Raw genomic sequence first — 72089 nt, 5'->3', positions numbered from 1 at the left:
GTTAGCCAAGCTAAGGACATAGGCAATTGGTCGAACCTCGATAACATTTCTATGTGTCACTCTTCTCTACTGCTTTCTAGTGCATGTGGTTTTGATTATAACTGCTTTACTTAATGCTGTGAACATACTGCTGTTAGGAGGAATACCAAGGGGTTAAATTTTAAAAATACCAATTCACCCCCCCTCTTGGGATCACGGTAAAGCTAACAATTGGTATCAGAGCCACGTTGCATAGATAGTTGTTATTTTGCAAAAAGATCACATATGGCTCATAGCTCCGTGACCCCTTTCCCTGAGGGACCATCTTCCACGCGACCTCCTATTTTCAGTGATGTTAATTACACCTTCTTGAAATAGAGGATGCGCTTCTACCTTCAGAATACTAATTGGAAGGTGTGGAGGATTGTCTCTAAGGGAAACTATGTCCCTATGAAAATTGAGGGTGCAGTTAGGGTTCCTAAGACTGAGGATGAATATGATGATGATGATATGAAAGCTGTTAATCTTAATGCCACTGCCATGAATATTTTATACTGTAGTCTTGATGTAAATGAATTTAACAAGATTATGGCATGTTTTACTGCAAAAGAAATATGGGATAAGTTAGAGGTCACATATGAGGGTACTAGAGATGTGAAAGACAGTAGGATAGATATGTTGACTAGTGAGTATGAGGCCTTTAGGATGAATGTAGGTGAGTCCATTCAGAGCATGTACACTAGATTCACACACATCATAAACTCACTACATGCATTAGGAAAGATCTATCCCACATATGAGATGATTAGGAAGATCCTTAGAGGCTTACCTCCTGTTTGGGAAGCCAAGGCTACGACCATTGCTGAGGGTAAAGACCTTAAGGCCATGACCTTAGATGAACTAATAGGTTCCTTGATTACTTATGAACTGTCCATAAATGAGAGGCTTAATGAGCACAACAGGGCTAAGAAAGTTACTGCATTAAAAACCTCCACAAACATATCTAGTGAGTGCAGTGGATCTGAAACTGATGAGGATATGGCTATGCTAACCCAAAAGTTTAGCAGATTCTTCAAGAAAAATAAAAAGCCATTTAAAAATTACAGGGAATCTATCACTGAAAAGGGAGAGCCTAGCAAAAGAAAAAAAAAAAAAAAGTCAAATGCTCCCACATGCTATAATTGCAATAAAATCGGGCACATCAAACTAGACTGCCCATTGCTGAAAAAGGAAACCAAGAAAAAGAAGAAAGCTATGAAGGCGAGCACTTCATGGGACCAATACAACAGCAGCGACTTGGATACCGATCATAGTGACACAAAGGTCGCTAATCTGTGCTTGATGGCATATGAGGATGAGGTATTATCTTCTAGGTCATTATCTTCATTTTACTCATCTGATTCTAATTCTGATTGCATGCCTACTTTTAGAGAGTTACAACTTGACTATATTCGTGTATCTAAATTAATAGGCAAAATTACCAAAGAAAACAATGATTTGAAAAAGAAATATGAGAATTGGTCAAAACTGTTTAATATTGCGAAAACCTCTCATGCCTCCATTTTAAAAGAAAAGGACACTACCATTGTTGAGCTTGAGAGGAAATTGGAGGATAGCTCCAAAATCATTTTTAAATTGACTAAGGGCAAATAAAATCTTGAAAAATTACTTGGTGCCCAAAGAAACTCCTTAAGTAAAGTGGGTCTTGGTTTTAATGGTATTGAAAATGTTAGACAACCTAATCTTTACTTAGGACACTTTACACGTGAGTCAAAATCTCATATTCCTCCTAAAGAACCTAAGTGTAGATTAAGATGTTTTACATGTAAACAAATTGGTCACATTCAATTTGATTGTCCACTTAGGAATAAGCATGCTAAAATTAGGAAGGTATGGGTAGTTAAGGGAGATCATGCTACTAACCCCTGTGGACCCAACCAAATTTGGGGACTAGCATCAGTCACTTAGCTTATTTTGCAGGTATGCCTAAGATCATCATCCTCCAAGGACAGATGGTACTAGGATAGTGGGTGCTCAAGGCACATAACCAACAACAAGGGTAAATTCACATCAATTGCTCCCAAGGATGGAGGCTATGTAACATTTGGGGACAATGCCAAAGGACGTATCATCGAGATAGGTAAGGTTGGTAAGGACTCTTCTCTTACTATTGATAATGTTTTGCTGGTTGATGGACTAAAACATAATCTACTTAGCATAAGTCAGTTGTGTGACATAGGATATAAAGTATCTTTTGAAAATGACAAATGCATAGTAGAAAATAAAACAGATCACAAAGTGCTTTTTACTGCTGATAGACATGAAAATGTTTATACTACCTCTCTTGATAATCTAGCTTCACAACAAGTAACATGCTTTTGTGCAATAAATGAAGCTAGTTGGTTATGGCATAGGCGTTTAAGACATGCTAGCATGGATTTACTGTCTAAACTTGTTAGAAAAGAATTAGTTAAAGGCTTGCCTAAGATGTCTTTTGTAAAGGATAAAATATATTATGCATTTCAAATGGGTAAGCAAACAAAATCTAGTTTTAAGAAAAAGAAATTCATATCTACTACTAGACCTTTGGAGATGCTTCACCTAGATCTATTTGGACATAATTATGTGCAAAGTCTTGGTGGTAAATCCTATGCTTTTGTAATTGTGGATGACTTTTCTAGATTCACATGGGTGTTGTTTCTTGCACATAAAAATGAATCATATGAACAATTCACCAAACTTTGTAGGAGAATTTAGAATGAAAAAGGATATAAAATCACTCACATAAGAAGTGATAGAGGCACGGAATTCAAAAATGAAAGCATAGAAAAATATTGTGACTTAGAGGGCATATCACATAACTTCTCTACACCTAGGACACCTCAACAAAATGGTGTAGTAGAAAGAAAGAATAGGTCACTGCAAGAAATGGGTAGAACTATGTTGAATGAGCATAACTTACCTAAATACTTTTGGGCCGAAACCATTAATACTGCATGCTATGTTATGAATAGAGTGTTGATTAGACCATTAATTAATAAAACCCCTTATGAATTGTGAAACAACCATAAACCTAATATTTCCTATTTTCATGTGATTGGTTGTAAATGCTTTGTGCTTAGAGATAATGATCAACTAGGAAAGTTCGACTCAAAATCCGATGAAGGTATTTTCCTAGGATATGCATTAAATAGCAAAGCTTATAGGGTTTTCAATAAAAGAACTTTAACTGTCATTGAATTTATTCATGTTGTGTTTGATGAATCTAATCCATTTTCAAATAAAGATGATGAAGATGATATTGATATTAGAAAATGCTTAGAGAAAATGTCTATTAAAAACAATGCAAGTGAAAATCAAGAAGCAAATGAAAAATCACTTGAAGATAATGAAAATGGAAATCAAGAGTTGCCTAGAGATTGGAAATTCATTAGAAGTCATCTTATAGATCAAATCATAGGAGAACCATCCCGTGGAGTAGCCACAAGATCCTCCTTTAGAAATATAGTAAATCATTTCGCCTTCTTATCTCAAGAAGAACCTAAAAATATTAAAGAAGCAATAGAAGATGAGTCTTGGGTAATGTCCATGCAAGAAGAACTTAACCAATTCAAAAGAAGCAAAGTGTGGACTCTAGTTCCTAGGCCTAATGAGCACACCATCATTGGAACTAAAGGGGTATATAGAAATAAGAAAGATGAGAATGGGGTAGTAACTAATAAAGCTAGACTAGTTGCCCAAGGGTATAACCAACAGGAAGGGATTGACTTTGATGAAACATATGCTCCTGTTGCTAAGTTAGAAGCCATTCGTACGCTACTTGCCTTTGCCACTTTTAAAAATTTTAAATTGTTTCAAATGGATGTTAAAAGTGCTTTTCTAAATGGCTACATTAATGAAGAGGTATACGTAGAACAACCACCCGATTTTGAAAATCATAAATATCATGATCATGTTTACCACTTATCTAAAGCCTTGTATGGATTGAAACAAGCTCCTAGAGCTTGGTATGAGAGGCTTAGTGGTTTTCTACTAGAAAATGTACCGGTGGCAAGATTGACACTACACTCTTCATCAAATCCAAAAATGATGATATGCTCATTGTTCAAATTTATGTGGACGATATCATTTTTGGGGCAACTAAGGATGAGTTGTGTAATGAGTTTTCCAAATGCATGCAAAGTGAATTTGAAATGAGCATGATGGGTGAACTTAGTTTCTTCTTGGGGTTACAAATTAAGCAAGCTAATTATGGAACTTTCATATGCCAATCTAAATACATCAGGGATTTGCTAAAGAAGTTTAATATGAAAGATCGCAAAATTCTTGGTACACCTATGAACCCTTCCATTAAACTTGATAAAGATAAGCAAGGAATCCCTATTAATGTAAAATTTTATCGTCGCATGATTGGGAGTCCTCTATATCTCACTGCTAATAGGCCTAATATTATGTTTAGTGTGTGTATGTGTGCTAGGTTTCAGGCTGCCCCTAAGGAATCTCATCTAAAAGCTGTCAAACGAATCCTTAGGTATCTAGTTGGGACTATAGAATTAGGCTTGTGGTACCCTAAGCATACTACCTTTAAGATTGTTATTTACACTTATGCTAACTTTGCCGGTAGTAAGGTTGATAGAAAAAGCACTAGCGGTACTTGTCATTACATAGGACAATCTCTTGTTTCTTGATTTTCTAAGAAAAAAAACTCAGTTTCCTTATCCACAGCCAAAGCTGAATATATTGCAGCTGGAAGTTGTTGTGCTCAAGCTCTTTATATGAAACAACAACTTGTGGATTTTGGATTGCACTATGAAACAATACCGATTAAATGTGACAATACTAGTGCAATCAACATCTCTAAAAATCCTATCTCACATTCACGAACTAAACACATTGAGATTAGACACCACTTTCTTCATGATCATGTGCAAAAAAGAGATGTGGCTCTTGAGTTTGTATGCACTAATGAACAGTGGGCCGACATATTCACCAAACAACTTCCCGAGGATAGGTTTATACAAATTAGACGTGAATTAGGCTTAATGCATAGTAGAGAAGCCTCCTAAACTTAAATGTTTCATAACTTGCACAAATTTAGGGGGAGCTCTAAAAAGAAAACTTTCTAAGTCTTGGCAACTAATACTATTGTTGACTTATACTCTTGCTTTAGACTTTGTGAAAGTTGATTATTGATTGTGTGCGCATATCCTACATATATCTATTGCATGCTCATTTTTCAATATAATGAATAATGATTATCAATTGTGATGCACAATTTGTCCACTTAATGATCATCATGAAAGTTAATTTACTTGTTGGACCATACTGGACTATTTAAGTAGTTATGGATAAACTGCTAGGATATATATAAGAACTCAAACAGGTTACACTTATACAAGTTTATTTTGGAAAGGCCGATTTACAAACGGCATTCTACAGAAATTTTTCTAAATTTTTCAAAAATTCTTCTTGTATAAATGTAATACTTACCCATTGTCTAGGTTATTAACTCATATGACCCTTTTTGTTGTTGCCAAAAGGGAGAGATGAAAATGGGCAAAAATAATTTCGTTAAAACTAAGTTGGATGCATATTGAAAGGGGGAACCTTCTCAAGCTTAACCCATATTTTTGTTAGTTGTATTTGTCATCATCAAAAAGGGGGAGAATGTTAACCTTATAGGTCGCACCTAGTTTTGATAATGACAAATATTGATATTTGATGTTTGTCAAGTGTTTGTGCAGGTTAAAATCAAACTTCCTTGATGACACTTGAAGAAACAAGAAGACCGTGAAGCTTTGTAATTTACATTGTAATATATTAGTCATTTATGTAATAAGGTCTGTAATAGTAATCTAGGATATGGGTTGTATGCCTATCACTTGCACATCATGCACACAAGATATAGTGTGAGCTCAACTTGACCATTGTAAGACCCTAGGCTCCAACACTCACACACACATTGCATAAAATATGATTGTGAAATAATTGTGCTAAAATTGACAATATCTAAGCAAGCTAAGAGGGGTCGGGTGATCGAACCTTTGGAGTATAAAACTCCTTGGGCGCCCGAATTTAGAAAAAGTCAAAAAGTTGACCAGCCCTTAGGGCGACCGAACCATAAATGCATGTATCTTCTTCAGGCGCTTGAACACCTAGAAAGGGACTATTCACCAACTCAGGCAACCGAGGATTACAGTTCAAAATCTGCCCTGGGTGACCGAACACAAGAGGTCGGGCACTCGAACAATGAATCGGCACCCGAAAACACGTAGTTTTGCTACTGACTTTGATTCGAGCTGCCAAACTAAGGCACGGGCGACCAAATCATGTAGAATACCTTTTATTTTTGTATCTTCTCGGGCGATCGAACCTCGGTTCAGCCACCCGAACTCCAGCCGGTTAAAATTAATTCAACCGCGGTAAAACAAGGTTAAGACAGAATAATTGGGTTTTAATTGTTTGGGACTTTTTTAATAATACCCATCATATCCCGAACAGTTATAATTTTTCACCTAGCTATAAATATACCTTCATTTGTAAGATTAGCAATCGATTAGAGAAATAATTAGTAAATAAATTCTCTCTATTTTGAAAATCCTCTCTTTGTCCAAAAACTCTCAAACTTCCCTCCTTTGATAAAATCTGAGATTGTGAGAGCTCTTCATGTGTTATTGTGATTGTTATACTGTGCTAAAATCTCCGATTTGTATGGTTGTTATATATATTTCTCTTGGGGAGTTTTAGCCTAGGTTTAACCCATGGATTTCTTCATCATAAATCTGGCGTGGGATTAAACCAAGGAAGCTTGGATATTTGCATTTCATTGCAAGTGTCCGATAGCTGGATTTTTGGTGTGCAAATATTTTTTTTTTTCAAACAAACAAAGATTTCTTCAAACTAGTATTGTGCATCTTTCATTGAGGAAAATCTGTTTGATTCTAGTTTGATTTCATGCTTAATTTACTTGGAATATTGATGTTCTATTGAGATATCCTATTTAGAATTCCAAGTTGCTTCTTTTGTTGAAAATACTCTTGAGCATCATACTGATCATCTTATATTGAGCACTGATTGAGCAAAACATACATCACTGAGCTTACACTATATTTATGCTATTGATGTGTTTGTGATTGAGCGCACTACTTGGGTACAAATTTGTTTTATGTGAAAGCACTAATTCATTGTACCATTTGATTGTAAATCTGAGTGATTTCAGGCGTGGCCTGAGGGGGTGGTAATCCAGCCCTGTAAGGATTGGTGTAAAGGTCAACCCTATGCTAATTGACCTAGTTTGTATCGGTGCCGCTCCACATGTTTAAGTGAGCAAGTTATAGTGGGAATCCTTGTGCTTGTTAGCCAAGGCGTGGACGTGGGCAATTGGCCAAACCTCGATAACATTTTTGTGTGTTACTCTTTTTTACTACTTTCTGGTGCATGTGGTTTTGATTATAACTACTTTACTTAATGTTGTGAACATACTGTTGTTAGGAGGAATACCTAAGGGTTAAATTTTAAAAATACCAATCCACCCCCCCCCCTCTTGGGATCACGGTAAAGCTAACAAAGTAGTTAGGGTGTCAGACACGTGTTGGTTCAGTCGACCATGGAAGATGTGTTCAAAATTGAACGGTCGACCGAGAGAAGTCAATATGTTGACTTTAGATCGATTTGGTCAACTAAGCCAATTTGTGCATGCTAGGTTCGGTCGACCAAGGCTTTAACTTTGGTCAACTTCTTAGTTCAGTCAACTGTTGAAGTTCAGTTCAAGACGGTCGGTCGACCGAGCCTTGGTCAACAAGTTGACCCCGGGCAAACTATGTTTCGATCAACCATTGGATTATAATACAAGTTCGGTCTGTTGAGTGATAGCATTGAATTTTACTGTTTTTCCCTTAATTTGACAAAAAAAATCCAACATCAATCGACCCCCAAATCGACCCTAAGGCTATTTCAAAAACCTTTGTTTGATTTTTAGTCTTTTTAGAAAAAGTTTTTTTGTGCAAGTGTTGGGTCCCCTAAGGTCTGTCTACGGTCATCATGAGCTATCATTCATATTATGCACGTCATCCATTATTACAGACCAAAAACTAAATACATATACAATTTAAAAACAAATAATATCTTCAATCTTCTTTTTCTCTTCTTGTTCTTCATTGAATTTGCCAAGTACATATGATCTTGGGGTTTCTTTTGGCTTCCAAGTCCCTAGATCTTATGTGAGCTGAAATTTAGACTTGTTCACATACTTAATTACACATAAGATACTGGTGATTTATCAGCATCAAAACAGAGATAGGACTCAAAAAGTCAACATAACCTATCCTGTGTACACAGGACAAGTGGTCACAGGCAAGCATAATGCCTTAAACAAGCTTGGCTCATGATAACATTCATGGTGAAACTAAATTGTGCAAAGATAATCAATAAGACAAGTAAATAAAAACTGGTGCAACTTGTAATTCTACACCTTAATATTGTAATCATCTTTTGAAAGAAGAAAACTAACACATCCTTTAAGCTCTCCATGAGACAAATGGAGCATTTTCAAACACAAGAACTGTAGAGACCTGGAAAATAAAAGGAAACTTCAAAAGGAATAAAAGCAAGGTTCATCGACGAACCCCCTAGTTTCAGGAGATAGTTCGACCTCATGGTGTGCTAGTATCTATAGTTTTAGACCGAGACCCACGTTTTACATCACAATTTTGGAGGAGTTTGTAGGAAGCTTTGGGATCTCAGTTATCATTCAGCACAACCTTTCATCCTCAAACTGATGGGTAGACAGAGAGGACGATCCAAATACTTGAGGATATGCTACGAGCATGTGTGCTGGATTTCGGGGGTAATTTGTAGTGACTAAGAAATTATAATAATGAAAGAAATTAGAAAAAGGGATTTTTGGCTAAGGTAGGAGAAAATCGGCAATGGTTTTGGGTTTTTACCACTACCAGGTGAAGGTAAAACAGTAAACTGTGGAGCCAGTTAATAGAAAATCGACGACAATTTTCTAAGAAATACAGAAAACCAGCTACTATTTTCTAGCCAGTACTGAAACTTATAAAGAACTAAGAGCTTCATATTTTGTTTAAAACAAATCAAACTCTCTCTCTCTCTTTAGAACCCACGGCCCGTCTCCCTTCTCTCTACAATTTATGCTCCAATAAGCCTCATTTTGATGATCAGGAACCACCACAGGGGGTCGTAGGAAGATTCTCTACAACGTAGGTGGAGTAAAATTTCAATTTGGGGTTTTGGGGCACCATCCCAAAACTGAGGTAAGGGTGTTATTGGAGTGTTTTGGGTTGATTATTTAATTACTTCGGTATAAGCTTAGATGTGAATGTATTTCTAAGGTTAAATTGAGAAATTGGGATTTTGTATAATTCAGGGTTGGTATATACATGGCAGGCAGGCTAGGTTTTTAGTGGGTGTTTTCCTTAGGGACCTAGGTAAATGATAAATAACTTATGATTCAAGAAATGTGAGTATAAAACTATTCTGGGAAATTCAGTTGATTGACAGGTATGTGTGTGTGTGTGTGTGTGTGTGTGTGTGTGTGTATGTGTGTATAATTTCAGGATTATGGAATTATGGACGCCATGGGCGTAAGTTAGCAAGTTAGCAGATAAGCTTAGTTTGTCAGGTAAGGGAAATATGCTATGCTAGTAAATTTAGAAATTTTATCAGTAAATTATAGTCTTTGTTTATTAAGATACAGGGTATCAATTATACAATTTTACATATTTTAGAACATATGTTTTATTAATTGTGTGGCTTGAGTAAATATTTGTTCAGTACTAAGTTTATACAGTTTTTCAGAATACCATGATTTATAGTATTTTCGGTACAAAAATATGTTTTACCATATTTTTACAGAATTATAAATTACAGTGTATACATATAGATAGATATTTTATAGAAAAATATTATACAGACAGATATTTTATAGACAAATATTTTACAGACAGATATTATATAGACAAATATTTTACAGACAAGCATTTTACAGACAGATATTATACAAACATATATTTTACAGACATATTTTACAGTATTTACAAAATACCATGATTTCCAGAATTACAAAACCATAACGCTCAGATATTACAGTTTATTTAGTCAGATAATACAGATAAGTTATACAGTTATTTCAGTCAGATATTACAGTATTTACAAATCAGATTTACAGTGTTATGGTTATTTTGGAATCATGATGAAACAGTAAGATAATTATATATTAGTACTATATAGTATCAGACCCTGATGAAATATTTCAGTCAGATTAATTATTTCAGTCAGTAGAGCATGGTACCATAACTATTTCATATCAGAGTGCAACCACATATCTTAGATAGTGTGTGGATTTCCATCAACCGTGCCTTGGAGGGAGTGCAGGCTCCCCAATATTCTGGGTAGAGGTGGCTGATTTGATGAGGTAGATGCCAATACCGAGCCTTTGGAGAGATTATAGTAAAGCCGGACTGAGGATTGATAGAGTATCAGTTGATTTATTTTGGTGGGCCAACCAGAGTTAAGTCCTGCCTACGAGCCGCACAACCCTGTCATGAGGGGTTAAATCATGACATACAAATTTTTAAGGTAGTTTTCACAGTTATTTATATATATATAGATTTACAGGATCACAACAAATATATTATAATACCAGCAATTTGATTAAATAGAAAAGCTCAGATATTACAGATGTATTTTAAGTCATATAGGTGTGAGTTACACAGTATTATATTTTATATGATATCTCAGTTCAGCTATTTATCAGTAAATTATTTATGTAAACTTAGTTGCCACAAACTAGTAATAGCATATTTCTTCTTAATGAGAGTTATCTCATCCCAATGATTTAACATTTTTCAGGTGATCCAACTAGACGAGCAGATCAGGCTCGCAAGTAAAGAGGTTGTTTACACTACCCTATCTGTAGGGTAAGTGTTATTAGAGGGTTGTATGTTTTAGTAATATTCACGAGTTTTTAGGCAGAAGATGTTGAGATGACGTGTAATTTTGTATATATATTTTGGGAAGATACTGAATTCTGGTATTGTGTATATGGTTGTATAGTTTTGTGTTTTCCGCTACATAGGTATTTTCCAGTAGTCATTATAGGGGTATCAGAGTAAGGTAATTTACAATCTATATTTTTTTTTTTAAAAAAAATGGTATGAAATATAAGGTCATTACATTTTGGTATTAGAGCATAGGTTGCTAGGTTCTGTAGACTCTAGAGTACAACGGAAAACAATACCAGAATATAGGAATGAAATTTTGAGAAGGATAGAACAGGATATTAGTGAGTTAATGTTTGGAAACTAGGGTGAGAATTTAGGTTTCTATTCTGTAGTCTAGAAGCAGGAATTTTGGGGTGGTTCCTGTGCTTTTCCTAGGATGACGATTTCAGGAAAACCATAGTAAACTATTGTTAGTTTTTATTTTCATATGGTAGGAGTAGACCTTAAATTAGTAATAGGTGGTATGAGGATATTGTGGTTAGAATAGCACTATGAGGTTCAGGTTCTTAGAATAATTTGTTATTATTGCAGGATGGACCCTGGAGGTAGTAGTGCCTACGCTAGCGATGATGATGGAGCAGGGTTATCTGGCATGAGAGGCGGGGAGTCAGATGCTGTCTTGCGTAGCATTGCTCAATAGGTTAAGGCTGAGATTACACAGAACTCCAAGGAGCAGAGGGGGTCCATCTACAGCGCAAGGGTGTACGAGAGAGAAGTTCACGAAGATGAATCCTCCAACATTTTCAGAAGCAACTGATCCTACAGTTGCTGAGAACTGGATGCATGAGATAGAGAAAATATTGACGGTACTTCACTACACCAATGAGCAGAGGGTCCTTTATGCCATGTATAAGTTGGCATGGGAGGCCGAGAGATGGTGGATGGCTACTAGATTACTAGAGGAGCAAAGACCTATACCAGTGCCTGTGACCTGGGCTCGATTCAGAGACATATTCTTCAACAGATACTTTCATGCCACATTCAGAGAGGCTAAAGTACAGGAGTTTCTGAGTTTGACCCAAGGACCGATGACAATTCAGCAATATATGGCAAAGTTTATAGAGCTGTCACGATTTGCCCCACACATGGTACTAGATGAAGCTAAAAAGGTTGGGATGTTCGAGAGGGGCATGAGTCGAGACATATACAAATAGGTGGTGTTCTAAAGATGCGGGACTTTACTGAACTTGTTGAAAGGGCCACAATAGTAGAGGAGAGTGAGCAGACAGATGTGGGAGTACTGAGTCAGAGGAAGAGGCCTACGTCTCCCGATTTTCAAGCAGTTTCAGTCGAGGCCCATGGAGAGGAGATTGGTACTTAGGAGGCCAGAGACAGATGACAGAACACCAAGGGTTTCAAAGAGAGCAGGCTTACCCCATTTGTCCCAGATGTGGTCGAAGGAATCCAGATGAGTGTAGGATGAGAGAGATGTCTGCTATCATTGTGGGAGACACAGTCATAGGTCTTGGTCATGTTAGGGACTGCCATCTTAGGCACCAATTTATAGACTGTTCTGGGGTGGTTACCGGGCACCTCGTAGAGGCCAGCAGAAGAACACAACATCGGCAAGAGTCTATGCATTAACGTTGGGATATGCTAAGGCTACTGGAGACGTCGTAATAGGTATTATTATTGCTTTACCATATAAAGTTGTTGTTTTGTTTGACATAGGTGCCACTCATTCTTTCGTATTGTCGGGATATGCTAAGTTATCTAGGATTGAGGCACAATTGATGGATGTTGAATTGTTAGTAGCCTCACCAACCAGATCAGTAATGAGATGTAGGAGGATACTTAAAAATTTTCCAGTGGGCATTCAAGAGAAAGTACTACCAGCTGATCTTGTGATACTAGACATACAGGGGTTTGATGTGATATTAGGTGTGGACTAGCTGGCAGCTAATCACGCTAGCATAGATTGTCATCGAAAAGAGGTGATTTTCAGACCCCTAGGTGCAAGAATTCAAATATATGGGTTTACGTGTGCACGCCTCGCCATAGTTAGTATCGTAAATTCAAGCGAGGAAGCTGCTTCAGGGTGGTTGTCAGGGTTATATTGCTTATATAAAGGAGATTCTAGAAGAAGAGTTGAAATTGTTTGATATTCCAGTAGTCAGAGAATTTACAGATGTCTCTCTAGAGGAATTACATGGCTTACCACTAGATCAAGAGATTGAATTTACTATGGATCTTCTACCAGGGTCGGCATTGATATCTAAAGCACCATACCGTATGACACCAGCCGAATTGAAAGAATTGAAATATCAGTTGCAGGAGTTGCTAGATAAAGGATTCATCAGGCCTAATATGTCGCCTTAGGGAGCACCAGTCTTGTCGTAAAAAAGAAAGATGGGACTATGAAGATGTGCATAGATTATAGAGAAATAAATAATTTGACTGTCAGGAATAAATATCCTCTTCCTAGAATTGACGATTTATTTGATCAGCTCCAAGGGACCCAGATCTACTCCAAGAATAACCTTCGGTCGGGATATCACCAGGTGAGAGTTAGAGTAGAGGATATTTCGAAGATAACTTTTTGAACTAGATATGGGCATTACGAGTTTTTGGTGATGTCGTTCGGGTTAACTAATGCACCAGCAGTGTTTATGGATTTAATGAATCGGATGTTCCATCAATATTTGGACTAATATGTTGTTGTATTTATTGATGATATATTGGTCTATTCAAAGAGTTTTGAGGAACATAGGGATCATCTGAGGCTGGTTTTACAGGTGTTAAGGAAGAAGCAGTTATACACTAAATTCAAGAAATGTGAATTTTGGTTGAAGCAGATTACTTTCCTCGAGCATATGATCTCCGGGGATGGCATAGCAATTAATCCAAGTAAAATAGAAGCAGTGGTGAATTGGGTAAGACCGGGAAATGTTTAATAGGTCAAGAGCTTTTTGAGTCTGGCAGGGTATTATCGATGTTTTGTGGATGGCTTCTCCAGATTATTTGGTCCACTAACACGACTCACGAGGAAAAATGTAAGGTTTGAATGGACAGATGATTGTGAATAGAGTTTCTAGGAGTTAAAGCGGTGGTTGGTTATTGCATCGATACTGTCTATTCCATCAGGGGAGGATAGATTTGTTATATACAGTGATGCTTCTTTGAAGGGACTCGAATGTGTGTTAATGCAGCATGGAAGAGTTATTGCCTATGCATCTCGACAGCTTAAAGAATATGAAAAGAACTATCCAGTACATGATTTGGAATTAACTGTTGTAGTGTATGCTCTAAAGATCTAGAGACATTATCTTTATGGTGGAAAATGCGAGATTTTCACTGATCATAAAAGTTTGAAGTATTTCTTCACCTAGAAAGAATTGAATATAAGGCAAAGAAGATGGCTAGAATTCATTAAAGATTATGATTGTACGATCAGCTACCATCCAAGGAAAGCAAATGTAGTGGCTGATGCACTGAGCTAAAAGTTAGTGGGAGCAGCATTGTCAACAGTGGAGATTCAGTATCTGATTCGGATAGACCTGGAGAGGCTCGATATAGAGTTAGTAAAGGGTGGTCACTAGGCATTTATTGCTAACGTGGTGATATAGCCTCCGTTGCAAGAAAGAATTAAAGCTGCTCAGATAAATGACACAAAGTTCATAGAGTTGATAAAGAAAGTGCAAGATGGTCAGGGGGAGGAGTTTAGTATATCAGATGATGGAGCGCTACAGTTTCGTACCAGATTGTGTGTTCCTGCAAATGCTGAGATTATGAGGGCTATCTTAGAGGAGGCACGCAGATCCTTATACACACTTCATCTTGGTAGTACTAAAATGTATTAGGATCTTTGAAAATCCTTTTGGTGGAGTGGAAGGAAAAGAGAGATAGTGGAATTCGTGGAGTAGTGTTTGACGTACCAGTAGGTAAAAGCTGAGCACTAGAGGCGAGCAGAACAGTTGCAGCCACTCCACATCCCTGAGTGGAAATGAGACCATATATCTATGGATTTTGTCACAAGTTTGCCGCTAGCGCTACATGGTTAGAACGCTATTTGGGTAATTATAGACCGACTGACGAAGATTGCCCACTTCCTACCTATTAAAGTTAGTTACCCTATGAACAGACTGGTAGAAATATATATTCAAAAGATAGTTCAACCTCATGGAGTGCTAGTATCTATAGTTTCAGACCAAGACCCACATTTCACATCACGATTTTGGAGGAGCTTATAAAAGGCTTTGGGGTCTCAATTATCATTCAGCACGACATTTCATCCTCAGACAAATGGGCTAGATAGAGAGGATGATTCAGGTACTTGAGGATATGCTTCGAGTGTGTGTGCTGGGTTTCAGGGGTAGTTGGACCCAGTATATGTCGCTGGTTGAGTTTGCGTATAATAACAACTATCAAGCCAGCATCAAGATGGCACCTTATGAGGCATTGTACGGTAGGAGGTGTCGTTCTCCACTATATTGGGATGAAATGGGTGAGAGGTGAGTTTTGGGACCTAAATTAGTGCAGCAGGTATATGATAAAGTCTGACTAATTAAAGACAGAATCAGTGCAGAGTCGGTAGAAAAGCTACGTAGATACTTGCTGCCAAAAACTGGAATTTGATGTGGAAGATCAGGTGTTTTTGAATGTAGCACCACTGAGAGGGGCTATGAGATTTGGGAGGAAGGGTAAACTAAGTCCTAGGTTTATTGGCCCATTCGAGATACTAGAAAGAGTGGGTCCAATTACCTACATGTTAGCTTTACCACCAGCGTTATCTAGAATACATGACGTATTCCATGTTTCCATGTTGAGGACATACATCCCAGATCCCTCCCAAGTGTTTAGCTATGAGGAGATAAAGTTCAAGGATACCCTAGCATATGAAGAGACGCCAGTGCAGATTTTAGATAGAAAAGAACAAAAGTTGCGTACTAAGAGAATTCCACTAGTAAAAGTCCTATGGAGAAATCATGCGGTGGAAGAGGCCTCGTGGGAGTTAGAGGAGGAGATATGATAGAAATACCCACATATGCTCAGTGGGGATCAATATTAGACAGAAAAAATAATAGCAATTCAGGTAAAGTAAATTCAGTTTATGCAGTTTGGTTTTATTTTATGCATAGCATAATGATATATGTATAAGTTGTATATTAGGCTATAAGATAGGTAGTGTTTTGGGTTTTGGGAGAATTTTCTTTTTTGTATATATTTGTAATCTCCCAAAATCGTATATATAACCACGGTATTCCTCCACCATAAGTGAGGGTAAGTAATAAAATAAGTAATCAAATTTTCCTCAGTGGATGGTGTACAACACAAATAGTAGATTTCGAGGATGAAATTTTATACGGACGGGAGAATGTAGTGACCTGAAAATTATAATAATGAAAGAAATTAGAAAAAGAAATTTTTGGCTAAGGCAGGAGAAAATTGGCAACTGTTTTCTAAAGGAATCAAAAAAATCGGCAATGGTTTTGGGTTTTTACCACGGCTGGGTAAAGGTAAAACAGTAAATTCTGAAGCTGATTAGTAGAAAACCGGCGACGGTTTTCTGAGAAGCATAGAAAATCGGCAATGGTTTTCTGGCTAGTACTGAAAGTTATAAAGAACCGAGAGCTTCATATTTTATTTTTAAAAAAAAATCAAACTCTCTCTCTCTCTCTCTCTCTCTCTCTCTCTCTCTCTCTCTCTCTCTCTCTCTCTCTCTCTCTCTCTCTCTCTCTTCAGAACCCACGACCCCTCTCCCTTCTCTCTACAATTTCGGCTCCAATAAGCCTTATTTCGACAATCAGGAACCACCACGAGGTTCCTCGAAAGATTCTTTACAACGTAGGCAGAGTAGAATTTCAATTTGGAGTTTTGGGGTACCATCCCAAAACTGAGGTAAGGGTGTTATTTGAGTGTTTTGGGTTGATTATTTAATTATTGAAGGTATAAGCTTAGACGTAAATGTATTTTTGAGGTTAAATTGAGAAATTGGGATTTTGTATAATTTAGGATTTGTATATACACGGTAGGCAGGCTAGGTTTTCAATGAGTGTTTTTCCTCAGGGACCTAGGCAAATGATAAGTAGTTTATGATTCAGGAAATGTGAATATGAAACTATTATGGGAAATTCAGTTGATTGACTGGAATATATATATATATATATGTGTGTGTGTGTGTGTGTGTGTGTGTGTGTGTGTGTGTGTGTGTGTGTGTGTGTGTAATTTCACGATTATGGAATTATGGACACCATGGGCGTAAGTTAGCAAGGGAAAAATGTTATGTTAGTAAATTTAGAAAATTTATTAGTAAATTATAGTACTTGTTTATTAAGATACAGGGTATCAATTCTATAGTTTTACAGATTTTAGAACATGAGTTTTATTAATTGTATGACTTGAGTAGATATTTGTTCAATACTGAGTTTATACAATTTTTTAGCATACCATGATTTACAGTATTTTTGGCACAGAAATATGTTTTACCACATTTTTACAGAATTATAAATTACAGTGTATATATATATATAGATAGATATTTTATAAACAAATATTTTACAAACAAACATTTTACAAATAGATATTATAGAAACAGATATTTTACAGACAAACATTTTACAGACAGATATTATACAGACAGATATTTTACAGATAGATATTTTATAGTATTTACAAAATACCATGATTTCTAGAATTACAAAACCATAATACTCAGATATTACAGTTTATTCATTCAGATAATACAGATCAGATATACAATTATTTTAGTCAAATATTACTGTATTTACATATCAGATTTACAGTGTTATGATTATTTTTTGGAATCATGATTCAAATACTGATGAAATATTTCAATCAAATTAATTATTTTAGTCAGATTCAGTCAATAGAGCATAGTACCGTAACTATTTAAGATCAGAATGTAACGACATATCTCAGATAGTGTGTGGATTTTCCGTCAACCGTGCCTTGGAGGGATTGCAAGCTCCCCAATATTCTGGGTAGAGGTGGCTGGTTTGACAAGGTAGATGTTAGTACCGAGCCTTTGGAGAGATTGCAGTAAGTCTGGACTGAGAATTGATAGAGTATCAGTTGACTTATCCTGGTGGGCCAACCAGAGTTAAGTCCTACCTACGGGCCGCACAACCCTATCATGAGGGGTTAAATTATGACATACAAATTTCTAAGGTAGTTTTCACAGTTATATATATATATATATATATATATATATATATATATATATATATATATATATATATATATATACAAATTTTTAGGATCACAACAAATGTATTATAATGCCAGTAGTATGATTAAATAGAAACTCAGATATTACAGATGTATTTTAAGCCACATAGGTGTGAGTCACACAGTATTATATTTTATATGATATCTTTGTTCAGTTATTTATCAGTAAATTATTTATGTAAACTTAATTGTCACACACTAGTAATAACATATTTCTTCTTACTGAGAGTTGTCTCATCCTAGTGATTTAACATTTTTCAGGTGATCCAACTAGACGAACAGATCAGGCTCGCAAGTAAAGAGGTCGTTTACACTACCCTGTCTGTAGGGTAAGTGTTATTAGAGGGTTGTATTTTTTAGTAACATTCAAGAGTTTTTAGGTAGAAGATGTTGGGATCATGTGTAATTATATATGTATATTTTGGGGAGGTACTGGATTCTGGTATTGTGTATATGGTTGTATAGTTTTGTGTTTTCTGCTGCATAGGTATTTTCTAGTAGTTATTATAGGGGTATCAGAGTAAGGTAATTTACAGTCTATATTTTTTTTTTTTAGAGTAAGGTAATTTACAGTCTATATTTTTTTTTTTTCTAAAAATGGTACGAAATTTTAGGTCGTTACATAGTTGGACCCAGTAAATGCTACTAGTTGAATTCGCGTATAATAATAGTTACTAGGCCAGCATCAGGATGGAACCTTACGAGATATTATATGGTAGGAGGTGTTGTTCCCTACTATACTAAGATGAAATGGGTGAAAGGCGAGTTTTGGGACCAGAGTTGGTGCAGTAGGCATATGATAAAGTCTGACTTATTAAAGATAGATTCAATACAGCTCGGAGTCAGCAAAAAAACTATGCAGGTACTCGCCGTCAGAAGTTAGAGTTTGATGTGGGAGATCAGGTATTTTTTAGAGTAGCTCCGCTGAAAGGAAATATGAGGTTTAGGAAGAAAGGTAAGTTGAGTCCTAGGTTTATTGGCCCATTCGAGATACTTGAGAGAGTGGTCCCAGTCGCCTACAGTCTAATTTTACCACCAGCTCTATCCAGGATTCATGACGTATTCTATATTTCCATGCTAAGAAAATACGTCCTGGATCCCTCTCACATGATCAATTATGAAGAGATAGAGCTTATAGATACTTTAGCATATGAGGAAACACTAGTGCAGATTCTAGATAAAAAAGAATAGGAGTTGCACACCAAGAAAATTCCACTAGTAAAAGTTCTGTGGAGGAATCATGTAGTAGAGGAAGCGTCGTGGGAGCTTAAGGAGGAAATGCGACAGAAGTACCCACATATGTTTAGTGGGGACTAGCATTAGACAGAAAAGGAATGGTAATAATTCAGGTAAAGTAAATATAGTTTGGTTTTATTTTAAGTAGAGCAGGATAATGTATGTATAAGTTGTATATTGGATTATAGGATAGGTAGTGTTTTTAGTTTTGGGAGAATTTTCTTTTATGTATATACTTGTAACCTCCCAAAATCGTAAATTGTAACCACGGTATTCCTCCGTCATAAGTGAGGGTAATTAATAAAATAAGTAGCAAATTTTCCTCAAAGGATGGTGTGCAGCACATATAGCGAATTTCGATGACGAAATTTTGTAAGGAGAGGAGAATATAGAGACTCGGAAAATAAAAGGAAAATTCAAAAGGAATAAAAGCAGGGTTCATCGATGAACCCCCTGGTTTCATCGATGAACGCCCATATACGGTTCATCGACGAGCTTCAGTGCCTTGTCGATGAAGAGATACCGAGAGGGAGACATTCAGACCCTTTGGTTCGTTGACAAACTCAACATCCTCATCGATGAATTTCCTTCTTTCAGTTTGTTAACGAGTCCACATGTCTCGTCGACGAAGCCACGTGGCCAACCACCTATAAATAAGCAAAAATCATATTTTTGGGCAAAAAATTCAGCTAGATTCTTTTTCTCTCTCTAAAATTTGGTTTCTCCATGTTCTCCATAAGTTTCCAGCCCTATTATTCTCTAGTTCAACAATCAGAAGTTACCATGATGATCCTGGGGAGATTCTCTACAACTTAGCCAGAGTAGAATTTTGGTTTGAGAAGTTTAGGCATCATCCCAAAATTAGGGTAAGCAGGTTATTTTAGGGTTTTTATAGTTATCAGGCTTTCCTGAACTCAGATTTTGTATAAGATGGAAATATACTGGTGTTTGAGTTGATTAAACTAGGGTGTTGTAATTTCAGGGTTTGGGTTTCCAAACACCTTAGGCATGGATTGAGGATCCCAACGAGTGTTCGCTTAGGAACTCAGATAATATTGATAAATAATTAAGTAGTTTAGAATTTTATGGATATAATGGGATATGTGAGCTTGGGGAAAGGGTGAGTATAGTTATTATTCAGAGTTTGGGTTGATTGAATTAGGAATGTATATATATTATTTTAGGATTTTGGAGTTTGGTATGCTGCGGGCATAGGAATAAAGTTGGAGTCAGATCTCCTAACCAGTTAGGTAAGGGAAATATGCTATGCTAGTAATTTTAGAAAATTTACCAGTAAAACATATGTATTTTGGGATATAAAATTATGTGTTTTTAGGGAAAACTCTACATATTATATCTTACTTTTATTATCAGAAAATGATGATTATAGTTCATGGGTTTCTTATTATTTAATTGTGCGGCATGAGTAAATATCAATTCAGTATAGAATTTACATAGCTTCCAAAGTATCATGATTTATAGTCTATATATATATATTGAAGGTTGATTTATAGAACTTACAGAATTATGATTTATAGCATATATAATAGAAAGATGTTTTTATAGCATTTACAGCATACCATTATATACAGATTACAGAACCATAACATTCAAATATTCTAGTTTATTTAGATATTTATGTTTATTCAGATCAACTTTTACAATGTTATGGCTATTATATATATATATATATATATATATATATATATATATATATTAGTATTATACAGTATCAGACCATAATGGATCAGATCATATTTCAGAGCATGGTACCGTAACTATTCAGATCAGAGTGCAACCACATATCTCAGATAGTGTATGAATTTTATGAATAGTCGACCATCCCTTGGGAGAGATTGCAAGCTCCCTAGTAGTCTAGGTTGAGGCGGCCGGTATGACGATGGAGGTTTTAGTTGACTTATCATGGTAGGCCAACCACTGTTAAGTCCCACTATGAGCCGTACAACCCTGTCATGAGGGGTTAAATCATGAAATACAGCCCAGGGAAGTTTTCACAGTTATATACATATATACAAACTTACATATTAACAAATATATTTATAGTTACTAGAAGTATGATTAAATAGAAAAATCATATATTGTAGTTGTATTTAAGCTATATAGGTGTGAGTTATATTGTATATTATTTTACGAGTTATCTCAACTTCAATTGTTTAAGAATATATTTTTCACGTTAACTTAGTTGCCACACATTGGTAATAGCATATTTCATCTTACTAAGAGTTTTCTCATCCGAGTATTTTAACACATTTAAGATGACCCAGTTAGATGAGCAGATCAAGCTCGGAGATAGAGGGGATGTTTGTACTTCCCTGTCTACAAGGTAAGTGTTTCAGGGAAATGTATTTTTGAGTAGATCTTAGGAGGTCTAGTGGATGTTTTTGGAGTGATATGTATGTATATTTTTGGGAAAATACTGAAATTCTGGTATAGTATTTATAGTATTATAATTTTATGTTTTCCGTTGCATAGGTGTGTTATCTTACGAACAGGTATTCCTCGGTACCCACTTTGGGATTGAGATGTTATAGTAGATGTTATCAGGGGAATCAGAGTACCACAATTATATATAAAAAAAATTGAAAATGATATGAATTTTTGGGTCGTTACAAGAACACATCGACATGTCATTATAATTTGTTAGGAACTTTAGAAAAAGTAAATAAAAATTTTATTGATACACAAAATAGTACAAAACAAAACATAAACTATATTGGATAGATAAAAGGCAATACTCTAACAACACTACAACTCTGCAAACTACAACTAATAAAAGAAAAGGAATCAAACATCATGCGAATCATAGGATCCTTTAATAAAAGAAAATATACTTGCTAGTATATAAGCCTTTAACCCAGTTCCAAAAAATAAAAGCACTATTAAGGTCAATGCCAAATTTTTAATAAGTTGCAGTACAAGTTGATAATTACAAATGAGTTTAGTTAAACACCAACCTAAAACTTTTAGAATGTTATTGTTGACTTTTTGAGTTCGATCCCTGTTTTGATTATGAAAACCACAACATCTCACTTGTGTACTTAGTTAATGTACAAGATTATAATCTGGGAGCACAAGTGAAGGATACAAAATGGAAGCCATAAATGCAGTTCAAGCTCACACCAATCGGCGTATTCCATGGGGATTTAGAAGAGCAAAAGGCGGGAAAACTTCATTTATTTATTGGGTTGTAATAATTAATTAGGTTTAATTGTGCATGCATTCCTCATGATTTAATTTGAAGCTCAATGACCTTAGATTGACCTTAGGGCACATAAACTTTTCGTGAAAACATTTTTTCTAAAACAAGTTTCTTAAAAGAAACCCCTTCATGTTTCTTCCATTGCTTTAATGAGCACTTTTTTTTATCAAACACTCCTTATCTTAAAAAGTGTCCAGCATGAAATTTGTGGGATTTTCTCTTAGATTTAAGTATGTTCTATTTGAAGTTATATAGAAATCATTATGTCCAAAATACTGAAAGGTGTTCGCAGTAGAAATATTTCCTTCATGTTTCTTTCATCTCATTGATAAGCAATTTTATCAATTAATCACTCCTTATATTAAAATGTATTTAGCATGAAAGTTGTGGGATTTTTTCTTAACTTTTTTTGATACCAAGAACGTCCAATTTGGAGTTGTATATAAAAAATTATGTCTAAAAATCTGAAGGGTACCCACGCAGAAAGTGCGCCAACGGCCGAAAAATGGTTAGTTTTCAAATTAAATTATATTTTAATACCCTAACTGCCATAAAACGACTAGTTTTGGTTTTTGGCCTATAAATAAATGCCTAAACACTTGAAAAAGGTTGGAAAAACTCTTGGAAAGCATACTTGCAAACTCTTTGATTCCTATTCATTTTTTATACTCCATTTTGAAGTTTAATTTTTTACTTCTACTCTCATCTTGAAAAAATATTTTTGGAGAAAAAATTTTGGGGTTATACAAGCTAGGCTTTGAGCATATATCCATTTCATATATAATGCTTGAAGAGCCTTTGTTCTTGAGATTTCTAAAGTCAAATTTATTTGAAGAAATCATTTTCCATATTTCTCATACTTTTCTTATTTGAAAATATATTTTTTGGAGAAAACTCTTTGGATTTTTGAAGAGAGCCTTGAGCAATATATCCACTCATATTCTTCTTGCTTGAGAGGCTTCTCATATTTGAAATTGCAAAGGTCAATCATTTTGAGAGAAATCATTTTCCATACTCTCACTTATTTTTTTTTGAAAAATATTTTGAGAGTGTTCAACATACTCTATTGAATTTCATTTGAAAATCATTTGAGAATGCATATTAGGATTTTATTTGTACCAATAAGCTTATTTGAGAAGCGTCTATTTGTACAAAAATTTTCATATCATTTGTATTCGGATTGTGAACCGTGGAAAGGTAGCTACGCCTCATGTAAGCAGCGGATTGTAAAGAGATAGTTACGCCTCGTGTAAACAGCGGATTGTAAAGAGGTAACTATGCCTTGTGTAAGTAGCAGATTGTAAAGGGACGCTTTGCTCTGTGAAGAAGCGGATTGTAATGGGAAGCTCCGCCCAGTTTTAAGGAGCGGATAGTGGAATCCTTGGGTAGTTTTCCCAAGGCGAGGACGTAGGTGGGATTTACCGAACCTCATTAAAAATTTCATGTTTGTGCTTTCTCTTCCCTATTCTATTTAATTTCCGCACTCGTATGCTTTCATTATTGTGCTTGCTTGAATATTGTTTGCATTTAAATTGTTATTCCTTTGAGAAGTGCTAGTAAGACCGTAGGTTGTGAAATACTGATTATGATTAAATTAGGATACCCGATCCTAGGAATTTTTAAAATACCTAATTCACCCCCTTGGATTACACCAAAAATCACACTTACTATATTCAAAACTAGAGAAGAGGGGGGGGGGGGGGGAAGAAGGGAATGAAAATGCTTAAAAATTAGTATCAAAACCATATTCTTTGTAACAACAACATTCCTAAAAATAAAAATTTCAATTTCATCCTTTTAGGTGCAGAATCTATATGGCTAGGATTTGAACAAAAAACTTGGTAAAGATGAGAAAGTGTGCAAGCTAATTGTTTGGATTTTGAATAGGTGTTTGATATTAATTTTTGGGTTAGCAGAAGGTGAACAATAGAAGAGTCATATAGACAAGTGGGGTAGGGAACAAGAAGGGGTGGCATTAAGCTTTGGGTGTTGGGACATTTGTGGAATTTCAAATTTCATGAATACAAAATGAAGGTTAAAATTAAGACTTTGATTTTTGTCACTTTGAGTACTAACAAGTTGGTGTGCGAGTTAATTGTTTTGGTTTTGAGCAGATGTGGGATATTTGTGGATTGTTGGAAGGTGAACAATTGGGGATTCATATGGACGGTGGGGTGGGGATGGGAAGGGGTGGCATTCAATTACAGGTGGTGAGACATTTGTGAAATTTCAAATTTCATAAATACAAAATGAAGGGTAAATTGGGATTTTGATTTTAATGACTTTGAGAACTTCCAAGTCGGTGTGTGAGTTAATTGTTTGAATTTTGAAAGGATGTAGGGTATTAATTTTTCATGGATGATTATTTTGATGGTTGGCAAAAAATGAACTATTTGGGAGTCGTATGGATGGGATTATGAATGGAAAGGGGCTTGCGCTGCTTTGGTTGTCAGGACATTTGTGAAATTTCAAATTTCATAAATACAAAACAAAGGATAAAATTGAGATTTTGATTTTTGACATTTTGAGGACTACTAGTTTTCTCCTTTAGTCTTTTAGGAGTAGCGTAATCAAAATCTATTAGAAATAAAATTTTATTCGAATATGATTAAAAAAATAAAAAAAAATAAAATGCTAATGATGTGTCAAAGCAAAACTGTATTCATTAATATGTTATATATTTTAATTCTTTCTCACTTATCTTGATAATCGAATATACGAAAGTAACTTCCTCCAAAAATTTTCTTTTCTTTGTTATGCATCATTTAGAACTTGGAAATATTAGGAAAAGGAAAAGAAAATTTGAAAGAATTCATCTTTTCTATGTTTAGTTATCAAAAAAAGTAGAAAGAAAATGAAGATGTTGACTTTTTGAGTATGATCCCTGGTTTTGATAATGACAAATCGTATGTTACTAATGTGTGTACCTAGTACTTGAACATGTCATTAATTTAGAACACACACATGAGAAAGGATTGATGGAAGCCTAAAAGACATAAAGAGCATACCTTCTGGAGTATTTCATGATCAAAGGAGCAATAGAAGAAGAAGACAATTATTTTTTTTTGTAATTGTATTTAGTTTTTCTATTTGGATCTGTAATATTATTAATTCTAAAGGTCTATAATAATTGATGCATATCATGCATGTAAGATCTATAAGCTCAAGACCATAAAGTGACTTCGGTCGACCGATGCTGGATTTTTTCGGTCAGCTCTATTAGACTTTAGACTGACCATAGGACCCAAAATATTACATGAAAAGTCCCTCATAATCTTACAATTAATTATCATGTGAATAGGGGTGACTTTATAAGAAGAATAGGATTGAATGGTCAAAGTTGGTGTGTTTGGTCGACCGAACCCCAACACACTGAGAACTTCGATCGACCAAAGTTCCCTAGGGTCAAAAAGTTGACTAGTTGGTTGACCATTTCTAAAATGAACTGCAATGTCCTAGTCAACCGAACTGGCACGTGGGAAAATCCCAACGCCCTGGTCGACCAAACTTGAAGAAGAAAAATGGCATGGTCGATTGAACATACAAGTTCGATCAACTGAACTTGGCCTAGTCGACCGAACCGTGGAGGCTTAAAAATTGCCTCAAGTCTGGTCGACCAACTCTTAAGTTCAAAATCACCCTGGTCAATCGAATCGAGCAACTTGGTCGACCGAACCTCAAAAGTGGTCGACCGAACTCTCGGGTTGCTCGATTTTTACCAAGGTTAATTGGGGTTAAAACATGGTTAATTTTCTTATACTCTTTTAAAACAATTTTAATAATTCCCCTAGTGTCCCCAAAGGTCATAATTCTTTCCATGTTTATAAATATGAGTTCATTTGCAAAATTAAGATGGGATTAGGGATTTTGATTAGTAAAATTTCCTTTGAATTTTTTAGAGTTATTCCTTCACATTCAAATCCTAATAATCATCACTTTCTTATTCTTTTGAAAAATCTTATTGAGTGAGAGCATATTGAGATCACCTACATTCCCTTTACAAGCTATACTCTCTTGGTTTCAATTGATTGTTGATTTTGTTAATGAGAGTTAGCTATAAATTTTCCCCATAGATTTAGCTCATAAATTTATTGTGTGAGGAAAATCTTGCTAGCTTGTGTGTCTTTGCATATTGATTGCAAGACTCTTGAGCTTGGTTTGTGTTCTTGTAGAAAACATCTTTGACAAGCTTAGTTTTCTAATATCTCTTGTGCTTAAAGCTTTTGAAAATCTTTTTGAGATATTTGGTCGCTCTCTTGGAAATCTTTGAAACTCTATTTGTGATTGAAATATATTTATGTATATTGTTTTAAAGATTGATTGATAATACACTCTTGCACTTGATTTCTTAGTGACATTAACTTGGGTGTAACGTCCTGCTTCATTTACTATATAATTAATTACATTAACACCCTAATGCCACTAAGTAGCCATAAAATTAACCTGAACCTATGGGTAACAGGGATACACATGTCATACACAGCGAAAACCTAAGCAGCAGTAAAAATAAAATTACAATCTCTAAACCATAAAGTGCATAGTACAAGAGTTAACTATAATCCACCATAATACCGTATGTATACACGAATACAATATCCAAAAACATCAAAAGATACATTTAGGATCTTTCAGCAAAAATCTACTGATCCTAACTCAAAAGACTCACCCTCCTAGTGGGGTGATAACTCTGCCTCAATGGCAACCTCGGTCCGCCGGTCTATCTGGGTTCCTTAAAATAATTTAAGCTGGGGGTGAGACACCTCTCATAAAGGAAATAAACTAAATACAACTTTGCGGTAACGTGAATATTTAATACTATAATAGAAATGCAGTACATGTCACATACTCAAAAACACTGTTAATAGCATAGCTGAATAAACATATAAGTTCATAATTCTACTAAGTCATACAGTTCATAAATCGTCTGATATAACTAGTAATTCTGAAATTTACCCAGGATGAATAGCTAGCGGATGTCATGTATTACCCCCCATAATGGGTTGTGCAACTCGAAGGCGGGACCCGACAATGGCTGACCGACCACTGCTGAGTCAAGAATGTCTGTAAGTATGATGACCCCACCACACCCTGGTTTGGACTACCAGGTGGACGTCTACAACTCTACACTGAAAGCCACATCGACTATCCATCTCCCACCCCCTCTACTAGCAGGGGCGGTTAGCACAAGTCTAAACTAAACTAAACTTCCATATATAGCTATGGTACCATGCTCCTATAACTGATCTAAACTATCATCTGGGTTCTAATAACATATAATACATGATAATATACTGTTTAATGTAAATAGATTGATAGCACATTCTGATTTCTATAATAACATAAATAAATGCGGCCTTGCACCGATTACATTTATATTGTGGCTTTGCGTCGAAACATTTATAATTACGGCCTTGCACTGAAAATATACATAATCCACGACCGTGCGTTGGCTATTAATCACAACCTTTGTGCTGAACATATCATAAATACTGATATGAATAAATGTATTATTTATCATGTATTCTGAGAACATAATGTGCTGTATTATACTGAAATAGATGCAAATATGTTTTTCTTGTAAACTTGATTAACAAAATACCGTTTGAATAAAAAAATATTCATGCCGCATAATGCTGAATAAAATCATAATTTTCATTCAAAAATCATATTTATTGTATAATAACAGTATTTTTCCAAATATGCATTTTCTACCAACATACTCATACATATAATACATGCTTTCTGAAAATTAATTTTCTAACAAGTAATAATAATTTTCATGGAAAATAACTGTTTTAATTTACTCCCTTATTTGACTTATGAAAAGCCCCTAAAATAAACTAGTCCTGCACCCGTAGAGTTCCTCGTTCAACACCCTGAAATCAACATTTCTCAAAACAAAACTTTAGTATTTTCTTGACTACTACAATTTCTACAACTATAGGAAAGTCAAATACTGAATATAAAGCCTTATCCTAAACTTGGGATGTAATCCAAAGCAGCCCCACCAACGATCCACTCAAGTAGATTTGAAGAGAACTTTCTCAGGAGTGTCGTGGTGGCCTTGGATCGTCGAATCGACGAAAATCCAGCCCGAAAACTTAGAGAGAAAGAGTATGGGTCAAACAGGAGAGAGAGAGAGAGAGGAATTTGTGCGTGAATTTTGGCCAAAAATGAAGTTTAGGCTTACTTATACACTGGCCTTCATCAACGAGTCACGTCACTTCATTGACGAGGTCAAGAAGGAAATTCGTCAATGAATGCTTACTCTTCGTCGATGAAATTTAGAACTGTGATATATCCTCTCGGTATCTTCTCGTCGACGAGACATGTCCCCATCGACGAGCCCCTTATGTGTGTTCGTCGACGAATCCCCTGCGTTCATCGACGAGACCCTATTTAATTCCTTCTTTAATTCTTCTTTCCTCTCCTCCTTCTGTTATTAAATTAAGATAATTATTTGGGTCTCTATATTGAGTGCTATTACACACATATTTGCACTAAACTTATAGATCTTACCATCTTGAGGTGCATTGATTATATTGTGTTGTATCAGTACAAATCTTCTTGTGTTTAGAAGCATTAAAATTGCACGTAAATTTTAATTGTTTGTTGTATTTCAGGCGTGGCCTGAGGGGGTTTGATCTAACTCATAAGGATCGGTTGTTAGGGCCTTCTCTGCCTGTAAGGAGAGTATGTAAAGGTTAAGGTCAGCCCTGTGAATTTGACCTAATTGTAATCGGTGCCACTCCACCCATTAAGTGAGCATTAGTGGAATCCTCGGGCTTGCGAGTTAGAGGCGGGGACATAGGTACAGTTGGCCGAACCTTGATAACCTATCGTGTGTGCACTTTACATTTCTGTAATTTACAGTCCTGCACATGTATGTTATTCTGTGAATGCTGCGCATGATTTAATTTCTGCACATTTTATTTATCTGCGCATTTAGGATTTTATAGATAGATCGTAGGTTGTGTATTATTGCTTGTGAAATTGCAATCAACTTAGAAAGTTTTAAATACCCAACTCACCTTCCTCTTGGGAATACACTAGTTCCAACAGAAGAATATACTAAATCAAAGAATAGAAAATTTTTATTTTACACATTATTAACAATTGATTTTTCTTAATTTTTAATCATATAGCAACAAATTTTTATTTTTAATAGTATTAAATATAAAAGAAAACATAAGTCGAAAATATAAATTTTTTTAATTTTATTTCCCCAAATAAAATACTTATATGAATGGATTGTTAGATGTTATTCAAAATTTGAAAAATATAAAGAAAAAGGAATGAGTTAATTTTAAGCAATTTTTTAAATATATTTGATTATCAAAGAAAGTGCAAAGAAAAAAAAAGTATAATTACAAATGGATAATAAATTGATTTTACACATAAGTAACGTTTAATTTTTCTTAATTTTTAATTATATTATAATAAACTTTCATTTTTGATACTATTTGATACACAAGGATTTAATACTTTCTAAATTTTGAATGGAGTTTTAAAGTGTATTTCATTTAGTTTACGAAATAGCTATTTCTTGGAGTAAAATGGAATATAGTGAAAATTTTAGAAATTTAGGTAATAGCCATTCCTCTTATGTTCCTTATTTCTTCATTCAACATGTAATAGGAAAAGAATAGACATGTAAAATTTGAAAGTAATTACTTCTTGTCTATTCCTTGGTATGAACTCATAAAATGTTTCAAATTATTATTTGCTTTTACGGTATCAGCATAATTTTTTGCATAGTTAATTTAACTAACTGATTATACCTAATATATTTCTAAAAATAGACATTCAGTAAACCAAACTTAGGGTAAAAATGTTTAATACTTGAAAGGGGATTCCTATTTCTTGGTATGATTTTTAAACGATGCAAAGCACCCCTATAACTACTTATAATTGTGTCAAAATATCTAAATTATCCCAAAATGTCCTTTTAACTTATATTTATTTTCTTTATAATTATTTTTTTAAAGTAGAAAAATACATCATGAAAATGCTTTTGATTTCACGTTGTCAATTTTCTATTTTTGGTAACAATTTTCAACTATTTGTAAAAAAAACTGAAAGCCAAGTTTTACGATTTTAAGTTATTTTGGTAACCTATTGTTAGAATATTTTGCATTTATAATTAACTTTAATCTATTAAATCATTTATTTTATCTGTATTATTATTTAAAATTAAATAAAATGATCACATGAATTTAAAATACAATTAAAATAAAAATACTTATAAAATTTTTAAAAAACTAAACAATAATAAAAGGTATTAAAGAATATTTTTATTATTTTTAATTGTCATACTTGATAAGTTTGTTTTATAGAGTGAATTTTAAAATATAAAGATCAAGTAAAAGAATTAAAATAAATTTTATTTTATTATAATATTTTTATTACTTTTATTATTTAGTTATATTTTGTAATTACTTCTTGATTCAAAGACAAAAATAAGAACTTATTTAATTAAGTTGTTAATTTGTTTTAGTTGAAAAATAATAACCAAACGGATTGTTAATTTTTAATTCTTATTTCGATAAATTTGGACAATAATACCAAACTCTCCTTTAACTTTTATTTTTTTTTAAAATTTTTTGGGTAAGGTACTTTTCGGTGCTGAAATAGTGAGACGTGGTAGGCTCATGCGCCAAAATTAGCAAATCCCGGTAAGCACAATACGCAGTGAACAAGGCAACAAGCAGACAAACCGGACGCAAGGTCGAACGCCACCTCCTGCTTTCAACACGTTCGCTCCCCCTCCTCTCTCTCTCTCTCTCTCTCTCTCCGCCGCAGGTGGTGGTGGTGGATGGCAAGGAGCAACAAATACGCCTCTGTTAACTTCAACGACATCTACGAGAAAAAGTTCATCAACACCTCGTCCAAATCCTCCTCTGCCTCTCCTTCTCCTTCCCCTTCCCCTTCAACCGCCGCCACCACCTCCGTTGCCGCTACTCACCAACACAAAACACACCTCGCCGCCGTGACCCGCACCCATGGCCGCATGCTCGTCCTGACCCGCCCCTCTCCCAAACCCCGACCTCAACCCTCGCTACCACCACCTTCGCCACAGCAACAATCTCAACCGCAGCCTGTACCAGATCAAACCCGGTCCGAACCCGATTCCATTTCCCTGCGCCCCTTAGGCCGAACTGGGGCCGGTCCATCGCTGCCCTTGGCGGTTCCGATCCCGGAGAGAGATAAGGAGCCTTTGCCGTCGCCCAAGCCGAATCGATTTGTGCCACCCCATCTCCGACCTGGTTTTGTAGGCCGGGAGGATAAACCCTTGACGGAGTCTCAGAAGCAACCCGGGCTGCGATCCAGGGAATTCGGTCACGGGCCGGGGAATTTCGTGTCACCAAACTGTTACGGTGAAGAAGGACGTCCGAAGTCGAGCGGCTATGAGAAGGTGAGGAGGGATGGGGAAGCACATCTGGGGGAGATGACTCAGCCGAGTTCAAGTGGGAATCGGCCAAGTTCTAGTGGATGGTATGGTTCTTGCCGTGATAACGTTTTTAGCTATTGAATGAATTGAATTGGCATTGTTCTCTGGTTTGCACCTATATTTCTTTAATTTTTATTTGTTATTAATCGTGAATGTTGATGCTCTTGACATCTATTTAATTGGTATTATTGTCTCATTCTTTGAGTTCTTTAATTGATTGAGAAAACAAAATGATCTAAACATATATCTATTTATCTTCTTCTGGATTATTGTGAGTTCCTAATGTTTAAGTAGTTTTGTATGCTAGAATGATTAGCCTTCTGCCCTTCATGAATAGGCAAACATCATAGGTTAGTGCTGAGCTCGAATAATTCAATGTCTGATTCTTGAACATACTAGGCCTTTATGTTGTTTTTGAAAGCATAATTTCAGAAACTACAAACAAACAATTGTTTACAAGCGGAAGAGAACAGTGATTTGACCTCCAGCCATAACTGCTCAAGTCTTCAAGAAATGGATCTGAAATAAGAAAGAAAATTATGAGAAATAGAGAAAGAGATTTGTGAATTCTCTTTACTCTCACTGTATTTTAGAAGAATAGAAGGAGTAGGGTTTTTGGCTAGTTCTAAATCCCCGTAAGCTAATGTGTGACTTAATGGTTAATCATAAGTCCTATTTGTAGACTGGTTAAGACCCCATCCACTGAGAGATTTCCTCTTACATTTCCTACCATCAAGGGACTGTGAGTTTTCAAAATCTCTCATTTGAATTTCAAATCATATTCAAAATCTTTTATTTGAATTTCAAACCAATGACTTAGTCTTAGGAGACTTAGTTTTAGTGTATCAAGTAGTTACTGTAAAATTTCATCTCTCATATTTGATTTTTTTGAATAAAATAATAATTATAATAATTTAGATAATAGTATTTTCAAATAAAACAAGATGTGTTATGTGTGCCACTTAAAAAGGAAACATGTGCGCTAACATTCTCCCACTTGGCTCACATTATACATTTTGAAGACTTTATGGGATAAGAAGTTCAAAAATGAATATGGCCACAAAACTACTTTAACTTTTATAGAAAGATAATACATGAATCATGACGGTTTTGTTTTTCTTTATGTAGTAAACAATTCCTTCCATGTATCACGATGTACGACCTTTCTTAATAAAACTTTGTGTGGTAACTCTTTATGCATGACTTCTTATAAGTCATTGTAGGTCTAATGTCCCAATGGACAATTTTAGGAATAGATACTATATGTGCACAAATAAATTGATTTTATCGACAATTAAATAAGAGATCAAGAACAAAGTGTACTAACCAATCCCATGCTTTCCACATGTTTTGTAAACATTTTGATTGAGAATCCTTTCGTCATAGGGTCTGCCACCACTAAATCAGTACTTATATGTTCAATGGTCACTTCTTGTTCTTTAATTCTTTCTTTGACAGTAAGGTACTTTATGTCGATGTGTTTACTTCTGCTCCCACTCTTGTTGTTCTTTGAAAAGAACACTACTGTCGAGTTATCACAGTAAATCCTTAATGACTTTGATATTGAATCCACAATTTGAAGCCCTGTGATAAAATTTTTTAACCATTTGGACTGTGAAGTTGCTTCAAAGCATGCTATAAACTCTGCCTCCATGGTAGATGATACAACTATTGTCTGTTTGGTGCTCTTCCAAGATATAACACCACTTGCTAGCATAAAGACATATCCTGAAGTGGATTTCTTTGAATCTTGACATCTGGCGAAATCCGAATCTGTCTATCCAACCACTTCTCCAACAAATGCTGCCTGGGAGGAAGAGAGAGTAGCAGCCACTGCACACGATCTTTTGGATTAAACTTTGTAAAAATATTGTACGGTCACTGAACTAATTGGCTTGTAATCTCTCACATACAAAGAAAGATCCTTCTTGAGCACAAGGGTGATAAAAAGTAGAATTATCAGTTTTTCCTACAATCCCATTAGCATGGAATACATAAACCACCTTTTAGAAGTTTTCCCTCATTAATATCACAAAAGTGGTGAAGAAAGTCATGGTAAAACCATCTGAACCTGGTGTTATACACCCTTCATTCCAAACACTGCTTCCTTCACCTCATCAAAATATGACCTTTCTAACCAGCAATAGTTGCTCCTCAAAAATAGGACTCCCATCTAATGACTCTATCTACTAATCATATGTCAAGCAACATTCTCCTCAGAAAACAAAACCTAATAAAACTAACTAATCTCCTCTGATCACTCTCCAGTCTCCATCTCCAACCTCATAATCATATTTCTTTCCACCAGCAATCCCTTCATTCCAAGCAATGCTTCCATCACCTCCTCAAAAGAAGGCCTTTCTAATCAGCAACCATTGTTCCTTAAAATAGTACTCCCATCTAATCCATTAATCATTTGTCAAGCAACATTCTCCTCAGAAAACAAAGACCTTATAGAACTGACTAATTTCCTCCATATTCACTCTCCACATCTAACTCCATAATCATATTTCCACACCTTCCATAGGCAATCCCACGAAACAAATAAGTATTACAGTCTTTCTACTTCACCCACATGCTCCTTACCTTTTTGTCTCCATCTAATCTCCTTCCATAAGTCCTCCAATTCATTTTTGAGAATGTTCCTCCTATCCTGCTTGTCCCCTAAAAGTCCCACCACCCCTTCAATCCCATCTAAATCCCCAATCTCCCTCAAAATTTAATTTTCTTTCCCCTCATATCTCCAAAAACCTCCTTATTCCACACTTTGCATCTGTCCTTCAAATTTTCTTCTTCACAAAAACAAAAACAGCCCAGCCTTGCAACTGATATTCACTCCATCAACCAGCAACTAACATAAAAAAGTTATGATAGGCACATATTTTCAAAATGAAATAAACAAGGGCATCCTTCACATAACTAGACTCCAACACAATGAGAAAATTTTCTGATCATTCTAGAATGGACCTCTTGAACTAGATTGGGAAAAGTATCCTCATTAGACAAAGGAATATTTCTCAAATCACAATCTCTAATAAAATCATCAAAATCCCCGTCTGGTTGTAATTATGGAGCTCTTTAAGAAACCCAAAGCACATTAAACCACCCCAAACACTAGTACGGACCACACAAGCCATACAAATCCCTAAGTTCATCCCAAAAGCAAGGCCTAAGACAAGGACAATTATGGCCATTAACCACCGCTCTCCTCTACCTCTAATGTCTATGAGAACCAACCAAGAGAAAGACCCTACAAGTGAATCAACCTTAGAGATGAACCTTGCATCCCAAAGAATTAAATACATCCTAAAAAGAAGACACCCAATCCTCTAATTTATATTCCAAATACTCTTAACTGAGAACCCATCCATGAACTTTCACTTTTTTACTTCAATGAAAACAATATCAGCTTACAACCTATTAACACCTCATGAACTGCCTTCCGCTTAACTCTATATCCTAGACCTCTCGCATTTCAACTAAACCTTCGTGGGATAGTGGGATACCTACCTCTAACACCCCCTAGTTCTCTATCTCTATCCCCTTCATAATTTATATAAGATTCAAGTTTTCTTCAGTTGCCTCTCTTTTTTCTTCATTCTCATCCTACTATCCCCTTTAGAGAATACTAACACCTTCACCTGTTCCTCACTAGGCCTAACCAACTGAAAACCTAAATCTTCAAGGAAGTCTCTAATGTCATTCCACCCCTAGGGCTCAATAGCTACAACATCGCTTTTAGGACCCAAACCCCTTTGGCAATTCAGTGGTTGCTGGAACATGTGACTGCTTCAGGGGACAAGATCCCTCAGTCAAGGTTATCATCACCCAAAATCTGAAACAAAAAATTTATTTTCCAATTTACCATGATAATCAGAAACCAGATTTAGCTTACCTGAAGAAGGAAGAAGTTTGGTCAGCAAGATTGTTAAACAGTAAACCTCTCTAACAATCAGCAGAACTTGGAGTTTGGATCAAGGTAGCGGAAGGCATGAACAGGAAGGTGTATTTGGCAAGGGACAAAATGAGTGAGCAGCTGATGGCAGCAAAAACTATGAGACTTGTGGGGGGCCTGGGAAATCAAAGACACTTTGCCTGTGTGGTCTGACAACTATCATGGTTATTGGTTACCTCTAATGGGTGTCATCCAAGTAAGACATCTCACATGATTGTAATATACGTTTGGTTAAAAACTAAAATGAACAAAAGGATGAAATAAATGGATAAAAAAAATGTGCTAAGTATAAAGTAGAGATGCATGGAGGCATGGGCTCAAGATGCTTGCAATATGATACAGAACTTCATTAACAAAATCATATAGAACAGTTTTTTTTTACCTTTAATGAATTGGTGGTCCTGCAACAATCACATAAACATGAAGGCTTATCCAACATGAGATCTCTTTATGTACTTAGCTATTTAGCAACTCGACTTTGTTTTTAACAGCTGGTAAGTTTGGAGCTTCATATTTAAAATTTAAACCTTTTCTCACAAACAAATTTACCATGAAACAAGCAGTTCAAAAGAGAAAGATGTTTCCTCCATTATAATCAAGCAACATAAACAAGGAAATAGTTACCGTAGCAAATAAAAAATAACACGACAAAAAAGTACAAAAAATACTGTTGAGCACATCGTCCCACCACCTTTGTGTCAACCACATGGACAACAACCTGATTCTCCACTGTGCCTCCCATGAGCCACAGTCAAGAGGGTTAGGGGAATTGGATGTCAGACAGGATAAAGAGGAACTTCTACACAACAGCTTGCTGGTGTGTCGACAAAGACAAGAGAGGGGCATCTAGTGTTTTCTGCTGTTGATTTTGGACTATATAGAAGCTGTGTACAAGTTCTGTGACTTGCATTGTGAACAAGGGCTTGGAAATGCCATCATGGTTTAAAATTATGTGTTAAAAAGGCTCAAAAGACTTTGTGATGGCTCCCTTGGCCATCTGATGCAGCAGCTCAATAAAATTCATACATGTGCAGCAGCTATCTAAGCCAACTAATGCTGCACATGCATGCAAGACTCATCTCACAATGCTCTCTTTCATTCTTATCTCCCATTATTCGCATTTAAACTGCATATTCCATTACACGATAAGCCTCGGCAAATACAGATTGTAAATACCACTCACTGTAACTCGATAATTGAATATAAACTGAAAATCATCTCGACAAACCTCCTTCCTCACACTGTTAAACTGAAAAAATGAGTGAGCAATGCAGGGATTATAGTCGGGATCAAGGATGTAGGCGACAGCAACACCATCGATGACATGGATGAAGGGGTATTTGTGCCTGTTGCTGTCAATGAAGGCCTTGAATTTCAAATTTAGCTAAATTCTGGAAGCTTCAACACAGAAATTTCAATGAAAATTTTGAGGTTGAGGTCGATTTCAATATTGATGATCACAGATGGAGTTTACCCCATTATCACCAAATTCGAGGAGCTATTGAAGCTGAATCAAAGCTTCAACACAGAAATTCCAATGAAAATTTTGAGGTTGATGTCGATTTCAATATTGATGATCACAGATGGAGTTTACCCCATTATCACCAAATTCGAGGAGCTATTGAAGCTGAATCAAAGCTTCAACACAGAAATTCCAATGAAAATTTTGAGGTTGATGTCGATTTCAATATTGATGATCACAGATGGAGTTTACCCCATTATGGCCAAATTCGAGGAGCTATTGAAGCTGAATCAACCATCTACATATTGACCTCCCTTGATTATAATCCACATCTTCTAATAAAAAGAGACCTCAGCCAAGTAAGAAGCGGGAGAACAAAGAGGTTGCAAACATCCTCGTGAATCCTTAACTTATCCAATAAGATAACTTCCTCAAACTTCAGAAATGAAACCAATCTCCCACTGTTCAAGCCAAAAATCACACAGACACTACATTCCCCTCAAGATCCTGACTAGAAACTGCAGGCATGCACCCATCAAGAGTACCAGACTTAGGGTGAGTTTCTCCTCCCTTCCTGGATGAACTTCTCCTTTTAAAAAAGTAAAAGTTTGGTACAGCACATTTGGTGAATAGCCTTTTCAGCTTTTAAAAAGCCAGCTTTTAGCTTTTCTTAGCAACTTTGGAAATTACAGATTTTGAGCTTTTGAAAGCTAGAAGCTAGTTTTTCTAATTGATTATTCTATACCATGAATGTCTTTAATTTTTTTTTAAAAATATTACAAAATCATCTAGGCCTTAATTATGTTTCTTAAAATGACATATCTATTTTGGTCATTTTAAACCTTTCTCACAAGTGAAAACCCTTCTCCTAATCTAACATACACCAAACTAATAGACTTCATGACTGAGGAGTGGAGGACCACTTACACAATTTCAGCTGCCTAACCAGCATCCTTATTTTCAGTGCATATTTTGGAAACTATGCACGTATTAGATTTTTGTTTGTATTGCATAATTTTCTGTTATGTTGGGATTGTTTTGTAATTATGTGTATAGTTAGATGTTGGGTATCAATATTTTGGTATTTGTACCATCTGGGGACAGTAATCACATCTGAATTCAAAAGTTCAGACTTGTTTTCTCTCTTTTGAGCAGCCCTCTCCTTGTACTTCTTCCTCCTCCCTTCTTCTTTCTTCTCCTTCCTTCCTTCTCTTTCTGTTTGTCTCTCTGATCTGCTTCTGACTATCAGTTCTGCCCTGCATCAATCTCTCTTAGTCTCCCTTCTTTCTCTCTCTCTCCCTTAGATCTCTCCGTTCAGTTCTATTGCTGTTTCTGTCCTAAAACAGTTCATCTAATTACAAAGCAAATTTTCCACCTGTTCGCAACAATTCAGACTAAGCTAAGCTGATTAACAAAGTTTGGGCTTACATGTCAAGCTACAACATCATATTCATAGTGGTTCAAGGAGGCTCTCAAACTTGGTTCCCTACGCTTCAATGCATACACAACATCAAGGCACTGAAGTTTCTTGTATGTGGCCCATGCCCACTTTCCTACCAGGTGGTTAAATGGCAATTCAATAAACATAAATGACAATCTTAAATATTACATGCACGGAGCTGCCTAGGGAAAAGGAAATCCCCCATCTAGCTTAAACACTTGTAAAGGAAATTATAATCCTGTACCATGTATAGGATACACATATGCTACTTCCATCTACGTCTTTAAAATTGTCAAATGAAAATTTTAATTTTCAATATGCATCCAATAGTTCTCAAATACTTTTCAAAAGTATAAAACACATAAACAGCAACAACCCGGCCTTAAGTCACACTTGGTGGGATTAGCCACATGAATCCTCTTCTGTAATTCCGCACAATTACCCTTTGATAATTAGAGGGTTGTCAAATACTTACTATCTCAATCCAAGTTATTCTAGGTGCACCCCTTCCCTCTGCCACAAACATTGGCTGGCTCAAGCCTCATTCATGCATTATTTAGCTAATTTTGCTATCATCCAAACCACCTTAATCATCCTTTATTTATCTTTATTTCTTAGAGGTATACCACCCATCCACCTTAGCTTTGCCACTTCAGCAACTTTACTTTCTAGATATGTTGTTTCTTAGCAGGCCACATTCCAATCCATATAGCATAGCTAGTCTTATAGCCATCTTATAGATCTCCCCTTTTAGTTTTATGGGTATTCTACGGCATACAACATACCTGAAACACTTGCATTTTACTCAACCAGCTTGAAAGATATGTATTCCCCTTCAAATTGCATAATACATCTAAGGTATTTAGATCTGCTTGTTGACAATTTCTTGAACATCTTTTGTTAAAAAGTAGTAGTTTTTTGCCATGAATTTTAATTTTCTCTCCAACATTCTTCCATAAATGTATCAAACACACATTGAACCTAAAGTGACCATTGTAAGTATTAAATAATAATAATTTAAAAATAAAAGCACAATTACAAAAATATCATAGAATTTTTGCTTATTATTTATATGGAGTATTCATGAAATTAAACTATAATAAACTTACAACTATAGAATATGAATGATATACCAAAAAATTTAGAATTAATAAAATATAAAAAAATTATTTTTATTGATGTAACCTTGTGGTATCTTACCTTACTTTTTAAAAGATCATAGCATCATCACGTTCTTAGCATTACCCAAAATCTGTATTCAAGCTTCTTAGGCAGTGTCAAGCCAATTATTAGAGCCACTAACAATGCGTCACATTTGGTTAAGTCGGCAATCCCATTCCCAAGAATGGTATATATTCCTACAAAGCTATTCATTACAAGCATCCCCATTCCCATTTTAAATAATGAGTGTCAAGATTCCCAACCAGGGGAATCACTACAAATTATGAGGTGGCAAAAAGTCACTAGTTATATTTTAAAAATTCAAAAATACTTCACTTTATTATTTTTATTATTATTATTTAAAAAATACTTGCACCATTGAATTAGCTCTGAATTATGTAGTAATTATATAATATTATTATTTTATTGGTTTTGGTAATTGTGTTTTCAACGAGTTGGGAAGTTTTTTTTTAGTATTTCATTTTATCCATTGAGTTTTGTGCTAAAATAATACATACAGGCATTCCTTTTTTCAAGTATCACTCATCCAACTTGATATTAAGGGATAGAAAGTTATGTTATCAAAGTAAAAAACCAATCATGGGAATACTGCATGCCCAGATGGCATCTTTAGACGCTGTGAATCAAACGCCACATTAAGGTTTTATTTATATTTAGGAATTTTGTTCTTTTTGGGATTTCAGTGCATTTTGTAGTAGGTCATTTTCAATTTTACTAATCATTTTAGGATTTATTTACCATAACCCGCAGGTTGTGTAATTAAGCAGTTAGTTACTTCATTGAATTTTAAATTCCTACTATTTTTGGTATCTCTATGTCTCTAATCTCATGTTTGTTTCCTTCTACTTTTCTCGCATGCTTATAGATCCATTGTGGTCCGCCCCTTTCTCGGGCCCCGCATATGCGGGAGCTTTGTGCACCAGGCTGCCCTTTTTTTTTTTTTATTTTTTATTTTTTATGGTTACTTCACTATAAACCGCATCTCTCTCTCTCTCTCTCTCTCTCTCTGAGTCTTACATCAAATTCTTTCATCAAATTCGTATCAAACTCTCATACATCATCAAAGAAAACTTCAACAACTGCACATTTCACAGAGTTTCCCCTTCTACACACTCTATATTTGCATGGTTCTCCTCAAATTCAAACACACGGGCACAAATGCTATCCTGCTTCACTGTTGCGTAGCAATAGAAGCTTGCTCATGCTTCTTCAGAGAAGCTATCACCTTCTCTTTGCTTGGGAAAGGAGTGTTAATAATAGCCAAAGGAAAGGAACAAGGAAAATCCACATCAAGAGGAAATTCATTGAGGGAAAGAGAGAGAATGTGACTAAGCACAGCTGTGAGAAGCCTCAAAAGCAGGACGAAGGCAGGTCTAATTTGCAGCATATCAAATAAGAACCGTGAGCCAAATTAGTGGCACAATGCCAATGCCATGTTCACCCACTTACACTCTGAAAGCAAACAGTGATTACTGATCCCATTTTCTTGACTCCCTTCACCTTAGGATGACTTTGCAGGCTTGCAGTCAAGTTCATTGCTGTCCAGGACTTCAACTTCAGTTGTGGCATCACATCCTAAGCCTTGGAGCATCCATCCCTTGTGAACAGATGCCCTGATCCTCTCCCAATCCATCACAGATAATAAGACCCAAATACCAAATGCCATGCTTATTAAGTTCAACAAGCCCAACCAATTTTGCCTAGCAACTTCAGCACAACAAAATCATATATCCCCCTTGTTCAGTTTGATCTAGTCCTTTTTCATGATCATGTCTTTTTGACATGTCTCACACCCTTAACATTGCCTCATGTAAAATTATTCTTGACATGCTTCTTGCAGTTGTTGTCTCAACTTACATTGAATTAGACATCCACACTGATTTATATTTGACACTTGTGTGAAATTATTTTTACATGCTTTCTTGTCCTCATTGCACCTCAACCTACGTTGGCTCAGACATCCATAGTGATTTATAAATTCTCCATTGGACAGATCAAACAATCTTAAGTATCATCATTTGACGACTTCAGTTCCCAGAAAATTTATTATTAGTTATTTTTAGTTTTTCTTTTCTTGCATTACTAGTTATACATCTCAAGATCATAATTTCAAGTATGCTCTTCGGGTAACGTGTATGTTACTCCTAAATCAACTAAATTTTTTTGTACAAGGCATTTTAATTTTGCCAAGACTCAATAGTTAAAATCTCTCCGCATCATGAATTTAAAATGCGTCATGAGTGGAACATATGCAACATAGAATCAAAGAAAAACATTATATAAAAGAATTACTTAAGCAAGAGAGAGGGTTCTTCCAAATATATCTCCAATAAATCCTTTAGATTTATTGCTTTCTATGCTGAATCAAAGTACAAGAAGGTAAGGAGTTGGATTCCTAACCGAAATCAAGCTCCAACAACACCAAATTGGATAAAAAACAAGTGCTTGTATTGATTAACCGTGACTTTGTTGACTGCACAGTAGCTTGATACAAATTTCGAACCCCAAAATCTTGTTTTTCATGCTTCAAAATGATAGATATAGGCTGGAAGCCTGGAACGAGATAGAGCAACTTAAGCAATAAATTGAGTGAAAAAATGAGAAAATAATGGTCAAATTTTACTTTTAAGGATGACAGAAGTATCATGGAACCATGACAGAATCACAACTACAGCCCGTTACATTTAAGAAGAGGCCTTTATGGCCAATTGTTCTCTCCTATCTGCTAATGCAAGCCTAAATGCAATACAAATGACTAAAATTCCTGTATGCACCAGCCCTTACGCTACCTAATGGCAGTAATTTAAAACAACGTTCCACATATGCTACCCAGCTCCACTCACTTGATATAATCTATAAACAAGATCCCTCTTACTCCATGTTTTTGGGAGCTTGGAATTCGGACCTTATATATGAATTTATGTGAATTTGGATAAAATATAATTCAAAATTATATTGAATTTCACACAAATCCACATAAATCTAAATCCAAGACGCAAAATTCATGCTCCCAAACACATCGCTAATGTTTCCTCTATAAAATTGATCAATCTACAACACCAAAATCTGTGAATTTTTCGTATCTCAAGCAATCCAATTTTGCAACATTTTGTATATTTTAAGCATTATTGTACCACAATATTAAAGCATATTCTCAAATGTCAACCCAAAAATTAAACTCTAGCCAAGTATTCCTTGATAACATTATAGTAACAAAAATAAGAAGCATACAATGTATAACCTCTTTCAAAATAAAGTAAAACTGTTAGTTCGCATGATTTCTTTTTAAGTGGCACGCATAACACATCTTGTTTTATTTGAAAATACTATTATCTAAATTATTATAATTATTATTTTATTCAAAAAAATCAAATATGGGAGATGAAATTTTACAGTAACTACTTGATATACTAAGACTAAGTCTCCTAAGACTAAGTCGTTGGTTTGAAATTCAAATGGAAGATTTTGAATCTGATTTGAAATTCAAATGAGAGATTTTGAAAACTCACAATCCCTTGATGGTAGGAAATGTGAGAGGAAATCTCTCAGTGGATGGGGTCTTGACCAGTCTATAAATAGGGCCTGTGATTAACCATTAAGTCACACATTGGCTTACGGTAATATAGAACTGACCAAAAACCCTACTCCTTTTACTCTTCTGAAACACGATGAGAGTAAAGAGAATTCCCAAATCTCTTTCTCTATTTCTCATAGTTCTCTTTCTTATTTCAGATCTCTTTCTTGAAGACTTGAGCAGTTACGGCTGGAGGTTAGATCACTGTTCTCTTCCGCTTGTAAACAATTGTTTGTTTGAAGTTTATGAAATTATGCTTCCATTAGTGGTATCAGAGCCAACTCCATACCATATTGCTTAGTTTCTATTATTCTAAAATCGCATGAAATTATTTTTCAAGAAATTGATTTTGATATTACAGTATTAATTTCTATGATGAAATTCACTCGGCATGCACTGTTCTCAAATATGCAAACTCGGTATATGTATTGTGCTTATTTTACCAATCTCACGGCATGTTTTTCTTTCCAAAGAGAGATTTTCTTTTTGATAGGTCTGTTCACTGAGTGGTCTCGGATGAGAAAGTTTTTGTGTTGATTTTTTCGCGTAATAGTGAAGTCACCATGAGGAAGTGAAGCCGCGCTGGATCAAGAGGCAAGGAAGGGCCGGTGGCGCTAGGGTTTCCTGAGTGCCAAAGAGGGTTGAAACGGTGTGGGTTGTGTCGTTTAGGCCTAGGGTATTGGGCCGTGCGCTGCATCCGGCCCATTGAGGAGAAGAAGAGCCTTGTTAAATCTCACTGGCCGTGGGATTTGGGCCTGGCCCAGTTCAGTAAACAAACCAGTTAGGTTTATAAAGCATGAGCCATTGGTCAAATAGGCTGACCCACTCTAAGGCTTGACTCGATAAAATGTGCATGGGAGACTCCGCCAACTTGACCCTGTACCCGTTCTCAACCTGCGCATCTGGACAGAGCTTGGCCCGGTTCAGTGAACCGGTTGACCATTGACCTGACCGCACAGGTGAACCCTTTGACTAGTCAAACCAAAGAAAAAACCTGTGCATAAATATTTAATGCACGTCATATATGCATTTATTAATTTTTATTGGCCTATAATTGTGATTATTATTTGTGCATTTATTAAATTTTTATGTAAATGCCAATATATGTCTTTATTAATTAGGCTTATTGTTAAAATTGTATTTTATTTCATGTACATCAGTATTGAAATACATGATTATATAAGCCTTAATTAAATTAATAGACTGTTTGCTGTGGGGTATGGATGTGTACATCTAAGGAGATTCTGTCTAGGAGATTGGATTTTAAGCGGGACCATTGTGACTCCTCCATCTTTCCTGGGAATCTTGAAGTTCTGTCTGGGAAAGAAAAATCTTTCCTGGGAACTTACTTGGTAGTGCTATTCGTATCTACAGTAAAATAGACCTAGAATATTAAAGTTTCTAAATAATGGATTGAGCTATATCAAGAAAAATGAATATCATTGTGTATTAAAAATTAGCCACAACAATTTTATGACACGCAGATATTTTTTTTATAAATTGGCTTTAAATCCACATTGCAGTTAAGTCATAGTTGATGATTACTTTACCTTACAAGGAGGTAATTATTTTCTTTGACATGATTGGAATAAGATAGTGATTAAGAAAGGGAATACTAAATACCTACAGGTATAGGTTTCCTTATTCCACTAGTCTTATTATAAAGTATAAGCATATCTAATGCATTATGCAACCTATACCCACAGGAAATGTTTAGATTTTTTCTTTGATCTAACATTGATTGGTTCAAACTGCAGTTTTGTTTCAAAGTATTAATTAAATTTCTTGGTTATTGCACTTCTATTCTAAGTAATGATTCTCATTTTCCAATTCTGAACGGTGAAAATTTTTTGGATTGGAAGAACAAAATCCTCTTGACATTAGGGTGCATGGATATTGATCTAGTACTCTGTATTGACAAATCGACAATACCTACGAAGTCAGGTCCTGCTACATATCAATTGGCCTATGAACGGTGGGAGAAATCCAATCGTCTGTGTCTAATGTTCATCAAGTCGCATGTTAGCAAGAGCATTAGAGAGTCAATTCCTGAGTGTGACTATGTCAAGGACTACATAAAGGCTATTGAAGAGCAATTTGTTAGTTCTGACAAGGCACTTGCTAGCACCCTAATGAACAAGCTGTCAGTGACGAAACATCACAAATCTAAGAGTGCGTGAGCACATCATGGAAATGAGGGACATTGCAGCCCGCCTCAAGTCATTGGAGATTGAGATTATAGAATCCTTTCTTGTCCATTTCATACTCAACTCTCTCCCTGTAGCATATGGACCATTTAAAATATCATACAACACACATAAGGAAAAATGGTCTATTAATGAGCTGCTGACTATGTGTGTGCAAGAAGAGGAGAGGTTGAAACATGAAAATTTGGAGAGTGCCAATTTTTTCACTCACAAAAAGGGACAAAGAAAGAAAGGTAAAGGTGCTGATGGTAAACCTTTTAAGAAGGAGGAAAAAGGGTCATTGAAACGAAATTACCATAGTGATGCATGCTTCTTCTGTAAGAAAAAGGGGCACCAAAAGAAAGATTGCTTGAATACAAGCAATGGCTCGTGAAAAAGAGTATTCTCAATGTTCTTGTGTGTTATGAATCTAATTTCATGGATACTCATCATAATACATGGTGGATTGATTCAGTTACTACAATTCACGTTGTTAATGTCATGTGGGGCTTTCTCAGCCTAAGGAAACCAACGAGAAGTGAACAAGGCATCTATTCTGGAAATGGAATGCGTTCGCACGTTCAGGCAGTGGGGACTTTTAAGCTTGTTTTAGAAAATAAATTTCAACTAGATCTTGAAAACACTTTTTATGTACCTTCTTTTTCCAGAAATTTAATTTCAATTTCTAGACTAGCACATTTGAAGTTTCAATTTCATTTTGTAATGCGTTCGCACGTTTAGGTTGTGGGGACTTTTAAGCTTGTTTTAGAAAATAAATTTTAGCTAGAACTAGTCAAAACATTTTTTATGTACCTTCTTTTTCCAGAAATTTAATTTCAATTTCTCGACTAGCACATTTGAAGTTTCAATTTCATTTTGTAAACTCTACAGTTTATTTATCTAAAAATTTAGTTGCCATAGGCAGTGGAAATTTAATAAATGGTTTGTACAAATTAAATCTAGATCCTGTCTATGGGCAAAGTCTCCTAACAATGCATGATAATGTTGGTACTAAACGTACCATTATTGATGAGTCCTCTAAATTATGGCACTGGAGATTAGGTCATATCTCCATTGAAAGAATGAAGAGATTAGTTAATGATGGAGTCCTCAAAACTCTAGATTTTTTTGATTTCAACACTTGTGTGGGTTGCATAAAGGGTAAGCAAATCAATAAGACAAGTAAAGGTGCCAAGAGGAGTAATGAAATACTTGGGATCATACATTGATATTTGTGGTCCATTGAGTACCCCCTTGTCTAAATGGTCAAAGATACTTTATCTCATTTATTGATGACCATACTCGGTATATGTATCTCTACCTTCTGTTTAATAAAGCTGAAGCACTAGATGCATTCAGGACATTTAAGAAAAAAGTAGAGGAACAATTAGACAAAAGTATTAAGATCGTGAGATCAGATAGAGGTGGTGAATATTATGGAAGATACACAGAATTAGGACAAAGACCGGGTCCATTTGCAGAATTTCTTAAGGATGAGGGTATTGTTGCACAATATACTATGCTGGGATCACCTTACCAAAATGGTGTTGCAGAAAGGCGGAATCATACCCTTATGGATATTGTTCAGAGTATGTTAAGCAACAATGATCTTCCCTTATATTTGTGGAGTGAGGCCTTAAAACTGCAGTGTATATCTTAAACAGAGTTCCATCTAAGGCGGTTCCCAAAACGCCATTTGAGTTATGGAAGGATATGGGGTTGTCCAGTTGAGGTCAGAATCTATGATCCACAATTAAAGAAATTAGACCCTAGAACAATCAGTGGATACTTCATTGGTTATGCAGAAAATTCTAAGGGTTATAAATTTTACTGTCACTCACACGCACCTAGAATTGTTGAAGTTAGGAATGCAAAATTTCTTGAGGATATTGACAGTAGTGGGAGCACTGTTTCTTGAAAGATAGAGTGGGAGGAAACACAGAATAAAGAAAATGAATCTGTGAATAAGGGTAAAATGATTATCTTTCAAGAAAATCAAAATGATGTTTTGGAAGAACAGTCAAATCAAGAAATACCATCTCCACCTCAAGAGGAACAAGTCAATATAGAGGCTGAAGTACAACACCCACCTGATATGGGTGACACTCAAACTTAAGTTTTAAGGAGGTCTGCAAGGGTAAGAAGATCTGCTATTCCTAGCGACTATCATGCATACTTGATAGAGTCTGACTTTGATGTTGGACTTAAAGATGATCCCACCTCGTTTTCACAAGCCATGAGTGGGGAAAATTCAAGTGTTTGGTATGATGCCATGAAGGAAGAAATGGATTCTATGGCTAAAAACCAAGTCTGGGATATCGTTGAGTTACCTAAGGGAGTCAATGTTGTAAGCTGTAAATGGATCTACAAGACTAAAAGAGACTCAAATGGTAACATTGAGAGATATAAGGCCAGACTGATAGCTAAGGGATTCACTCAAGTAGAAGGCATTGATTACCATAACACTTTTCCCCAGTTTCTAAGAAAACTCATTTAGAATAATCATGGCTCTTGTAGCTCATTTTGATTTAGAGCTATATCAGATGGATGTGAAAACAACATTTTTAAATGGGGATCTTGAAGAAGATGTATACATGAAAGAACCTGACGGATTTTGTTTTGATCAAGGCAATAATTTGGTTTGCAAATTAAAGAAGTCAATATATGGACTAAAGCAAGCCTCCCGACAATGTTATCTAAAGTTTCATGATGTTATTACTTCATTTGGTTTTACGGAGAACATTGTGGATAATTGCATATACCTCAAGATTAGTGGGAGTAAAATTATTTTCTTAGTCCTATATGTGGATGATATCCTACTTGCAACCAATGATTTGAGATTGCTATATGACACGAAACAATTTCTCTCTAAGAATTTTGAAATGAAGGATTTGGGTGAAGCCTCTTATGTCATTGGCATAGAAATTCACAGAGATAGGTCTCAAAGGACACTAGGACTATCTCATAAGGCCTACATTGAAAAGGTTCTTGAGAAATTTAGGATGAATAAATGTAAGCTGAATGCAACACCCATTTTGAAGGGTGACAAATTCAGCTTAAGTCGGTGGCCGAAAAATATATTGGAAAAGGAAGAAATGGAAAACATTCCTTATGCGTCTACAGTTGGTAGTTTGATGTATGCACAGGTCTGTATAAGACCAGACATAGCATTTGCAGTAGGAATGCTTGGCTGATATCAAAGTAATCCTGGAATGGATCATTGGAAAGCTGCCAAAAAGGTTATGAGATATTTACAAGGAACCAAGAATTACATACTTATAAGCATGTCAGCTCTGAGGGGTTTGCATTGAGGTTGTCCTTTGTCTCCTCTCTGTTTACTTTAGTTGATATCTTGAGTATAATGTTATGTAGGTGCGGGGTTTTATGTTATTTGGAGGGAATTAGTATTTGTCTAAGGAGTAAATATTTTTTTTGCATCTTTAATTTGCTCAAGACACTATTCTTTTCTTTTCTCTTCTATTTTTCTTTTTTCTAAAGGTTGTTTAGAGATTTTTAAGAATGCTTTAATTTAACTATTCTAAAGATTTTTGAGCCTGTTTTGGGTCTTAAGATTAATTTATCTGAGTCTAGTTTGGTTGGTTTGAATTTGAGTACATAGGATGCCTCTTGTTATGCTTCCTTAGCTGGTTGCAAAGTTCAAAGAGTTCCCTAGGAGTGTTAGATTATTACTTTACCTAAAAAGCTTAAGCTATTAGGTTGTGGGCCAACAATGCATATCAAGCTTTAACACTCCCCCACACGTGCAGCCTGACAGCACATGGAAAGACAAACAAATGATAAATAACACCATAGAATAAAGGCGTGCAACAAGACTAGAACCCAGGGCATCCTGGTTACCAGAGCTCTGATACGATGTTAGATTACCACTTTACCTAAAAGGTAAAAGCTTAAGCTATTAGGTTGTGGACCAACAATGCATATCAAGCTTTAACAAGGAGACTATGACTTATTTATGTCTTCCTTTGGGGAGTAGACTTCCTGCTACTTTGGTTTGGGATCCTGTTGTGGAGAGAGCTGTGAAGAGGTTAGATGCATGGAAGCATACCAATTTTCTTTAGTTTGCATTAATCTAGTCCATCCCAATTGTCAAGCATTCCTATTTTTTTTTTTCCTCTTTTTGGGATCCCATTTAGTATATCTGAGCCTGAGAGAATAGAAAATTTGATGCAAGATTTTCTTTGGCCTCGGGTTGGGGTAAGGATAGGAAAGGCTACTTGGGAGGTTGTGAGGAAGCTTAGATCTAGAAGAGGATTGAGTATAGGGACTGTAGTGTCAACATCTTTCTGTTTTTCTTTATTTTTTTATTATTATTTTTTAATTTTTTCGTATTTTTTTGGGGGTGTGGTGGGGTGGGATGTCCATTTGGCAACTGAGTCCCTTTGGCAGCTTGTTATCAAGAGAAAATATGGTGGGGAAGTGTTAATGGCATTTTTTTTCTTTTTTTTGAGAAACTGTGTCCCTTTGGGATGAGGGAATCAAGAAAAAATATGGGGCTCCATAGGAATGATTGGGATGCTAAGGTGGGATGGGAGGAAAAATGTTTCCCATGCTAGTCCTTTGAAATTTATTTTTAAAGAGTTATACCTCTTATTTCTTTGACTTGTAACGGGTAGGGAGATGGTTCTAAAATCCATTTTTCGGAGGATTTGTGGATGGGTTACACTCCCTTTTGTGATGCTTTCCTATGCTTGTATCATCTTTTCGCCATTCATGTTTTTTTATTGCAAATTTTTAGTCAGAATGATTTTAATTATTTTGGAAAATTTAATGCTAGGGTGTGATTTGAGTTTATTTCTTTGAGATCTATTCTGGAATCGTGTTGGGTTCTCTTTTCTATGGCCAAGTGATTTTGATCTTTATTCTTATCTTGTTGAACCTTCACAGATGGTTCTTTAATTCTGGGTAAGCATATTGTTGAAGCTCAAGTTCCCTTTAAATTTTGAATCGGATAAATACCAATGATTGTTTGCAGAGGACAACTCACTTGCTGTGTAGGCAGAGCAGTGAGAGTATTTGCTCATCTTTTTTCTGCGTTGTCCTTGTGTTAGGAGGCTGTCAAATCTCCTTTTTAGCATTGGTCATTCTTGGGCGTCACTGAATACTATAGAGGAGTTATTTTTCTCTAGTTTTTCATGTTTCGGGGAAAGGAAAGAGTGCAGAATTGTATGAGATTGTGCTTTACTTGCCATGGTTAGGGGCATTTAGTTAGAGAGGAATTCAAGTCCTTGGGGATATTCGCTTCCTCTTCATTTTCTTTGGGATAGGTGTTCTTTGCCTCTTTGGGCTTCATTAGCTATTGCTTTTGCATGAGTTTCTTGATTCATATCCAGAGTGACTGGAGATCTTCAATCTACTGAAATTTTATTGCCTTTTTAAGTTTTGTTGATTGTTTTTTATTCTGTATATCGGTGAACTTTTTCTGTCCCTTACTCATTCTCTTAAATGAAATATTTATTTTCTTATTCAAAAAAAGAAAAACAAGAAAAAAAGAACGTAAAGAAAGGAAAAGAAAATGACCATTAGGGATTAGGGTGGAATCATGTGAGAGTTACTGGGAAAAAAAATGAGCAAACAGATATATTCTTGCTATGATTTGAATTATTGTTTTGTTAGATCTCTATTTTTTACCCTACATTCTATGACATTTTTGAAACTTCAAGGGAGATCTCTGTCTTTCTGCCAAACTTCTGGCGAGGTGAGTGTCTTTTGCCCTTTATTAAATGCTATAATCTAGAGAGATGCATGTCAATCATCACGAGTCCTGGAGGTTCTTGTATTATTGGTATTTCGTGCATTTTTTATCGAGCTGCTGCTTTATCTGCACTATTTAATGGATGTGGACAAACATTTTTCCATATTGACCATTAATACCATGATGTGTCCTTCAGTCAAGAGGGCAGAGGGGCCCAACTGACGTTACTGCTCACTGCAGTATGACTGGAGTAGGGGTTTTAAGGAGTCATTGTTTTTTCATTTACCAAGTTTGTAATCTGGGCGCCGTGTTGTGTCGTCATGCTTTGCCTTCACAAACATATCACCTCACCTGCTAATATGACCAAATGTTCTCATTAGGCATATGGTGACTTGTGGATTAACAAATAGAAGTTGTTTTATCACAGAAAAAAAAAGAAAAGAAAAGGCTCCACAGAAGGTTTTCAATTGCTCTAATCTATTAGTTGGTCTGGTGGGTAGATTTTTGGCATCATTTTTACACGTGTTATTCACTGCTGCAACCAAATGTGTTTCTACAGATGCTTTCATGTAAGTTGAGTTTCCGAGGACCAAGATCAATGTTCTTGATGATGCATTTGGACGGTATGCGGAGCTGCAATCTCTAGTCCTGGAATTGGTGTTCGTCTTCATCAGTCTTGTGTTGGAGAAAGAAAGGTTGGAGGACCCAATTGCCCACATTTATTTTTCTTCTTTCTGTTGAAAAAGAGAGGTGGCTGTGGTGCCCCCTCGCTTGTAGATTGCACCTGTATGATCTATTATCTTTACTGCACTTTGTTGCGTCTAGTTCAAGACCGGAGTTTATGCTCCTCGTTGTGCTCTTCGATTGCACTTCACAATCCCTTTCAACGAATATTTTTATCCTTTTTAGTAACAATTTGCACTTCGATGCATCATCATCTCTCCCTCACCCATTGAATGGTATTGGCAAGTAGCCCACTTGAATTCCAGTTAAATCTCATGACAAAATATTTATTGGCTTTTACTTTCTGTTTGGGTCAAGGATTCTTCTGAAAAAAGGAAAGGAAAATAAAAGAAAAATTTATATTCTATTTTACTTTTGGTCTGTATCAAAATACTATTAGAAATGAATTTTTATTCTAATATGATTTTAAATTTAAAAAATGTGAAATGTTAATAATGTGTAAAATTAAATTTTTTTGAATACTTTGTAATAAATTTAAAATTTTTTTTTTCATTTTGCTGCTTAATCAAACAAGAAAAAAAGAAAAGAAAGATTCGTTCATATTCTTCATTGCTCTTTAACTTCTATGAATTCTACATGGATTTTAACTATCTGTTTGCAGCTAGGAAAAAATTTTCGGAGGAGAAACAGGAAGGTTTTCCCTTTTTTCATGTTTGGTTATTAAGAAAAGTGAAAAAATAAATTTTCACATCCCTAATATATATATATATATATATATATATATATATTTTTTAAGTTGTAATTTTATTAGAATATTTTTTATTTTTAATGATATTTGATATAGTAGAAAAATGTGGCAAAAAATAAAATTTTTTCTTCTTATTTTCCTTTAATTTTCTCCAAACAAGCTAGCATAACTTTATTTTACGATGATTTAATTTTAAATATTTGGGTTGAGCGGTATTTACAATTTTTTTCTATAGCATTGTTAGTCATATTTAGTTTGCAAAAACATAATGAGGTTGGAATGAAATAAAAATGAAACGGTCCATTCCTTACTATAGACGTGCAATTAAGGGTCTGTTTGGTATCGTTGCTACTTTCTATTTTTTATTTTTATATCTAAACAGTGAAGAAACAACTTATAAAAATTCATTTGTTTATCTTGCCAAATTTTTTTCGTTGTTGTAAAATTAAATTTTAAGGTTTTTAAATGCTTTGACAATTTGTTGTCAGAAATTTTAATCTCTAAAAATATATATTTTTCGATTAAATCATTCATTTTATACACTTTAAAATAAAAATAAAATAAAATGATCATATTAATTTAAATATAAATATAAATAAATTTTAAAAACAATAATAAAGTCAACTACAAAATATTTTTACTATTTTTCAATCGCCATGAATGGTAAATATTGTAAAACAAAACTTGAAAGCATGGCAATTACGTAAATAACATAATAATTTTTATTTTTATTATATTATTTTTTTAATGTGCATTATTTTTTAATTTTATCATTTTAATTATATTTTTATGATATTATTTGATTTAAAGGAAAAAATGAGCATTTTTTAATTAAAATTTTAGTTTTCTTTAGTTTTACAAATATTAACCATATAGTTGGTTTCTTATTTTTAGTTTTTATTTCTAGTTTTTGATTTTCATTTTGTAATTTTTATTAGTGACACCAGACGATTGCTAAAGTTTCAATGAAAATGCAGAGATTTGATCATTAATATCAATGTTAAAAAAAAAAAAAAAGAGGAAGAAAAGAAATTAGCATTTTTAGAATATAATATCATCGCCCACACGTACCTATCACCATTGATATACCCCAAAAGTATATCACCTCATGAGTCAAGAGGAGACTAAGACCCAGCATTGATGCGAGCAGTTACCATCTAAGTCAATTGCTTGGGCAGAGCAACTGATGCCAGCACTATGATGATCGGAGGGATTCACGCCAAGCGTCATAAACACACTCATAAATGGCGAATCTCATAAGAGTCAAACCTCGCCAATATAAAAGGAGGGGCACTACAAAGAGATACGCCATCTCATCCTAACTCATCTTTACTGTTGCTTACAACCTCTCTAGAGAATTCCCTTGCTTAGGCATAAAAGTGATCCCTCGAAGTACACCCCGAGTCCTTCAAACCACTCTTCTTTCATCCTTTTTCAGGTGATCGAGATTGGAAAGTTCATCAGAGGTCATTTGACATTTTTATTCCGTAACAGTTGGCTCTGTCTGTGGGAACACTTTTGAGAGGTTTCCTTCCTACTTCTGATTTTCAATCCTTGAAACATGACAATGTCCAACAATTCAAGCTCAGAGCCGATTTCGGGTGAACAATCATCTCAGTCCACTCACTCCACACTCGAAGATCATACTAGTGTGACGAGGATAGAATTCCTTACTTTCCAGAAGAGAATGGAAGACATGGCAGCTTCCTAGAAAAATATGGAGGACATGTTCAACATGATCTCGCAACAAAGGGGTCATCTAGAGCCTGTTGCTCACCATTGACAAGTAGATCCTAAATTTCACGAAAAAATGGCAAACCAGAAGGCGAGTAGTTGTTGACTTTGGTGTAATCCCAAGAGGGGGGGGGGGGGTGAATTGGATATTTAAAAATTCTTTCATAGGTCAAACAGTTTAACAACAGTATTATGTAATCTAGGGTCTGCTTATGCAATTTTAAATCCAATCATTTACTATAAAACATACATATGCGGTAAATAAATTGCGGAAAAGTAAATTGTATACACAATACATTATCGAGGTTTGGCCAAAGTGCCTACGTCCCTACCTTGACTCACCAGCACAAGGATTCCACTATAAGGCTCACTTCACGGGTGGAGCGGCACCGTTTACAACCAGGTCAATTAACGAGGTTGACCTCAACCTACAACCGCACCTTACCAAGATAGTGTACCTAACTTTCCTAACCGAGTCTAAGTCAATTCGAGACTATTCAACATGGCTAATCTCCCTCTTCAAGTCCATACCTAGAATACAACAGATATAAAAATTTGCGTACATGAAAATATGCTTCTACACAAGTAGATTTGTACCAGTATTAACCAATACACGTAAATGATATAAGACCTATAAGCTCAGTGATGTAATTATGTGCAAACAACACTCAGTTAAAATGTATAATCTCAAATATGCACAAGAGTGTTCAAATAAGCTTTTCTTTGAAAACCAAGTATATCAAATCTTAATGTTGGATTAGTGTTTTAAAGATGCTAGCAATAATATTCAAACAAATTCAAAAATATTTTCTCAATGTAGCAAACATAAGAGTTGTTTGAAATCAAGCTTGTAAAATATTTTGCACACAAAAATATTGCTTAAGGAATCTTGTAATATCAATGCAAAGAACCTGAAGCCAATGAGTTTTCCCACACAAGATTTATTTGTTCAAATCAGTGGGAAAAACTCTAGCCTAACTCTCAAGATAAACAATCAACCAATACACACTTCAAATGAGAGTTATTAGCTATTTAAAATGGAACACAAACAATTTGAATACTCTCACTAAGCTTGAATAATCAAGGAATGTGGAGTGGGAGAGTATTTGGAAGTAGTATGAACAATATAGGCTTGAAAAAAAAATCAGAGAGTTTTTGCCTTAATCACTTTTGCTAATCCATTGCTAATCCATACAAATGAGCCCCTATATATAGAAGAGGGCTAAATTATGATCGTTGAGGACCTATCTGGCATTTTTTGAAAAGTTTAAATGAGGTTAATGAAAAATAACACCGTTTTAACCTCGGTAAATTTTGAGCAACCTGAGAGAGTCGGTCGACCGTGGTGCTCAGTTCGGTTGATCAGGAAGAATTTGAATTATGAGTTCGGTCGACCATTCATAAGGCGATTTCCAAAACTCTGAGGTTTGGTTGACTAGACTGAGTTTGGTTGACCAAACTTGGGTGTTCGGTCAACCAAGTCAATTTTCTTCTATAAGTTTGGTCGATCAGATATTTAGGATCTCTCCACGTGTCAGTTCGGTCGACCAGAGCGTTGCAGCTCATTTTAGGTTCAGTCGACCGAAGGGTCAAACTATTGACCCGATGGAGTTTCCGTCGACCGAGGGTCCCTGAGTATTAGGGTTTGGTCAACCGAACATGCCAATTTGGGCAATTCGGCCCTTTTCTTCGTATAACATTGTCCTTATTTGTATGATGATTAACTTTAAGACAATATGACACATTTTCATGCAGAAATGAGCGTCCTAAGGTCAGTATAAGTCCTTTGAACTTATAGTTCTACATGCATGATATGCACATTATTACAAACTCATTTGAAATGAAATTATTACAGACCCAATAATATTACAACAAATAATAAATGTGTCGAGGTCTTCATATTCCTTCAAATTGCTGCATGCTATCAATGTGATCCAGTTTAGTGTGATCCTGCACACAAATTTGAAAGTCATCAAATACCAAGTGTATTTGTCATTATCGAAATCAGGTATGACCTATAAGGTCAACATTATCCCTCTTTTTGATGATGAAAAATACATGATGCAAAAATGGGTACAGCCAGGATAGGCTCCCGCTAATTTTATGCATAATGGGAAAAATAAGGATTTTAAAATTTTATTCATTACCCAATTTTGCCACTTCTCCCCCTTTTGACAACAGTAAAAAGGGGCTTAGACAGAAGCATTTAAGTACAAAGAGAGGCAAATGGGCAAACACATTCATATACAAGAGATAAATTGGGAAATTTTGAGAAATTTCGGCAGCATGCCATTTGAATATAAGACATTTCCCAAAAAATCGCTATGTACAAGTGACCTGATTGAGTTCTATGTTTGCAATATATCCAAAACTAGTTACTAAAATAGTTCAGTATTCTCAAAACATAAGTATGACTATCAACATGCAAGAGATATGATAGCTGTGAATTTCATACCACAAACAAATTCATAACATATAAAGCAATGACAGGTTTAGCAATTAAGCACACAAACTATATAACTGGTTATTAAAATGATTTAAATGACATGAAAATAAGGTCAGAACAGAATTATCCACAAACCATTTCAATTGAAACATATCATAAGACCCGTGGAAGATTTGAGTTTAAAGCACACGATATATGATAACAAATAGTTGGTTTGAGTACAAACAAAGTCTAACAAGTTGGCATGCATTTACATGTGAAGTTATCGAATCAGTTATGCTATTTAAAAAATATATGTATATAATAATAATAATAATAATAATAATAATAATAATAATAATAATAATAATAATAATAATAATAATAATAATAATAATAAGGCAAGAGATAAAGATTTTTATGATTTGAAAGAATTTCTTGCCAAATAATAAAAAATTATGAATATATATATATATATATATATGTGTGTGTGTGTGTGTGTGTGTGTGTGTGTGTATAATAAATATATATCCCCCTTAGGATGTTATCAAGAAGGTACTGGGGGTGTGCTTGCTGAAAATATAACTTTAAAGATCAAGCAAACACAAATTTTCTGGTTTGTCAATTAAGCACATACTAAAATATAACCAGAAAAATATAACCACAACGATCCTAAAGATGTTAGACAATTTAAAGCAAGGAGCACATGACAAACACAATCAACATGTGGCAAAACAATATATATCAACTTAAGATTTTTACAAAGATCATTTCATTTAAGCACATGCCACAGTGAATTCAAAATAGATTTAAGCTAAAAATATTTGTGAGCAAAACAAAATAGAAATTTATGTTTAGATGTTCTCCCTTTCATTTTGAGTGATAGCTTAGATACTTCTAAGTGCTTATACATACCACAACTTACTCTCATTTAATTGGCCAAGAGTATAAGCAGTTATTTAAAATCTTTTAATATAACTATATTGGATATTAACTGATTTATTTCAAACATTGCAATCAGTATAGCCTCCCTAGAGACTATAAATGCATAAAAAAGATAAATAGATATCAAGACATTTGTTAGAATTTGTGTATTCCCAAGAGGGGGGGGGGGTGAATTGGAAATTTAAACTTTTCTCCTAGGTTAAGTGAGAAGTCAATATGATTTGGTAATCTAGGATCTTTTTACACAATTCCAAATGTGTCGATGAATAAAATATAAAGAGTTTAAATCATGCACATCATTCATACCATAACATATATGTGCGGTAAATATAAAGTGCGGAAATGTAAACAGACACACGGTATGTTATCAGGGTTCATCCAACTGTGCCTACATCCCCGCCTCTAACTCGCAAGCTCGAGGATTCCACTAAAGGCTCACTTAAGGGTGGAGCGGCACCGATTACAACCAGGTCAATTAGCACAGGGCTGACCTCAACCTTAACAACTAAATCAATTAGCGGGGCTAACCTCAACCTACACGCCTTAATAGGATGGTGCACCTAGCTTTCCTAACCGGGTCTAAGCCAATCTAGGACTATTTCAAAGGGCTAGTCTCCCTCTTCAGGCCCGTGCTTGGAAATACAACAGTATTTGCAATCAAACAATATTGGTACAGTGATTGTGCTTTCGTGCAAAGCAGATATGTACCCAGATGCGCTCAGTCATATGCACCAAAAACAAGATATAATATGTAAGCTCAATATGGTTTAATATATCAACTCTCAAATATATTTTCTATCAATGTATTCAGTGCATGAGAGTGCAAACCTATATGATCTTTGTATCACAAGATGTTCAATCTAAATGCTCAAACAAGGATATCAATCAATCCTTATATATATATATATATATATATATATATATATATATATATATATTTCAACTAGAAGATCTTCTCAATAATATAAATCTTAAGCAACGTATAGATTTGGTTTGCAAAAGGAAATCTAATCTTTGTATTCAGCAAGAGATAAAGCTTTATAAATATTGCCACAAAGATTTTGACTCACAAACAAATATCACTTCAAATATTTTTCAAGATATATAAAACACAATAGATGTTTGTAAATAATTTTAAAAAAATTTTGCAACCAAAATAAAATACGAGCTTCTCAAGATGTTGCAATGAATATACAATCTCAGAAGATCGAACGAGTTCTTCTTAGGAAGGACTTATTAATTAAGTCTCCTAAGAATACTCAAGGTTTTGCTCCTCAAGAAAATGGAATCCATCAATCAAGACAAAGAGAGCACACCTTATGGAACAACCACACTTAAATCACACTTACAAGGATATTAAAGTAGTAAGATCTGGTAAGAATAAGTGTAGGAGGCTAAAAAATGAGTATTATAGACTTTGAGAATTTCAAAGGATTTCTCCTAATCAATATTACTAAATCCCATACTAATTTGCATAAATGATCTCATATATATAGACATGGGAAGGGTTCTGACCGTTAGGGACCTATTGGGTATTATTAAGAAAGTTTTAAATCATTTTAATGTAATTAATCCTGTTTAAAATATTTAACTGCCATAAAAAATTGAGGGCAACCTGAGAGACCCGGTTGACCAGAATACTTTCGGTCGACCGAAGTTCATATGGGTCGGTCGACTGGGCATAATTTGAACTGGGGACTCGGTCGACCGAATAAATATGTCCAAGGTGATTTTTCAGTTTTACCAAGGTTCGGTCGACCAAACTGATTTAAACTAAGTGATTCGGTCAACCAGACCATTGAGATTTCTCCCGAGGACCCTCGGTCGACCAGACAGTTGCAATGCAATTTGGGTTCAGTTGACCAGGTGCATTTGAATTAAGTGAGTTCGGTCAATCGGACTATGGTCAAACTATTGACCTAGTCCGGGTTCAGTCGACCGGGGCATTTTGTATATGGGAGTACGGTCAACCAAACATGTAATTTTCATACATTTTGATTCTTTTTAAGTTGTTCAAACACCCTAATCAAATGACCAAACATATATGTGCATGAGTGAGCGTCCTAGGGTCATTTCTAGGTCTTTTTGAAGACATCGAAAAAATTTGGTGTTGGTCGACCGAAGGTCAGCCGAAGGGTAAACCCTAAGGTCATTCTAAGGTCATTTTCTTTTTGAGCTTACACATTACATCATGCATGTGATGTGTGTGATTATTACATACAAAAAGCCCTAATTACTATTACAGGCCCTTTACATGAATGAATTATATTACAACATAAGAAATTGGGTCTTCAATAGAAATTTGGTCACTCTCTCCATGTGCATTATGATCTGTTATTTTAAGTTCCGACACAAAGTCTCAAACACTCATTAGAAACAATGAGTATTTGTCATAATCAAAACCGAGCATGACCTATAAGGTCAACAACCTTGCTACAAAGGCCACAACCCTAAGAACAATCCATATTTGTTTATAGTTATGATGTTCAAGGTACTTAGAAGAGCCTCAATAATCAAAAATCAAAGCATGATGCATATGAGTTATTTATGCTCTTTTTCTAGGGATAGAGCTGAGCTCCTCTAATTATTCGATGATTATGCTCGGATGAAATTTAATATTCAATTATTTTCACTCACCATTTCAAAAATATTCTAACATTAATTTTATCATAATCATCTATGTATAAGGTTTTACTTTTGGGAAAATTCCTATCGAAATTTTGGCAGTATGTTGGTAGAGTCCCGAACCCATAAAATAAGAAAAAAAGGTAATTTTAGCAGGCTTCGTCGACGAAGCCAAGGTTCTTGTCGACAAAGGCCCTTATGTAGTTCATTGCCGAAATTCAGAGCCTCAGCAACAAAGAGATCTCGACTGACAGGAAAAATATCAGACAAGGGTTCATCGACAAAGGAAGAGGCTCGTTAACGAAGAGCCTATTGTGGCTCGTCTACAAAGGCACCATTCGTCAACGAGTTTGATTGAGTCAAGGGGTCTATAAATATCATTTTTGGTTGCTTAAGGGTTAAAAAATCACAAAATATCTCTCTCTCTCTCTCTCTCTCTCTCTAGAACCGGCGAACTCTCTCTCTCTCTCTCTCTCTTTCTCTTCGAGCCTTCGCTATTTGTCACCCGAATCCATGATCCAATGTTACCAAGTGGATAAGAGGGAAAACCTCTACAATTATAGCCGATTGGATCTTTGTTTTGTGGACTTCTGGGTTTTATCCTGAAAATCGAGGTAAGGGTCTAAGTTTGTTTTTTGTTTGATAGATCTGTAGTAAATAGGATTGTATTAAAGTATTGTTCTTCGGTTTATAGGTTTTGAGAACTTAGTTCGTTGTTTTGGGAGTCGTATAGTTTGTGTTTTAGAATTTGAAAATAGGTAAGGGTTGTTTACATCAGTCTTTTTAGAAAACTAAATCGCTAAAAAGTTAGCTTATGTTTATATGCACGTATTGACTGCTTATTTGTGAAGTTTCACCGGGTAAAAATGTCGGTTTTACAATTTTATGATTTTGGTAAAAATGAGGGTTTTGGCGTATGATCTCCAAACTTTTCAAAATTTCTTTATTTATATTAATCTTAACGTAGGAGATGCTTGAACCCCTTATTTTCCATTTAAATGATATTTATCGAGTTATATGCTATATAGCGGATTTTGACCAAATGAGTGTGACATATGATATGAAATGGAATATAAGAATCTGTTTAAATACTTATATGAACTATGGGAACTGGAGTCCCATTTTGCTATCTAAAAAATGTGGAAAATAAGTGCCGATTATATACCGAGCTTTATATGTGAAAAAGGTTAAATCGAGAATGTGTGCGCTAGTTTTTACCACCGTATGAGTGAATGAGTTTGTGAAAATATTAGAACTGTACAAGTGATTTGTGAATTTGAAACAAGTTAATTCGTTTTATCATAAATTGTATATATGATATTTCAAATCATAGCTTGTTACGATCAGAGCCTTAAAAAGCTCACAGTTATATTAGAGCCTTAAAAAGCTCACCGTTTTATGAGAACCTTAAAAAGCTCATCGTTATAAAAGAGCCTTAAAAAGCTCAACGTTATATGAAGCCTTAAAAAGCTTAAGCGCGGTTTCATTTCTTTATACTCAATACAGTGCAACCACACATCTAATTTTCAGAGCGGATATTGAGATAGTTGGCTAAATTTATAGTGTGCCACTAGTGGATTAATGGACCAGGTGGTTCCAGTAGGACTATAGTAAATCGCACAACCTGAGCCAAGGGGTAGTGTTGGCATTTGTTATTATTATTTCTAAGCTGGACAATATTTTAAATATGCATATTTATGATTTGAAAACTAAAATGGGCAAAGTCACAGGTTTGAGTACCGGGCGAAGGGATTATACAGTGTATAGGCCTGTACCCTACCCTAACTTCGGGAACTCTCGCTTGTTATGATGCTAAACCATCTATTGTAGGAATTATGTCTATATATCTCCTATATTATAGTATTGAGAATATGCCTTATATGTAAATACCTTTAACTGAAATAAACGCATGTCCTCACACTGATATAATATCTTCCACTTTACTGAGAAGTGTCTCACCCCAACATACAACCTTTGTTTCAGGTCCTACAGGACGTTGGTCCTAATTGCTAGAGGGACTTGGAGGGTCGTTTTGTTTTTAGCTTACATAAGTGTTGTATATATAATAGACTCAGTTCAGAATATCTTTTGGAGATTGTAAGAACATGTCATGTTTTAAGCACGATCGTATGTATTTGAGGATACAATTAGAAACTCTAGTTATGTCTATTAGATTTTCGTATGGATGTTTATGTTTTATGTTGTGCATAAGATTAAATATCAGTATGAAATACCCGTGTGTCCTTATTAGGGGTGGGTGGTATATGTATGTTATCAGAGACAGGTGTATTATACAGGTGTAGTAGCACTCTGGGGCCGTATAATGGGTCGAGGTGTTATAGTTGGTATCAGAGCCTTAACCAGCCGAAAGTGTGATATGGTTCACACTGCCTGGTTATGGAATGCTCAGAGCTTAGGTTGTTATGTTTTGTAGATTAGACTATACCAGAGTTTAGGATTGGAATAAGATTTGAGTTTTGCTTAGTAGACCTAGAGACAAAAATTCATTGACAGACTTCTGTGTTTTTCAAAATCGATGGAAAGGTTCAGAAAATCACGGCAATCCATTGGCGATTTTTTTCGAGTGAAAGGGCAGAAGTTGAGTTGGAATGAGAACGTTGAGTTACCTAAGTACATCAATAGTAGTAATGTGGATTTAGGGAACTGAGTCTATAGTATTGTAGTATTAGCTGATACTTGGGTTATTAAGCTTCTAATCGATGTCCACAATTGCTTTTTAGGATGGAATCCAGGGAGAATACTGCCAACGTGGGAGGCAGTAGTAGTAAGGGTGCCGGCCATGAGGCTGGCAGTGACTCTATGAGTGTACTGGGAGATTTCGCACACCAGCTTATGGCAGAGGTGGTGCGAACGAATAAAGGGCAGGACCGTCCCACAGCTGAGATGGGATGCTCCATTGACCAGTTGACTAGACTGAAGCCTTCTGTTTTCATAGGAAGTGCAAATCCGATTCGAGATGAGAATTGGATCCAGAAGATCAAGAAGATCCTAGATGTTCTGAACTGCACAGAGAAGCAGAAGTAACCTTTGCAACGTTCAAGTTGTGAGGGGAGGCAGAGAGATGGTGGGTGTCGGTAAAGAAAATGAAGGAGCACTGAACGATACTAGTCACGATGACGTGGGCCCATTTCATAGAATTATTCTTTGAATGGTACTTTTCAGCCATGGTTAGAAATGCGAAGATGGAGGAATTCATGAGCCCGACGCAGGAGTCACTAACAGTGCAGCCATACGTTGCTAAATTCCAGGAGGTGTCCTGATTTACTCCATTCATGATACCGGATGAGGCAATGAAGACCTAGAAGTTTTAGAGGGGTTTGAAGAAGGAGATTAGGAGGTAGACAATGATCTTGCAGTTGCAGGACTTTGCTACAATGGTAGACAAAGCCACTGTAGTAGATGAGCATCTGCTGAAGGAAGCAGAGGTTCAGGTATCGTAAAAGAGGCTAGAGCCTCCCAATTCTTCTTCTAGTGCAAAGTAGTGCAACAGGAAGAAGAACAGTAGTGGTACATATCAAAGCACCACACCCTATCATGGTTACCCTACGTGTGGTAAAGGGCACTCGGGGCAGTGTTGGAGGACTACAAGGGCTTGTTTGCAGTGTGGTAAGCACAGACATCTGCTGAAAGATTGTCGCATGCGAGGGAACAGCAGAGCCCCAAAACAACCATACAAAGGAGATATGCAGGCACAACGTGGTGGTTAACGGGGGGTACAACCTAGGTTAGGGTGTATTTGTTGACTCTAGGCGACGCAGAGAATACTGGTGATGTAGTCACAGGTATCATTTACATGCTTTCTCTTAAAGCTATTGTATTATTCGATTCAGGGGCAACACATTCCTTTATCTCTCGGGGATTCGTTAAACTGTGCAGATTAGAGGTGCACCAGTTAGATTATGAATTGGTAGTGACTATGCCATCTGGGTCTATAGTCGTATGTAGCGAAGTGGTTCGTGATTTTTCAATAGAAATTCAGGAGAGGGTCCTACTAGTCAGTCTTATTGTGTTTGACATGCATGGCTTCGATATCATCCTAGGGATGGATTGGTTATTTGCTAGTTATGCCAGTATCGATTGCCACAGGAGAGAGGTGATTTTTAGAACGCCAGGGGAACAGGAGTTTAAGTTCTTAGGGTCGTGTGTGCATTCTTTACCATGGATCCTTTCAGCTATGTAGACTAGGAGATTACTCCTGGAGAGATGCCAAAGATACCTGGCGTTTGTGGAGGACATGTCAGAAGAAGAACTTAAATTGGAGGGGATTCTTGTAGTGTGTGAGTTCCCAAACGTATTTCCAGAGGACTTACCAGGATTACCTCCAAATCGTAAGGTGGAGTTTGTTATAGAGTTGGTTCCAGGTATGGCGCCAATATTGAAAGCTCCATATCATATAACTCCAGTTGAATTGAGAGAGTTGAAGGAGCAGCTATAGGAGCTACTAGAAAAAAGGTATATTCGACCGAGTGCTTCACCCTGTGGAGCACCGGTGTTATTTGTAAAGAAGAAGAATGGGTCGATGAGGATGTGTATTGACTACAAAGAGCTTAACAAGGCGACGATAAAGAACAAATACCTACTATCCAAGATTGATGATCTGTTTCATCAGCTATAGGGCACGCAGATCTTCTCTAAGATCGATCTACTATTCGGGCATCGCCAGCTGAAGGTGAAAGCGGAGGACGTTTCAAAGATAGCATTTCGAACCCGGTATGACCATTACGAATTTATGGTTACGCCTTTTGGTTTGACGAATGCATCTGCGGCATTTATGGATCTGATGAAGAGGGTCTTTCATGAATACTTAGACCAGTTCATTGTGGTATTTATAGATGACATCCTAGTATGTTCTAGGAGTGCTGTAGAACATGAAGTTCATCTGAGATTGGTACTGAAAATGCTCAAGGAAAAGAGTTTATATGCTAAACTAAAGAAATGCGAGTTCTGGCTGGAACAGATTGCATTTCTAGGGCATGTAGTATCCAAAGGAGGGGTATAAGTGGATCCAAGTAAAATAGAAGCAGTGGATTGGGCGAGACTGAAGAATGTTCGGGAGGTGATAAGTTTTCTAGGTCTTGTAGGTTACTATCGATGGTTCGTAGAAGGGTTCTCCAGTTTAGCAGGTCTATTGACATGACTTACGAGAAAGAACATGAAGTACGATTGGACATATGAGTGCAAGTTAAGTTTCCAAAAGCTGAAACAACGGTTTGTTTCTGCTCAAGTTCTGACCATTCCATCTGGGGATAGTGGATTCGTTATCTACAGTGAAACCTCTAAGAAAGGTCTTGGGTGTGTTTTAATGCTGTAGGGAAGGGTGATTGCTGATGCTTCTTGTCAACTCAAAGAGTATGAGAAGAACTACCCGACACATGATATGGAACTAGAAGCAGTACTGTTTGCATTGAAAATTTGGAGGCACTACTTATACGGTGAAAGGTGCGAGATTTTTACCGACCATAAAAGTCTTAAGTACATTTTCACCTAGAAAGAGATGAATATGAGGCATCGTAGATGACTTGAGTTGATAAAAGACTACAATTATACTATTAGCTATCACCTAGGAAAAGCAAATGTGGTAGCTGATGCTCTGAGTCAGATTTCTATTGATGCATCAGTCTCAGTAGTGGGAGTTCAGCATCAAATCTGTATGGACCTAGAAAGGTTGGACTTAGAGGTTGTAGAAGGAAATCACCAAGCTTTTCTTGCTAGCTTAGTGATACAACCGACCTTATAAGAGAGGATCAGAACAGCACAGAAGGAGGACGAAGAGCTGGTAAAGGTTATAGAAGGGGTATTTAGTGGTTCAAAGCCGAATTTCAATATCTTTGATGATGGGATATTGAGATTCCACAGTAGGGTTTATGTACCAAATAACGTCGAGATTAAATGGGTCATTCTGGAGGAGGCACACCGTTCGCTCTACACCGTACATCCAGGAAGTATGAAGATGTACCGAAACTTGAGTGAATCTTTCTGGTGGTCGAACATGAAAAGAGAGATTGCTCATTTTTTAGAGCAGTGCCCGACATGTCAGCAGGTCAAGGCAGAGCACCAGAGGCCAGTAGGATCCCTTTAGCCACTTGACATTCCCAAGTTGAAATGGGAGCATATCTCGATGGATTTCGTATTGGGGTTATATGCGACAATGTATGAGCATAATGCTATATGGGTTGTAGTAGATCGGCTGATGAAGACTGCACATTTCATTCCAATCAAAGTCATCTATTCTCTGAATAGGCGGGCAGAGTTATATGTGCAGGAGATTGTGCGACGCCATGGTATCTCAGTTTCTATCATTTTAGATCAAGACCCACGTTTTACCTCTCGATTCTAGAAGAGTCTACAGGATACCTTGGGATCGCAACTCACATTCAGTACGTCATTTCACCCGTAGACGGATGGACAATCCGAGAGGACTATTTAGATGTTAGAAGATATGCTGCAGGAATGCGTACCAGATTTTGGGGACAGTTGGACAAGTTATCTACCGGTTGTGGAATTTGCATATAACAACAGCTACCAGACCAGTTTAAAGATGACACCATATGAGGCATTGTATGGTCGTCGGTGTCGGTCTCTATTGTACTGGGAATAGGTAGGCGAGTGGCAGATACTAGGACTAAAACTGATTCAGCAGGCTTCTGCAAAGGTCGAGCTAATTAGAGAGAGAATCAGGACAGCTCAGAGTCGGCATAAAAGTTATGCTAATACTTACCGATGAGAGCTAGAGTTCGAGGTAGGAGATATGATATTCCTGAAGATTGCTTCGATGAAAGGAGTAATGAGGTTTGGGAAGAAAAGGAAACTAAGCCCTCGGTACATTGTTCCATTTGAGATCTTGGAAAGGATAGGTCCAATTGCTTATCGAGTGGCATTACCTCCAGCACTATCCAGAGTTCACGATATGTTTCACGTATCAGTGCTGAGGAAGTACGTGCTAGATCCTTCGTATGTGCTGAGTTACGAGCCTCTAGAGATCAGTGATGCATTAGCATACAAAGAGGTTTTGGTACAGATATTAGATCAGAAGGTGCAGCAGTTACGGACTAAGGAGATACCGTTAGTGAAGGTACTAGAGCATAATCATGCAGTGGAGGAAGCTTCATGAAAATTAGAGTCAGAGAAACGCCAGAAGTACCCTCATTTATTTAGAGATAGTAAGAGTCAGACAAGTAAATGGAATAGGTGGTTCAGTTTATTTTAGATATGGTTTCAGTAGAGTTTTGTATGTGTATTATAAACTCCTAAAGCATCACATTGTAACCACGGTATACCTCCACCATATGTGAGGGTATATAATAAGCTTAGGTTGAAGCCACTATGTGGGTTGCTGCCGACTTTTCTGTAGAACTGAGTTATAAGAAATAGTTAATAAATTCCAAGGATGAAATTTTTATAAGGAGGGGAGATTGTAGAGACCCGAACCCATAAAATAAGAAAAAGGGTAAAAGGTAATTTTAGCAGGTTTCGTTAGGGTTCTCGTCAACGAAGGCCCTTCTACGAATTGTCGTCGAAATTCAGAACCTTGGCGATGAAGAGATCTCGACCGACAGGAAAAATATCAGACAAGGGTTCGTCAACGAAGGAAGAGGTTCGTCGATGAAAAGCCTATTGTCGCTCGTCAATGAAGGCATCATTCGTCGACGAGTTTGATTGGATCAAGGGGCCTATAAATATCATTTTTGGTTGCTTAAGGGTTAAGAAATCACAAAAGCTCTCTCTCTCTCTCTCTCTCTCTCTCTCTCTCTCTCTCTCTTTTCAATCCTTCGTTGTTCATCACTCGAATCCACAATCCGACGTTACCACATGGATAAGGGGGAAAACCTTTACGATTATAGCGGATTGGATCTTTGTTTTGAGGACTTCAGGGCTTTATCCTGAAAATCGAGGTAAGGGTCCAAGTTCATTTTTGGTTCAGTAGATCTATAGTAAATATGATTGTATTAAAGTATTGTTCTTTGATTTATAGGTTTGAGAACTCGGTTTGCTATTTTGGGAGCCGTATAGTTCGTGTTTTGGAATTCGAAAATAGGTAAGGTGATTTGTTTACATTAATCTTTTTAGAAAACTAAACCACTAAAAAGTTAGCTTATATTTATATGCACGTATTGACTGCTTATTTGCGAAATTTCACCGGGTAAAGATGTTGGTTTTATGATTTTGGTAAAAATGAGAGTTTTGGCGTATGATCTCCAAACTTTTCAAAACTTCTTTATTTATATTAGTCTTAATGTAGGAGATGCTTGAACCCCTTATTTTCCATTTAAATGATATTTATCGAGTTATATGCTATATAGCGAATTTTGACTAAACGAGTGTTACATATGATATGAAATGGAATATGTGAATCTGTTTAAATACATATATGAACTATGGAAACTAGAGTTTATTTTGCTATCTAAAAAATGTGGAAAGCAGGTGCTGGTTGTATACCGAGCTTTATATATGAAAAAGGTTAAACTGATAATGTGTGCGCCGATTTATACCACCATATAAGTGAATGAGTTTGTGAAAATGCTGGAACTATATAGGTGATTTGTGATTTGAAAGAAGTTAATTCATTTTATTATAAATTGTATATATGATATTTAAAACCGCAGCTTGTTACTATGAGAGCCTTAAAATGCTTGCCGTTATATCAGAGCCTTAAAAAGCTCACCGTTATATGAGAGCCCTAAAAAGCTCACCTTTATAAGAGAGCCTTAAAAAGCTCAATGTTATATGAAGCCTTAAAAAGGTTAAGTGTGGTTTCGTTGCTTTATATTGGATATAGTGTAACCACACATGTGATTTTCAATGTGGGTATCAAGATAGTTTGTTGGATTTGGAGTGTGCCACTAGTGGATTAATGGACCAGGTGGTTCAAGTCGGACTATAATAAATCGCACAATTCGAGCCAAGGGGTAGTGTTGGCATTTGTTATTTTTGTTTCTAAGGTGGACAGTGTTTTAAATATTCATATTTATGATTTGAAAACTAAAATGGGCAAAGTCACAGGTTTGAGTACTGGGCGGAGGGATTGTATAGTGTATGGGCCTATACCCTACCCTAACCTCGGAAACTCTCGCTTGTTATGATGCTAAACAATCTATTGTAGGAATTATGTCTATATATCTCCTATATTACAGTATTGAGAATATGCCTTATATGTAACTGCTTTTAACTGAAATAAATGCATGTGGTCACACACTGATGTAATATCTTCCACTTTACTGAGAAGTGTCTCACCCCAACATACAACCTTTGTTTTAGATCCTACAGGACGTCGGTCCTAATTGCTAGAGGGACTTGGAGGGTCATTTTGTTTTTAGCTTACGTAAGTGTTGTATATATAATAGACTCAATTCAGAATATCTTTTGGAGATTGTAAGAACATGTTATGTTTTAAGTACGATCGTATGTATTTGAGGATACAATTAGAAACTTTGGTTATGTCTGTTAGTTTCCATATTGATGTTTATGTTTTCTATTGTGCATGAGATTAGATATCGGTATGAAACACCTGTGTGTCCGTATTAAGGGTGGGTGGTATATGTATGTTATGAGAGATAGGTGTATTATACAGGGTGTAGTAGCACTTTGGGGCCATATAACGGGTTGGAGCGTTACAATGCCTTTTGTAAATCGGACATTTTTCCATAAAACCTATACCTGGTAGGTTCAAATAAGCAATTTATAATTTAGTTCAAGGAACACAAGAACCTGTATCCACTACTAGCATGCAATACACATCAACTACATCCGTCATGCAGGTGGCATTCTAGATAAGCATGCATTCAGGTAGGAATCAACAAATGATATAAAAGCTAAACTATTCATTAGAAGAAATACTCATTTAACGAATAATGAATAGTAGGAATTCAATGCTTTTCATATGAAGGCATATGGACATAAAAGATAAAATCATGAGAGCATTTAATATAAATAGTCATGAAAGATAAATGCTCCCCCTAAGTTATGCACTCAACTCATTTTATGCCTTTTTCATTTCTAAATATTTTAGCCATGGTGCTTAAGATTTTCAATGGTTTAAACTTGGCGGTGGATGCATTAGGCTTATCAGACCAAAAAGTCACAAGGAGTATTCATTTAGGTAATAAGCCTATGTCTGCCTCTTTTCTTGTGAATCTCAATACGTGTGAGAGGCACAGGATAAAATACTTTTAAGGATTAAAATTTATATTAAGTTCGAAGAGTATTCATTATGAATGGATATGATTCAGGATATTCGCGTAGAATTGAAATTGTTCAACTGCTTAGGCAAAGAGCATTTATGAGTATATGAATTTTCTTGAACAATGCTCTTCGGAGAATGGAATGAGTATATGAATTTTCTTGAACAATGCTTTTCGAAGAATGGAAAGTATCCTATAGATATGATCATGATTTGTAGCAAGGATACAAACTGATGGATAGGTATAATCTTTACCAGACATGATCGTGATTTGGTAAAGAGTCCCTATGGAGGAGATGGTGAACCAAGACTAGAGGATTTTTATATTTTAAGTTCAATGGGAATGTTTTGATTATATAGTGAAACTAGAATCCCTTAGTGGTTGCCTCTAATTTTGATTATGAGGAATGTCTTGTTAATTAGCACTAGTGGATATGGAATTAATTAGCATTGGTGCTTATACCTATAGTGATGACTAGATTTTGATTAATAAGATTAGGGTAAAGATGTATAGAATGGGATGGATCACTAAAACTCATCTCTATGCAATGGACAACAGCTACTTAACTTAAGATGTTTACATTTAAGTATGAGGTAGGCATTTGAAATTTATTACCTGGAAAAGGTGCCATGTCCAATTGGAAGTGAATGCAGATACTAGATATATATATATATATATATATATATATATATATATATATGTATTAATCCCAAACCACCCCTAAGCCTACAGTCATCACAACCCCCTAAACCTAATCCTAAATGCTAAGGAAGAATTGTGTGATTATGTAATTCCTGTTTGAGTAAATTCTTCCTTGAATTTCAAGGGGTTTGCTTTCTTAACGACCCATACCATTTTTTTGTCTTTGATTCTCGATGGGTTAGGAGTCAGTGATTATTTGACTTTCCATACTCATTTGGGTTTCACACCTTTTCTTTTAAATGGGCAATCAAATTTTGTGTGCCCCTTCTTTTTACACAAGACACATATGGTGTGAGTATAGGGACCGAAGGAGGTACTTGCATAATATTTAGATTCTTTTACAAAGTACCCCATGTATAGGTTCTTTCTTTCCTTGTTTTCAATTCCATTATAACCTATACCTTCTTAATCTA

At 35.7% G+C, this 72089-nt stretch overlaps 2 protein-coding genes across 4 annotated transcripts; both read left to right on the top strand.

Annotated features, from left to right (window-relative positions):
* The first annotated feature begins 11731 nt into the window (after positions 1–11731).
* LOC131148218 (uncharacterized) lies at positions 11732–12160 on the top strand. The gene has a single exon (XM_058097946.1). It carries the CDS (start codon positions 11732–11734, stop codon positions 12158–12160), a length of 429 nt encoding a protein of 142 aa, XP_057953929.1.
* A 19111-nt stretch (positions 12161–31271) lies between these two features.
* Positions 31272–52602, top strand: LOC131149313 (uncharacterized). Of its 3 annotated transcripts, none has more exons than XM_058099658.1 (2): positions 31272–32145; positions 52174–52602. In XM_058099658.1, coding segments are annotated over exons 1-2 (681 nt in total). In that variant the 5' UTR covers positions 31272–31465; the 3' UTR covers positions 52175–52602. The 3 variants fall into 3 exon arrangements, with proteins under 3 accessions (XP_057955641.1, XP_057955642.1, XP_057955640.1); XM_058099659.1 differs by lacking the exon at positions 52174–52602 and adding an exon at positions 43874–43910 and having other exon boundaries at positions 31326–32145; XM_058099657.1 differs by lacking the exon at positions 52174–52602 and having other exon boundaries at positions 31326–32341.
* Positions 52603–72089: the final 19487 nt, after the last annotated feature.

The sequence above is a fragment of the Malania oleifera genome, chromosome 2 (genome assembly GCF_029873635.1).
Source record: "Malania oleifera isolate guangnan ecotype guangnan chromosome 2, ASM2987363v1, whole genome shotgun sequence".
In the NCBI taxonomy this organism is placed as follows: domain Eukaryota; kingdom Viridiplantae; phylum Streptophyta; class Magnoliopsida; order Santalales; family Ximeniaceae; genus Malania; species Malania oleifera.
Note: the sequence above shows the minus strand (reverse complement) of the source record. Positions and strands in the feature narration are given on the sequence as shown.

Excerpts from the sequence above, each read along its gene's own strand:
- LOC131148218 (XM_058097946.1), top strand. The coding sequence starts at position 11,732 with ATGAATCCTCCAACATTTTCAGAAGCAACTGATCCTACAGTTGCTGAG.
- LOC131149313 (XM_058099657.1), top strand. The coding sequence starts at position 31,466 with ATGGCAAGGAGCAACAAATACGCCTCTGTTAACTTCAACGACATCTAC.